At 39.1% G+C, this 72,089-nt stretch overlaps 1 protein-coding gene across 2 annotated transcripts; it reads left to right on the top strand.

Annotated features, from left to right (window-relative positions):
• Nucleotides 1–12,076: 12,076 nt before the first annotated feature.
• Nucleotides 12,077–52,791, top strand: ZNF107 (zinc finger protein 107). Of its 2 annotated transcripts, XM_015133402.3 has the most exons (4): nt 12,077–12,258; nt 36,315–36,441; nt 36,924–37,019; nt 50,424–52,791. In XM_015133402.3, exons 1-4 carry the CDS (start codon nt 12,256–12,258, stop codon nt 52,757–52,759), a joined length of 2,562 nt encoding a protein of 853 aa, XP_014988888.2. In that variant the 5' UTR covers nt 12,077–12,255; the 3' UTR covers nt 52,760–52,791. The 2 variants fall into 2 exon arrangements, with proteins under 2 accessions (XP_014988888.2, XP_077852788.1); XM_077996662.1 differs by lacking the exon at nt 36,924–37,019.
• The last annotated feature ends 19,298 nt before the right edge of the window (nt 52,792–72,089 follow it).

Here is a 72,089-nt window from a genome sequence, read left to right as displayed (position 1 = left end):
TCATACCTGGGCTTAGGACCACAGGTACAATCATTGATCTGTACCAGCATGAATGTTTCAGAGCATATTGTTATTGTGACTCTCACGTATATTATATAAAGCCCTCGAGTGGAACAGAGAGTGTCCTAACAAGGCCCAGCACACAGGTGAGATTGTGATACTGGTATGCAAACTAAGTTGACAGTAAAACTTGTCATCCTTCACATGAACACAGCCCACTATTGAGGTTCTAAATTTCAGACACTTAAGCAGTTAAAAGTTTTAAAATTGCCTCTTATACCTGGATCTGATCTCCAGGTTAGTTGGTACTCTCAGAAACAAATTCAGCACACCTGTGAGGCTGTGACTCCACTAAAGCAACACAATCTGCAGAAAGGATTGAGGCTCTCATGCACAGATACAGTTTACCAATGAGACTGTATCTCATATAGTTAGACAAAAAGCACAGAAGGTGCTAATACTCACACCTACAACCAGGACATGTGCAGAATTGTTAGTCTCATCCCTGGACTTTCCTGCAGATGTGATTGTGAAATATACCTCTGCTCAGCACCTGAGTGATTGAATCTTTTGCCTAGGCCCAGCCTGGAGATGGAATAGTGACATATGGCTGGACCCGCCATCTACTTAATGTGACACTATTCTCCTGCATTGATGCTGCTCACAGGAGGCATTTTGAAACATTGCTGGGCTTTGCACACAGGGGATTTGAGTCTCCTCTCCTGCCTTGGTGCTGGTCACAGAAGAATGTTGTGACATATACTTGGCCCTTTACCCAAGTTATGTGACTTTTCTGCCATGCCCTGCCCACTGTGGCCATTGTAACATACTGCTTGGTCCATAACTAGTGTTATGTTGCTGCTGGCCTCTTCCTACAGAGGGCATTGTGATGTATCTCTGTACCCATTACCCAGGTGTTGTGTCTCTGTGCCTTCTTCCTGATAGCAGAGGGGATTGTGATCTTTCACTGGTCCCAGTGCTTAGTTGATGAGACTCTTTTTGTCTTCCTAGGTCCTGCCAATAGAGGAGATTGTGTCATATTGCTAGGCCCAACAAAAAGCTGACATTACTGGCTGGGCATGGTGACCCATGCCTGTAATCCCAGCATTTTGGGAGTCCAAGGGGGGGGGCGTGGATCATGAGGTCAGGAGTTCGAGACCAGCCTGGCCAAGGTGGTGAAAACCTGTCTCTACTAAAAATACAAAATTACAAATTACAAAAATACAAAAATTAGCCAGGCATGGTGGCAGGTGCCTGCAATCTCAGCTACTTGGGAGGCTGAGGCAGGAGAATTGCTTGAACCTGGGAGGTGGAGCTTGCATGAGCCGAGATCACGCCACTGCACTTTAGCCTGGGCAACAGAGCAAGACTCTATCTCAAAAAAAAAAAAAAGAGCTGAATTTTGCTCAGCCCTGCCCTCAAAAGGTATTGTGACATATTGCTGAACCTAGCACCAAGGTGATGTGAGTCTCCATGTAAACCTTGCCCACAGGTGGCATTGTGGCATGTCCACAACTATTTGATGTCATTCTCCTCTCTTACCTTGAGTTTGCTCATAAAAGAGATTGTGACATATTTTTGGGCTGAGAACCTAGGTGATGTGACTCTCTTCTCTTACCTGGGCCATGCCTACAAAATAAGGTGACTTATCACCAGTATGCAGGTGATGTGATTCTTCTGCTTGGTCCCTGCCCACAGAGGTAATTTTGACTTACCTTGGGCCCATCTTATGGATGATTTGACTCTCTTCTTACTGGGATCTATCTATGGTTAGAACTGTGACATATCATTTGGCCCAGCACCTATGTTATATAACTTTTTTTTTCCTGAGTCCTACTAACAAAAGTCATTGTGATATATCTCTGGGCCCCTCACCTAGGTGATGTGAATCTCCTGCCTCACTGTTTCCCTCAGAAAGTACCGTGACATATTTCTTGACCCAGTATCTAGGTGATGTAATTCTCTTCTACTGCTTGGGCTCTGCCTGGGCACAGAACCTAGGTGACATGACTCTCTTCTCCTACCTGGGTCCAGCATACTTTGTGTATTTTGACATATGGCTGGGACCAACACCTAAGTGATGTGACTCCTGCCTTGGCCCTGTCCACAGGTGTATTATGACATATCTCTTTATTCATTACATAGGTGATGTCACTTTCTTCTGCTGCCTGGGCCATGCCAAAAGGGAGGATGGGACATATTACTTGACCCAGCAGCTAAGTGATACGACTCTCCTATTTGCCTAGGCTTTGCATGTGTTTAGTATTGTGACAAATCACTGGGCTCTACATTTATAGAATTGGAGGTTTCTACCTTGGCCCTGCCCACAGAGGGACTGTTTACATCTCCCTGCATCCATCACCTAGAAGGTGTGACTTTTGTTCTTCCTGCATCCTGCCCACAAAGAAGATTGTGACATATCGCTTGGTCCACCATTAACGTAATCTGCCTCTCCTGAGAGGTCATCGCTCATACTGAGCATCGTAAGATATTACTGGGCCCAGAACCCATGTGATGTGACTATGCATTCTGTGCCTTGTTTTCAGGAGTGGATTGTCAAATAAGATCCCTCCCTGAGCACCCAGGTAATGTGACTCTCCTGCCTGGTTCCTGTCCTCAGGGAAGATTTTAACATATCCCTTGCCCAGCACCCAGGTGATGTGACTCTCCTGCTTGCTCTCTACCCATAGGCGGGATTATGATATATATCTTGGTCCAGCTCACAGGAGAGATGATGACCCTCTTCCTAGAAACCAGCCAATGTAAGAGATACTGTCATAGCTAGGCTTCGTGAGTTAGGTAAGAGCCGGGGTCTCCTCTTTGTATGACAGTTATGGAGAAAGCATTGTGACATATTGTGGAGCCCAGAACAAAGGTGATTTGAGTCTCTTACCTGGACCCGGATTACAGGGGCATTGTGACATATCTCTGGGTCCATCAACTATTTGATGTGACTCTCCTCTGTTACCTGTGCCTATAGAAGATATTGTGACATATCTCTGGGCCCTGCACCAGGTGATTTGGCTTGCTTTTTCTACTTGGGCCATACCCACAGATAAAGAGGGACTTATCACAGAGACCAGCACACAGGTGATGTGTTTCTGCCAACAAGGGTTATTGATACATATCAATACATATACATATCTGTGGCCTCAACATGTAGATGATGTGACTATTTTCTTTTTTTTTTTTTCCTTTTTTTTTTTTTTGAGATGGAATTTCACTCTTGTTGCCCAGGCTGGAATGCAACGGTGTGTTACAGTGAATCTTGGCTCACTGTAACATCCACCTCCCGGGTTCAAGCGATTCTTCTGCCTCAGCCTCCCGAATAACTGGGATTACAGGCATGTGCCACTACACCTGGCTAATTTTGTATTTTTAGTAGAGATGGGGTTTCACCATGTTGGCCGGGCTGGTCTCGGACTCCCGACCTCAAGTGATCCACCTGCCTCAGCCTCCCAAAGTACTGGGAATACAGGCGGGAGTCACTGCACCTGGCCTAATTTTTATTTTATGCAGATTATTTTATCTCTTCCATAGTGATAATGGAATGCACAGCTTTTTAATAATGGAAGCTTTAGGAACTCAGGAATGAACAAGTGGCTATTGGCTGTCTAGGTTCTTCATGGGTCCACACTTAACATTAAATTTATGTCCTCTTAAGTACCAAGTTTGTGTCTCCAAATTAGGAGCATAGCACAGATAAATGAGGGGTTCTTATAGGTAATTTGACTTGGACTACAGAGTTTATTCAAATGGCATATCTAAAAAATTTTAGTGCAGCTTCAGCGGACTTAAACGTTCCTGCCTGATGGCTTTGAAGAGTGCAGCAGACCTCCCAGCTCAGCGTTTCAGCTCCGCTAAGGGTCAGACTGCCTCTTCAAGTGGGTCCCTGACCACCATGTATCCTGACTGGGAGACACCTCCCAGTGAGGGCCGACAGACACCTCAAACAGGAGAGCTCTGGCTGGCATCTGGCAGGTGCCCCTCTGGCGCTTCCAGAGGAAAAAACAAGCAGTAATCTTTGCTGTTCTGTAGCCTCCTCTGGTGAAACCCAGGCAAACAGGGTCTGGAGTGGACCTCCAGCAAACTCCAGCAGACTTGCAGCAGAGGGCCCTGACTGTTAGAAGGAAAACTATCAAACAGAAAGGATTAGCACGCCCACTCAGAGACCCCATCCGAAGGTCACTAACATCAAAGACCAAAGGTAGATAAATCCACAAAGATGGGGAGAAACCAGCGCAATAAGACTGAAAATTCCAAAAACCACAATGCCTCTTCTCCTCCAAAGGATCACAACTGCTTGCCAGCAAGGGAACAAAACTGGACAGAGAATGAGTTTGATGAATTGACAGAAGCAGGCTTCAGAAGGTGGGTAATAACAAATTCCTTTGAGCTAAAGGAGCATGTTCTAACCCAATTCAAGGAAGTTAAGAACCTTGAAAAAAGGTTAGACAATTTGCTAACTAGAATAACCAGTTTAGAGAAGAACATAAATGACCTGATGGAGCTGAAAAACACAGCACAAGAACTTCATGAAGCATACACAAGTATCAATCGCTGAATCAATAAGTCAGAAGAGAGGGTACCAGAGATTGAAGATCAACTTACTGAAATAAAACAAGCAGACAAGATTAGAGAAAAAAGAATAAAAAGGAGTGAACAATGCCTCCAACAAATATGGGACCATGTGAAAACACCAAATCTACATTTGATTGGTGTACCTGAAAGCAACGGGGAGAATGGAACCAAGTTGGAAAACACTTTTCAGGAGATTATCCAGAACTTCCTCAACCTAGCAAGACAGGCGAACATTTAAATTCAGGAAATATGGAAAACACCACAAAGACACTCTTCGAGAAGAGCAACCTGAAGACACATAATTGTCAGATACACCAATGTTGAAATGAAGGAAAAAATGTTAAGGGCAGCCAGAGAGAGATGTCGGGTTACCCACAAAGGGAAGCCCATCAGACTAACAGCAGATCTCTTGGCAGAAACCCTATAAGCCAAAAGAGAAAGGGGGTCAATATTCAACATTCTTAAAGAAAAGAAATTTCAACCCAGAATTTCATATCCAGCCAAACTAAGCTTCATAAGTGAAGGAGAAATACAGACAAGCAAATGCTGAGAGATTTTGTCACCACCAGGCCTCCCTTATGAGAGCTCCTGAAGGAAGCACTAAACATGGAAAGAAACAACTGGCACCAGCCTCTGCAAAAACATACCAAATTGTAAAGACCATCAACACTATGAAGAAATTGCACCTACTAATGGGCAAAATAATCAGCTAGCATCATGATGACAGGATCAAATTCACATATAACAATATTAACCTTAAATGTAAATGGGCTAAATGCCCCAATTAAAAGACACAGACTGGCAAATTGGATAAAGAGTCAAGACCCATCAGTGTGCTGTATTTAGGAGACCTATCTCACATGCAAAGACACACATAGACTCAAAATAAAGAGATGGAGGAATATTTACCTAGCAAATGGAAAGCAAAGAAAAGCAGGAGTTGCAATCCTAATCTCTGATAAAACAGACTGGAAACCAACAAAGATCAAAAGAGACAAAGAAGGGCATTACATAATGGTAAGGGATCGATGCATCAAGAAGAGCTAACTATCCTAAATATATATGCACCCAATAGAGGAGCACCTAGATTCACAAAGCAAGTTCTTAGAGACCTACAAAAAGATTTAGACTCCCACACAATAATAGTAGGAGACTTTAACACTCCGCTGTCAATATTAGACAGATCAATGAGACAGAAAATTAACAAGGATATTCAGGCCTTGAACTCAGTTCTGGACCAAGTGGACCTAAAAGACATCTACAGAACTCTCCACCCTAAATCAACAGAATATATATTCTTCTCAGCACCTCATCACACTTATTCTAAAATCAACCACATTATTGGAAGTAAAACACTCCTCAGCAAATACAAAAGAATGGAAATCATAACAGTCTCTCAGACCACAGTGCAATCAAATTAGAACTCAAGATTAAGAAACTGACTCAAAACCGCACAACTACATGGAAACTGAACAACCTGCTCCTGAATGACTACTGGGTAAATAACAAAATAAAGGCAGAAATAAAGATGTTCTTTGAAACCAATGAGAATAAAGACACAATGTACCAGAATCTCTGGGACACATTTATAGCAGTGTGTAGGGGGAAATTTATAGCACCAAATGCCCACAAAAGAAAGCAGGAAAGATCTAAAATTGACACCCTAATATCACAATTAAAAGAACTAGAGAAGCAAGGGCAAACAAATTCTAAAGCTAGCAGAAGACAAGAAATAACTAAGATCAGAGCAGAACTGAAGGAGATAGAGACACAAAAAACCCTTCAAAAAATCAATGAATCCAGGAGCTGGTTTTTTGGAAAGATCAACAAAATAGACAGACTGCTAGCTAGACTAATAAAAAAGAAAAGAGAGAAGAATCAAATAGATGAAATAAAAAATGATAAAGGGGATATCACAACTGATCCCACAGAAATGCAAACTACCATCAGAGAATACTAGAAACACCTTTACACAAATAAACTAGAAAATCTAGAAGAAATAGATAAATTACTGGACACATACACTCTCCCAAGTTTAAACCAGGAAGAGGTTGAATCCCTGAGTAGACCAATAACAAGATCTGAAATTGAGGCAATAATTCAATAATAGCCTGGTAGAGACACAACCATATAAGAAAATTTCAGGCCAATATCCCTGATGAACATTGATGCAAAAATCCTCAATAAAATACTTGCAAACCGAATCCAGCAGTATATCAAAAAGCTTATTGACCATGATCAAGTCAGCTTCATCCCTGGGATGCAAGGCTGGTTCAACATATGCAAATCAATACATGTAATCCATCACGTGAACAGAACCAATGACAAAAACCACATGATTATCTCAATAGATGCAGAAAAGGCCTTCGACAAAATTCAACACCCCTTCGTGCTAAAAACTCTCAATAAACTAGGTATTGATGAAACGTATCTTAAAATAATAAGAGCTATTTATGATAAATCCATAGCCAATCTCATACTGAATGGGCAAAAACTGGAAGCATTCCCTTTGAAAACTGGCACAAGACAAAGATGCCCTCTCTCACCACTCCTATTCAACATAGGATTGGAAGTTCTGGCCAGGGCAATCAGGCAAAAGAAAGAAATAAAGGGTACTCAATTAGGAAAAGAGGAAGTCAAATTGTCTCTGTTTGCAGATGACATGATTGTATATTTAGAAAACCCCATTGTCTCAGCCCCAAATCTCCTTAAGCTGATAAGCAACTTCAGCAAAGTCTCAGGATACAAAATCAATGTGCAAAAATCACAAGCATTCCTATACAACAATAACAGACAGAGAGCCAAATCATGAGTGAACTCCCATTCACAATTGCTACTAAGAGAATAAAATACCTGGGAATACAACTTACAAAAGATGTGAAGGCCCTTTCAAGAAGAACAACAAACCACTGCTCAAGGAAGTAAGAGAGGACACAAAGAAATGGAAAAACATTCCATGCTCATGGATAGGAAGAAGCAATATCGTGAAGAAGTAATTTATTGATTCAATGCCATCCTCATCAAGCTATCATTGAATTTCTTCACAGAATTGGAAAAAACTACTTTAAACTTCATATGGAACCAGAAAAGAGCCTGCATAGCCAAGACAATCCTAAGCAAAAAGAGCAAAGCTGGAGGCATCACATTACCTGATTTCAAACTATGCTATAAGGCTACAGTAACCAAAACAGCATGGTACTGGTACCAAAACAGATATATAGACCAATGTAACAGAACAGAAGCCTCACAAAGAACACCACACATCTACAACCATCTGATCTTTGACAAACCTGACAAAAACAAGCAATGGGGAAAGGATTCCCTATTTAATAAATGGTGCTGGGAAAACTGACTAGCCATATGCAGAAAACTGAAACTGGACTCCCTCCTTATACATTATAGAAAAATTAACTCAAGATGGATTAAAGACTTAAATGTAAGACCTAAAACCATAAAAATCCTGGAAGAAAACCTATGCAATACCATTCAGGACATAGGCACAGGCAAGGACTTCATGTCTAAAACACCAAAAGCAATGATAACAAAAGTCAAAATAGACTAATGGGATCTAATTAAACTAAAGAGCTTCTAAACAGCAAAATAAACTATCATCAGAGTGAACAGGCAACCTACAGAATGGGACAAAATTTTTGCAATCTATCCATCTGACAAAGGGCAAATATCCAGAATCTACAAAGAACTGAAACAAATTTACAAGAAGAAAACAACCCCATCAAAAAGTGGGTGAAGGATATAAACAGACAATCCTCAAAAGAAGACATTTATGTGGCCAATAAACATATAAAAAATGCTTATCATCACTGGTCATTAGAGAAATGCAAATCAAAACCACAATGAGATACCATCTCATGCCAGTTAGAATGGTGACCATTGAAAAGTCGGAAACAACAGATGCTGAAGAGGATGTGGAGAAATAGGAACACTTTTATACTGCTGGTGGGAGTGTAAATTAGTTCAACCATTGTGGAAGACAGTGTGGCGATTCCTCAAGGATCTAGAACTAGAAATAACATTTGACCCAGCAATCCCATTACTGGGTATATACACAAAGGATTATAAATCATGCTACTATAAAGACACATGCACATGTATGTTTATTGCGGCGCTATTCACAATAGCAAAGACTTGGAACCAACCCAAATGTCCGCCAATGATAGACTGGATAAAGAAAATGTGGCACTTACACACCATGCGATACTATGCAGCCATAAAAAAGGATGAGTTCATGTCCTTTGCAGGGACATGGATGAAGCTGGAAACCATCATTCTCAGCAAACAACAAAATAACAGAAAACCAAACATCGCATGTTCTCACTCATAAGTGGGAGCTGAACAATGAGAACATATGGACGCAAGGAGGGGAAAATCACACACTGGGGCCTGTTTTGGGGTGGATGGCTGGGGATGGATAGTAGGTGATGTGCTGATGGGTGCAGCAAACCACTATAGCATGTGCATAACTATGTAACAAAGCTGCACATTCTGCACATGTACCCCAGAACTTAAAGTACAATTTAAAAAAAACTAATGTAAAAACAAAAATTTTAGTGCTAGCTGATTTAGCATAAAAATGTGGCAGAGTATTTACCTGATGTTCAATTAATTTATGTTTTCCCTAAATTAGCAGTTTTGTGTGTTAGTCTCTTCATTAGAATTCTCACAGGTTTTTTTTTTTTTGAGATGGAGTCTCACTCTGTCGCCTGGGCTGGAGTGCAGAGGCGCCATCTCGGCTCACTGCAACCTCCGCCTCCTGGGTTCAAGCAATTCTCCTGCCTCAGCCATCTGAGTAGCTGGGATTACAGGAGCCCACCACTAGGCCCAGCTAATTTTTTGTATTTTCAGTAGAGACGGGGTTTCACCATGTTGACCAGGCTGGTTTAGAACTCCTGGCCTCGTGATTTGCCTGCCTCGGCCTCCCAAGGTGCTGGGACTACAGGTGTGAGCCACCATGCCCGGCCGAATTCTCACAATCTTTACCTAATTCAAACAATATAATTCTAACGTTATCAGAAATCTGTACTCAACTCATCTGGGCCTTTTCCATCTTTTCATGAACCTCCTTGAAGACACAGTATTCTAGGATTTTTCATGCTTTTAAAGTTTTTAGAAACTACATCAGAATTAAGCCATTAGCTGTGGAAATGACTTTACATGTTTGCAAAGAAACAAATTAAAAGAAATTAATTATATCTGTTGCCTACAATAATTTATCATAATAACCATAATTATGAATGAGTATATACTCAGATATATTTGATTTTTAGAAATTTCATACAATTTTGACATAAATATTAATAACATATTTATTAAAATATAAGTTAAGGAGGTCAAATATATATATACACACACATATATATACACACACACACACACATATATATATATATATACACACACTTTTTTTTTTTTAAAAGACGGAATCTCCCTCTGTTACCCAGACTGGAGAGTAATGTCACAATCTCGGCTCACTGGAACGTCTGCCTCCTGGGATCAAGAGATTCTTCTGCCTCAGCCTCCTGAGTTGCTGGGATTACAGGCACCAACCACCACGTCTGGCTTAATTTTTGTATTTTTAGTAGAGACAGCGTTTTGCCCTGTCAGCAAGGCTGGTCTTGAATTCCTGACCTCAGGTGATTCATCCGCCTCTGCCTCCCAAAATGCTGGAATTGCAGGCATAAGCTACCAAGCCTGGCAAACATTATTTTTATTTTGATAATGCTTCCAGGTAAGTTAACTTTTTTTTTTTTTCAGTCGAAGTTTTGCTCCTGAGTAGCTCAGATTACAGGCACTCACCACCATGCCCAGCTAATTTTTGTATTTTTAGTAGAGACAGGGTTTCATCATGTTGTCCAGGATGGTCTCCATCTCTTGACCTTGTGATCTGCCCACCTCGGCCTCCCAAAGTGCTGGGATTACAGGCATGAGCCACCTCACCCTGCCTGTTTATCACTCTTTTGCATGCTGCATTGACACTCTATAGCATCCAAAAGTTCGGGGTCTAAAAGAAAGACACTTTTTAAGCAAAATTTCATGTTGGGAAGCCTGTCAAATATGTTATAGGGTTAAAACACTTCACTAAAATATAGGATCACAGATCACTATAAAATAATAGCCATTTATTTATCCAAAGTGATAATTAAAAGATTTAAAAAAGAAAATCATTTACTGTTTGATACAGGAAATTCAGTTTTCCAGTCAAAAAATCTGAGAACGATAGCATGAGAAAAATTCTATCTCTTTTCTACTTTCTTTATTTTAAACTTTATTCAAAAGGTGAACAAAAATATTTTACTATGTCATATTGATATGTAAAATTTTTGTTCGAAAGAAAATCAACTTTTACTTTTGTGTTAGTGTATTATTAATACTAAAGCTAATTTTAATAAAACCTTATAAATAAATCCATCAAATGTGTCATTTTTGGCTACTGTAGATTTTCATAAATGTTTTATAGTCTGTTATAATAAATTTTTCAACTTTTTATATTATATTTTTGGTTTTTTCTTTTAATTTGAAACAATCATTAAGTAATTTCAAACTAGATAAAATGTTTCTAACTTTCTTCATTAAAAGCATATTTTGCCTTTGTTTATATATTATGCAGAATTGTTTTTCATACATCTAGTAGTTTTAATTATATCCATATTAATTACGTTAACTCTTAACAGCCTTGGGTTATTTTATACCTGCTGTCCTCTGCTCCTTTTATGGCCACGGTCTGTTCCACCTCAGAACTAAAGAGAGATATTGGTCGGGAGAGGCCAATATCTTCCCTCACCTCTGGCAGAAAAGGAATGTTCAGGCCCTTCAACCCCCTGTTGTCGAAGCTGCACTTCAATGTGACAGCTATTGGCCATGTATGGCTACTGGGCGTCCAGAATGTGGCTGGTCTGAACTGCGATGTGCTAGAAAGGTAAAATACAGAGTTAAAGATTTAGTTCCAAAAATATATACACTTCATTAATAATTACATATTGCTCAGATATTAATATAATATTTTTGATATAGTGGGTTAATTAAATGGTTAGAATGAATTCCACCTGTTTCTTCTTCCTTCTTAAAGTTTGCTAGGAAATTCAGAATACACATGTGGCTCACGTTTTATTTCAGAGGATTGCCTCCTTTTTAAACTCTCAATTGGCCTGCTCAAAGGACCAGAATTCAGAAAGGACATAAAATCTGGAATTTTAAAATAATTGTTACATTATTTTCATGTGTGAATAGCCACATAATACATTATTCATAAATGCATATGACTTTATACGCAGATTAAATGCAAATGCCTTCTGGTGGACCTGGCTCAACTCAGGGAGGAAGCCCTGCCTGAAAAGGCTGCAGCTTAGGTTTCACTTTATCTTCTTCCAGCCCAGCATCTGAGCATATCTTCTGTCACTACTGAGGGAGCGGAGCAGCAAACGTTATCCAATCAGCATCGCTGGGCTGGGAACCGTCCAATCAGGCACGCAACTGGAGTGGACAGGACGGCTTCCGGGATTTGGCGGGGCCTTTGTCTCTGGCTGCAGCCGGAGCCCCTGGTTTTCTCTTCACTGCTCAGTGTCCTCTGCTCCTAGAGGCCCAGCCTCAGTGTCCCTGTGACCTGCAGATATTGGGAGATCCACAGCTAAGACGCCGGGACCCCCTGGAAACCCAGAGATGGTGAGAGTGCTGGATCCGACATCCCGAGAGAGGGGGAGGGGCTGGTTGGAACCGGTCGGAAGTGGCTGTGGCTGGACTCGGGCCTCCAAAATCCGCGGCCCCGAGTTCTTGGCGCAGCTTGGCCCTCAGTCTCCCGCGGCCCGGAGTTCTCTTTGGCGCAGCTCGGTCCTTAGTCCCCTTCAGCCGTAAGATGGCGGCTGGGCTGACAGCCGGGGCCTTGGGCGTTCTGTTTTCTCCCTGCGCAGTGACTGTGCCCTGGCCTGGAGCCCTCTCTGGGCAGCTCAGCACCCGCAGCGCCGCATCTCTACCCGATTGTGCAGGGATGCCGGGGGGGTCATCAGGAGAGAATCCTGAGTCGGGATGCGGGGTTCATGAATGTTTAAAAGCTTTAGTCTGTGGAGTTCCTAGTCCATCTTTTTTCTCTTAAAAATCTGTGGAAGTCACCGCAAAAATATTGAAGAATTTAATCAAAGAGTAATTCAAGAATTGTAGAACACCCAGCTGTGGTTTGTAATTTGTTTTCCATGGGAGGGACTTAAGAAAATACTACTATAAGGTGCATGATAAAGGAAAGCAAATTCAATAATTGGTTAGGGAGAGTTATGTAGTTTCTTAGTTTTAGATCAAGGTGGAAATTTTCTGGTCACGTAATCAGAGCTTAATTGGCAGTTTATGGTTGATTAAGCCTAAATTTTGTTTTCCCCAATGTAGTAATTTACAAAAAAATGCATCTGAGTTAGACTTTTTTAAAAGTAAAAACCCTGGGACTAGAGCCACCTCAGTCTAATTGTCTGCCATTTAATTATTTTCACACTCCACAGGGGACAGATTTTCCCCTGCAACTTTCACATGTGTCTCAAGCGGGGTCTCAAGACTACTCCTTATTCCCCATTCTTTTAGTCTAACTGACTTGCAGTGAAATGCTAAATTTCCAGTTTCTTCTGACATTCCCAAATGCCAACTTCCACTCCCTAATTCACATTATCAACTATTTGTCCTTTAGTGTACATTTTAGATACTGTATTTTAATTAATCATTGTTGACAAATTATTGGGTGACACTTTAAAAAAATTATTTGCTGTTTGAAAATATTTCCAATGAGAAGAAAACAAAAAATAATCCCCTGACACTGTATTGTTAAAAAAAAGTCTGTGCCTATTTTCCTTTTGTCGTCCCTAGGCACAGAGATCTTATCAGAATGTTTTTGGGTCAGGGGTTCCCTTTGGAAACTTTATGGGGTGATGTGTCCTCAGCCACCTTTCAGTTTTCTCCTGGCCCTGGATTTCAGTACTGTGGATAAATCAAGATATCTACTGTGGCTGTGTATGCTAGAATCTCTGGTAAATTTCAGCTCCTGGCCTGGAATGGTACTCTGGGTATCTGGGAATGGGAGACATAGGACAATCTGAGGTTGGAGTGTAGCCTCTCAAGGGAGCAGGTGGATGCCCCGGGGCTGAGAGGAATCTCCTTCCTTTGGAAAGCCAACTCTTTGAGGCATTAAGATTGTGTTGGCTCAACCCAGCTTCCATTTCTGAGGCATATTGCTGGTCAGCCAATCAGATGCTGGTATTGAGAGGAAAACACAGAAATAATTTCTGCCCCCTGGATTCTCTTAAGATTTGTGAAACAAAAAATGGTATCCCAGAAGACAAAAAAAAAAAAAAAATTCAAACTTGACTCCAGTGAGATGGTACAAGAACTTGCAAAGTGAAATGCATGGTGGTCACTGAGCACTTAAGTGAGCAGGATGGGGTGGGAGAATCTCTCTAGTGATTGGGTGGCCTGACTTGACACATGAGTCAGACACATCTGTTTTTTAATCAGCACCGCCACTCCCTGGGTTTGTCACCTTGAAAAGATTTGTTCACTTATTTTGATTTCAGTTTATAACTGTAACTTGCATTTTATTAGTAGGATTTAAAAGGTAAGAAAATATTTACAAAGAGCATAAAAGAGGTGAGTTTCAGAAAAAAATAATATCTAATCATATATTCCATTTATTAAGAATTCTAATTTACCTTTTTCTTTCCCAGACTTAGTTTAGGAATTTTCTCAGGTGTGTTTTTTATGCCTGTGTGATGTCCAACAGTATTCCAAGGCTTAGTTTTTAGAGTGCTACCAGGGAAACAAAAAGGAAAAAAACCTCTCTTCCATTTTGGCTGTAGAAAATGAATACATTTTTACAAGAAAATGTGGTAGATAATTGATGAATTACATAGATTTATGAAAACAGCCGTTCCTCTTTTTGCAGGGTATGTTTGTTACAGTGAATACCTCTGTGCTATATCCTGTCATCTTGGTTTGTAAGGATAATGCTACATTTTTATTTTATTTTATTTTTGAGACAGAGTCTTGCTCTGTCGCCCAGGCTGAAGGGCAGTGGTGCGATCTCGGCTCACTGCAACTTCTGCCTTCCCGGCTCAAGCAATTCTCCTACCTCAGCCTCCCAAGTAGCTGGGATTACCGGCATGTGCCACCATGCCCGGGTAATTTTTGTAGTTTTATTAGACACAGGGTTTCACCATATTGGGCAGGCTGGCCTTGAACTCCTGACGTCAAGTGATCTGCCCGTGTTGGTCTCCCAAAGTGTTGGGATTACAGGCATGAGCCACTGCACCCAGCCGGTTAATGCTAAATTTTATAAGATGAAAGTTGGTACCTCCTAGAAGTGTTCCCATATGACCAATTGATTACTACATAATTTTTAATGAAAATCATAAAATAATACATTTATCATCTGAAAGGAATAAATACTTTTGCATTTCTTATTGAGGTATGAAATGTAAGCACCTTAAAATTTCCTTCCCTTGGCCGGGCGCAGTGGCTCATGCCTGTAATACCAGCACTTTGGGAGGCCGAGACGGGTGGATCACGAGGTCAGGAGATCGAGACCATCCTGGCTAACATGGCGAAACCCCATCTCTACTAAAAATACAAAAAAAAATTAGCCAGGCGTGGTGGCGGGCGCCTATGGTCCCAGCTACACGGGAGGCTGAGGCAGGAGAATGGCCTGAACCCGGGAGGCAGAGCTTGCAGTGAGCTGAGATCCGGCCACTGCACTCCAGCCTGGGCGACACAGTGAGACTCCGTCTCAAAAAAAAAAAAAAAAAAAATTTCCTTCCCTTGGCTGGGTGCAGTGGCTCATGCCTGTAATCCCAGCACTTTGAGAAACTGAGGTGGGCAGATCACCTGAGGTCAGGAGTTCAAGACCAGACTGGCCAACATGGTGAAGCCCCGTCTCTACTGAAAAGTTAGTCAGTCATGGGTGAAGGGCACCTGTAGTCTTAGCTACTCGTTAGCCTGAGGCAGGAGAATCGTTTGAACCTGGGAGGCAGAGGTTGCAGTGAGCCAAGAGTGTACCACTGCACTCCAGGCTGGGCAACAGAGCAAGATTCTGTCTCAAAATAATAATAATAATAAATTCCTTCCCATATATAAATACTGTGCATAATTTTGCTGAATTTTTAAAGCTGTTTCAAAACCCAAGTGAATAACCTTGACATGGAAATTAAAGCTTGTGCCCAGTGATTCCAAGCTAAGGCTAATATTGAGCCTGCAAAGGGAAGGGAGGTTATTAAAAGCCCAGTTAGTTCTTTCTTGGAAGCCTCCCCTGCTCACCCCAGCCATGAAAGAAGCCTTTATTCTGAGAGAAGCTACAGAGCCCTGGACATCGGGGGACCCACAGGCAGATGCAGTTAACATTAAGATGGAAGAGGAATGGGAGAGTCTTACTAAAGATGAAGTTGTTATCGTTTTGAGGCAGTATTTTACTTTTTTTTTTTACTTTGTAAAAACAGAATGAGGTTTCTCTAAAAAAAATTTGAATTTTAAAGGAGTATTGCAACAGAAGGAAGTACCAACTATAAGATCTTTAAGAATTGCAAAGTTTATGCAGACGAAGACTTTTTTTCTTAGGGAGGAGCAAAGAAGTTTAGAAAGAAGATCACAGGGGAATGGCAAATGAAAGGTGAAAAAATCATATACTAGATTAGAAAATGTTTTATCCTGAAGTCATCAAGTTTTTAGGAGGGACAAAAAATGGGGTTGTATGTTGGCTCAGACTGAGGGTAGCTCAAAGTTCAGGAGCCTGTGGAAAGGAGATAAACTTAAGTGAAGTTTGATTAAGAAGAATTTTATTTTGACCACTGAAGAAAAATTCAGCTAATTTTTAATATGAAAAAGAACAAAATACGCAGAGTGAGTGTTTGGTTATTAAATAGTTAAGAAAAAGAGCACCATCGAAGTCATAATGGGAAGGGTGTTTCTTTTCATAAACTGTTCCTGGAGAACACAAAGGATGGGGAATTTTATTAATCACAGCTATTTACCAGGATTATCTATGTGCTTCATCTTTCTCTACCTCTTTTCTTTGTCCTGTACATTTTTTCCATTTAAATTTTCCTGGGTTGTATCTTGTATAATAAACTGGTCAACATAACTACAGTGTTTGCTGAGTTCTTTGAGTAGCTCTATCAAATTATTGAACTGGAGGGAGTTTATGGGTGTTCTAAATTTTCAAACAGTAGTTTTAGAAGCACAGATTGGCCCATATGGTGTTTGGCATCTGCAGTGAGGACAGTGTTGTGGGACTGAGCCCTGAATCAGGGTCTGCTGACTCTGGGGTCGGAATTCAAATGTTAAACAATGTGTTAGTTTTGGAGAATTGCTTGATATTAAGCAAACTTTACAGATTTGGTGCCAGAAGAAAGATATCAAACAGGCCTGGCCTGGAGTGGAACTCTGGGTGTCTGGGAATGGGATGCTCTACTTTCCTGCACACAGACTGTCACACTGCCCATTGTCCTGTGATTCCAGGTCTCCTGCCATGGTGAGAGAGGACTGAAAACTTAGAGGAAAGGTGCTCTGATTATAGACCCACTTTTCTTGCAGCTGCCATCCCAGAATTTCCACCCACTCACAAACATACCCACTAGACATTGATGTGTCCACCCCCCTCTCAGGACTAGGCACCACCCTCAGGTATTTCACTACAGCATTTTTTTATTCTAGTGTTTTTTGCCAAAAACCCACAAAAGTGTCTACAAGTCTGGCATATTGCTATTCCCAGACACTGAATCTGCAGAGCAAACTGCTCTCTCTACCAACCAAGGGTTCTGGACCACCTGTTCATAATCTCATCTGCTTGCATGGACACAGATAAATCAGAAGACAGCTCCATCTGGGCCACTGTCTGTAGCACAAACCAGTCCTCCCACCTACATTGCATTCTCTCACACCAATGGATTTTTTTCCTTTTAACTTTTATTTCTGTTTTGGGGTACACATGCAGGTTTGTTATATAGCTAAAATTGTGTCGTGGGGGTTTGGTATGCAGATTGTTTTATCGCTGAAATACTAAGCATAGCACCAAACAAGTATTTTTTTGACCCTTTTTGTTCTTTCACCTTCCACCCTCAACTAGGCCTCTGTTGTGCCCCTCTTTGTGTCCGTATGTTCTTATTATTTAGCTCTTATACATGAGAAAATATATTTGGGTTTCTGTTTCTGCATTAGTTTTCTAAGGCTAATGGTCTCCAGCTCTATCCATGTTGCTGCGAAGGACATGCTCTTGTTCTTTTTTATCACCACATGGTATTCCATGATGTTGATGTATCATATTTTGTTTGTATTAAATATTTTGTTGTATTTTATTTTTATTATAATTATTTTTGGAGACAGGGTCTCATCCTGTCGCACAGGCTGAAGTGCAGTGGTGTGATCTTGGTTCTCTGCAGCCTCAGCCTCCCTGGCTCAAGCAGTCCTACCTCAGCCCCCAAGTGTGTACCGACAGGTGTGTACCGTTATGCCCGGCTAATTTTTCTTTTTGTGTTTTTTGTAAAGACGTGGTTCTTTCACATTGCTCAGTCTGGTTTTGAACTTTTGAGTTCCGGAAATCCACATGCCTCAGCTTATGAAAGTGCTGTGGTTACATGTGTGAGTCACCATGTCCTACCATACCATATTTTCTTTATCCAGTCTACCATTAATAGGTATTTAGGTTGATTCCATGTCTTTGCTGTGTGAATAGTGCTGCAGTGAACATGCATGTGCACGTGTCTCTATGACAGAATAATTTATATTTCTTTGGGTATAAACCCAATTATGAGGTATCTGGGTCAAATGATAATTCTGTTTCTAGTTCTGTGAGGAATCACCACACTGCTTTTCACAATGGTTGAACTAATTTACGCTCCCACAGGCAGTGTATAAGCATTCCCTTTTCTCTTCAACCTTGCCAGCATCTCTTATTAACAATAGCCATTCTGACTGGTGTGAGATGGTATCTCATTGCAGTTTTTCTCTGCATTTCTCTAATGATTAGTGATGAGTATTTATTTATTTATTTATTTATTTATTTATTTATTTATTTTTTGAGACGGAGTCTCGCTCTGTCGCCCAGGCTGGAGTGCAGTGGCCGGATCTCAGCTCACTGCAAGCTCCGCCTCCCGGGTTCACGCCATTCTCCTGCCTCAGCCTCCCAAGTAGCTGGGACTACAGGCGCCTGCCACCTCGCCCGGCTAGTTTTTTGTATTTTTTAGTAGAGACGGGGTTTCACCGGGTTAGCCAGGATGGTCTCGATCTCCTGACCTCGTGATCCACCCGTCTCGGCCTCCCAAAGTGCTGGGATTACAGGCTTGAGCCACCGCGCCCGGCCCAGTGATGAGTATTTATTTATTTATTTGAGATGGAGTCTCACTTTGTCACCCAGGCTGGAGTGCAGTGGCATGATCTCGGCTCACTGCAACCTCTCCTGCCTGAGTTCAAGTGATTCTCCTGCCTCAGCCTCCCGAGTAGCTGGGATTACAGGTGCCTGCCACCGTGCCTGGCTAATTTTTGTATTTTTAGGAGAGACAGGGTTTCACCATCTTAGTCAGGCTGGTCTCGAACTCCTGACCTCGTGATCTGCCCGCCTTGGCCTCCCAAAGTGCTGGGATTACAGGCATGAGCCACCACGCCTGACCGAGCATTTTTTAAATTTGCTTTTTAGCCACATGTATGTCTTCTTTTGAAAAGTGTCTGTTCATATTTTTTTGCCTACTTTTTAATAAGGTTGTGTTTTTCTTATAAATTTATTTAAATTTCTTATAGATACTGGATATTAGACCTTTGTCAGAAGCATAGTTTGCAAATATTTTATTTTATTCTGTAGGTTGTCTGTTGATAGTTTCCACTGCTGTGAAATAGCTAGTTTAATTAGGTCCTATTTGTCAATTTTAGCTTTTGTTGCAATTGCTTTTGACATCTTCATCATGAAATCTCTGTCAGTTTGTATGTTAGAATGGTATTTCCTAGGTTATCTTTCAGGGTATTTTATAATTTTAAGTTTTACATTTAAATCTGTAACTCATCTTGAGTTGATTTTTATATATGGTGTAGGAAGGGTATCCACTTTCAATGTTCTATATAGTGTTAGCTAGTTATTCTAGCATCATTTATTAAATACGGAATTCTTCCTGCATTCCTCTTGTCAGCTTTGTCAAAAGACCAAATGGCTGTAGGTGTGTGGCATTATTTCTGGGCTCTATTCTGTTGCCCTGGTCTATTGGTCTGGTTTTTGTTGTTGTTGTTGTTGTTTGTCTTTTTTTTTTTTTTTTTTTTTAACCAGTACCATGCTTCTTTGGTTACTGTAGCCCTGAAGTATAGTTTGAATTCAGGTAATGCAATGCCTCCAGCTTTGTTCTTTTTGCTTAGAATTGCCTTGGCTATTCGAGCTCTTTGTTGTTCCATATAAATTTTAAAATCTTTTTTTTTTTTTTTTTTAAAGTTCTGCTAAGAATGTTTTTGGTAGTTTGATGGGAGTAATATTAGATCTGTACATTTCTTTGGGCAGTATGGCCATTTTAATAATTTTGATCTTTTCTATCCATGAGCATAAAATGACTTTCCATTTATTTGTGTCATATCTAACTTCTTTAAGCAGTGTTTTTGATTGTTATTGTAGAGATCTTTCACCTCCCTGGTTAGCTGTATTCCTAAATATTTTATTCTTTTGTAGCAATTGTGAATGAGATTGTGTTTTTGATTTGGTTTTCGGCTTGGATGTTGTTGATGTAGAGGGATGCTACTTATTTTTGTGCATTTATTTTGTATTCTGAAATTTTGCTTCAGTTACTTTTCAGTTTATGGAGCTTTTCTGTGGGGACTATAGGCTTTTCTTGATGTGTTGTCTGCAAACAGGGATAGTTTGACTTGTTTAGTTCCTATTTGGATGCCTTTTATTTTTGTCTTTTGCCTCATTGCTCTAGTGAGGACTACCAGTTCTATGTTGAACAGGAGTGGTGAGAGAAAGCATCCTTGTCTTGTGCCAGTTTTCATGGAGAAATGCTTCCAGCTTTGTCCATCCCGTATGTTGGTTGTGGGTTCCTCACAGATAACTCATTATTTTGAAGTATGTACCTTCAATGCCTACTTTGTTGAGGGCCTTTAATTATTTTAATGCGAAGGATGTTAAATTTTATTGAAAGCTTCTTCTGCATCTATTGAGATAATCTTGTGGTTTTTGTCTGTATTTCTGTTTATGTGATGAATCACATTTATTGATTTGTGTATGTTGAACTAACCTCATATGCCAGGGATAAAGTCTACTTGATCATAGTGGATTAGCTTTTATGATTAGCTGGATTCAATTTCCCGGTATTTTGCTGATGATTTTTGCATAAATGGTCATCAAGGATATTGACCTGAAATTTTCTTTTTTGGTTATGTCTCTGTCAGGTTTTGGTATCATATGATACTATTCTTATATAGTGGGATGGGAAGAGTGCCTTCTCAATTTTTTGGAATAGTTTTAGGAGAAATGGTACCAGCTCTTCTTTGTACATCTGGTAAAATTCAGCTGTAAATCTCTCTGGTCCCGGTCTTTTTTCGGTTGCTTGGCTATTTATTAGTAATTCAGTTTTGGAGCTTGTTATTGGTCTATTCAGGGATTCAATTTCTATGTTTGCTCAGTCTTGGGAGGATGTATTTGTTCAGGAATTGATCCATTTCTTTTAGATTTTCTAGTTTGTGTGCATAGAGGTGTTCATAGCAGACTTCAACAGTTATTTGTATTTTTGTGGGGTCAGTGGTAATGCCTCTTTTGTCATTTCTAATTGTGTTTATTTAGATCTTGTCTTCATGAATCTAACTAGTGGTTTATTTAACTCATTAATTTTTTCAAAGATTTAACTCCTAGGTTTCTTGATCTTTTGTATAGTTTTTCATGTCTAAATTTCCTTTGGTACAGATGTGATTTTGGTTATTTCTTGCCCTCTGCTAGTTTAGAAGTTGGTTTCCTCTTGCTGCTCTCATTCTTTTATTTATAATGTCAGTTTGTTAAATTGAGATCTTTTTAACTTTTTAATGTGAACATTTGGTGCTGTAAATTTCCCTCTTAACACTAGGTCAGCTGTGTTGCAGTACTTTGTTCTCATTTGTTCCTAAGAACTTCTTGATTTCTCCCTTAATTTTATTATTTACCCAAAAGTCATTCAGGTGCAGGTGTTTGTTTGTTCTTTGAGACAGAGTCTCACTCTGTCACCCAGGCTGGAGTGCAGTGGCATGATCTCGACTCACTGCAACCTCTGCCTCCCAGGCTCAAATGATTCTCTGCCTCAGCCTCCCACCACCATGCCTGGCTAATTTTTTTGTTTTTAATAGAGGTGGGGTTTCACCATGTTGGTCAGGCTGGTCTCAAACTCCTGACCTCAAGTGATCTGCCTGCCTCTGCCTCCCAAAGTGCTGGATTACAGGCGTGAGCCACCATGCCCAGCCCAGGTTTTTTAATTTGTATGTAATTGTATGGTTTCAAGTGGTTTTCTTTGTATTCCATTGTATTTTCATCAGGCTGTGATCTGAGTGTGTGGTTGGTATAATTATGGGATGTTTGGATTTGCTGAGAATTGTTTTATTCTGATTAAAAATCGGTCAGTTTTAGAGTATGTGCCATGTGGTGATGAGAAAAATGCATATTATGTTATTTGTAGATGAAGAATTCTGTAGCTGCCTATTAGGACTATTTGGTCAAGTGTTGCATTTAGGTCCTGATATCTTTGTTAATTTTCTGCCTCAATGATTTATTAGTGTCTGTGGGGTGTTGCAGTCTCCCACTATTATTGTGTCAGAATCTAAGTCTCTCTATACATCTTTAAGAAATTGCTTTATTCATGTGCACATGTGAAAGCAAATTAAATCTTGGGACTCCAAACTCAGTAAGCCAAACAGAAAAGTTAATCTGAGAACTGGGTCACACAAACCTGCCTTTCCCTTTTGGTTCCTAAATAAGATGGCTACAAGATGAAAAGCTGCACACCTCCCCCGATATGCGTCCACAATAAAATTCCTAGTGAGCTGCAGATCTTTACCCCAAAGTGTTTCTGTTAAAATTTTATCATAGAAATGTAAATTGATAGTTTATAGGTTCAGTCACTTCCCTTTCCATCAGACTCAAATGCCTATCTGTTCCTCTGCCCCATTTTGTCTGTGTTATCTTATGTAAAAATTCAGGTTCCCTGCATTTTTCTTCTGCCCTATTTGTCTATGTCATCTGATGTTTAAAAAAAAAAATGCAGATTCACTGAGCCAGACAAAGGCATGAATGACTGTATTTTTCTATCCTCTTCTTACATGAAAATTGTGTACTTACCAGTATCCCACCCTTTTCCCTTTAAACTTGAAGCCCTCAAAATCATCTTGGAAGAAAGACATAGACTTGTCTCCAGGGCACATATCCTTAACTTTGGCAAAAAAACCTCCTAAAATGATTGAGATTTCTCTTGTCATTTTTCTTGATTAACAAACCCATAGATTTTTTTTTTTTTTTTTTTTTTTTGAGGTGGAGTTTCACTTTTGTTGCCCAGGCTGGAGTGCCGTGGCATGATTTTGGCTCACTGCAACCTCTGCCTCCCAGGTTCAAGCCATTCGCCTGCCTCAGCCTCCCAAGTAGCTGGGATTACAGGCATGCATCACCATGCCTGGCAAAGTTTTGTATTTTTAGTAGAGACGGGGTTTTGCCATATTGGTCAGTCTGGTCTCGAACTTGTGACCTTAGGTGATCCACCCACGTTGGCCTCCCAAAGTGCTGGTTTTACAGGCATGAGCAACCGCACCTCGCTGGATTTTTTATAACACCTTTCTCTCTCCGGTTTTTTTTTTTTTTTTTTTCTGTTAACATTCTTTCAGTTGCACACAGTGTGCAAAATTAAGATGTCCAAGAGTTTAGCTGGGCATGGTGGCTCATGCCTGTAATCCCAAGCACTTTGGGAGGCTGAGGCAGGTGGATCATGAGGTCAGGAGATCAAGACCGTCCTGGCTAACACAGTGAAACCCCATCTCTACTAAAAATACAAAAAATTAGCCGGGTGTGGTGGCGGGCACCTGTAGTCCCAGCTGCTTGGGAGGCTGAGGCAGGAGAATGGTGTGAACCCGGGAGGAGGAGCTTGCAGTGAGCCGAGATCGCACCACTGCACTCCAGCCTGGGCGACAGAGCGAGACTCCGTCTCCAAAAAAACAAAAAAAATTGTCCAAGAATTCAAAAACATGTCCAGAGACCTGTCTGTTGTAGGAGAAAATTAAAAATAAGAGGCTTTATTCTCCCATGTGAAAATAACGGAGAATATTTTGCTAATCTCTTTTTTCTTAAAGGATTTAAATTTTATGTAGATTTTTGTCTTTGTTGTTTTGAAAGATACGTAAATTATGTTAATAGCTAAATAAATTTTTGGTCATTGTTCTTGATTTGGGATTGTCTCTAAGACCTCAGATTTATTGCTTTGTTTTTGCTTTGGCCAATTTTTTGTAAAATTTTTAATCTTTTAAAGTAGACACAGATTTGTTTAAATCAAAGCTCATTTTAAGAGCACACAAAAGTTGAGCACAAAGATAGTATTAAATTTAGCAATACAGAATGATGAAGACTAAAAAATGCTGAGTAAATTCCTTTGACAGAAAACAGATTATCCAAGGTAATTATCTATTATTTGCAGACTGAAATACTTCCATTGCAAAAGCGAGGTTCAGTGTATGAACTGAACAGTGGAGTATGTAGTTGTTGTTTGGTTTCTATTTATTACTTTAGAACAATTAGCCTAGTTAGGTGTAGCATTTGTAGACAAACTGCATTCATATCAATTAAACAGTATTTTCTACACTAGTATTTATTTTGAATGAATCCCTTAGTCATTTTAATATTGAATATTTATTTTGAATGAATATTTCAAAATAAATATTCAATATTTATTTATTTTGAATGAATTTATTTATTTTGAGTGAATCCCTTAGTCATTTTAATATTGTTATTCATACTTTTGAAATATAAAGTGTTTTAATTATGGTTACATACAATATTTTAAAATCCTATGTATAGTATGACTAGTACATTAAAATTATTTATGCTTAGATATTTTATCCAATATGAAAGAAAATTTACTACCAAATTATTACAGTGGATATGATATGCTTACTGATTTATTCAGTAGAGATAATATTAGGGAAGCATGATTTTAGTATCTTTTGTTTCACTAAATTGGAATGCTGCTATTACAAGACAAATAAACAAGGGTGATGTGGCCACTCAAAAACCGTAATAGCTCTTCAGTTAGCCATGATGCAAGCTCAAATATATTCCACTATATTAACAAAGTCCTATTCCAATTGTTCATCAAAATGTTTTGGTGGAAATTGTCAGGCATATTCCAGTATAGATCTCCCATTCAATGGCTAGAAGATAAGAGAGCAGCAGAAATGAAAGAGGAACCTCACTTTGTGTTAAGTTGTAGTCTGGATTGAAGAGATGACCCAGGCAGGCTTTGTGTGAGCAGTGAGGCTGTTTATTCACTTGGGCGCGAGCTCACATAAAGCCTGCTTGGGTCGTCTCTTCAATCCAGACTGCGCTGTAACACACATTTGATGCCGAAACCTGGGATGGGGAACTCCTTTGGGAGTCGTGTCCCCTAACCCCATCCCCTGACTTCTTGAAGAGACCCAGTCGTGACCTCGGTACCTTGGACTGGCTCTGTAAAAGCCCCGCCTCTGCCTTCGAATCGGTAAGAGACCTCCGTCCTTTCTCAAACTTTCCTTTTCTTAAAGAGAGAGCAGAGGACACTCGCTGTCTGTGTTTCCTAAATCTAACATTGGTCATGGATTATCTCCGGGAAGATAGTCTTCCCTAGGTGAGTGGTCAACCACAGGGACGTGCGTCTTGGTCACTCATCCACTGCACAATTCAGGACTCCAGTTGGGGACACCTGCTGAAGGTCCTTGTGGTTGCTCTCCTCCTAATTTCTCTCTCTCTGTCTCTCTGTTTCTTTAGTCCTCCACTGTCCATCATGGGCAACCTTCTGCCCTCCATTCCTCCTCCTCCTCCCTTGGCCTGTGTCCTTAAGAATCTAAAACCCCTGTGTCTTTCACCTGATCTGGAACCTAAACATCTCATTTTCTTCTGTAATATGACGTGGCCCCAATATAAATTAGACAGTGGCTCTCAGTGGCTGGAAAACGGCACTTTCAATTTCTCTATTTTGCAGGACTTAGACAACTTTTGTCACAAAATGGGCAAATGGTTTGAGGTTCCATACATCCAGGCATGTTTTATACTTCTGTCCCTCCCCAGCTCTTGTTCCCAATGGGATTCATCTCAAATTCTCCTTCTGTCCTTCCTGTCTGCTCCCCTACCACCCTCTGGCGACAGCGAGTCCTCCCTGTCCACAAACCCTTCCGATATTTCTCCTTCCTGCCCGTCCAACTCCGGTCCCAACCCTTCTCCAGACCCCAGTCCCCCTTCTACCCATACTGCGCCTCCCTATATCCCTTCTGTCCCCACTCTGCCCCATACCCGATCTGGCTTACAATTTGGTCCCACTTCTAATCCCCCTCCTCCCACCCCTCTCTTTCCCTTTTGAGAGGTGGCTGGAGCTGAAGGAATAGTCTGAGTTCATGTTTCTTTCTCCCTGTCTGACCTGTCTCAGGTCAGCCAGTGTTTAGGTTCTTTTCCATCAGACTCCACTAAATATATCTAGGAATTTCAATATTTAACTCAGTCTTGTAACCTCACCTGGAGTGACTTAAATGTCATCCTCACTTCTACACTCACTCCCGAAGGGAGCGAGTTTGGGCCCTAGTTCAGTCCTATGCAGATGACCACTGGCGCCTTGAACTAGGTCTCCAGGAAGATGCCAGGGAGGTCCCCCGTGAAGAGCCCCAGTGGAACTATCAAACAGGATCTCCTGGTATGGCCAGGTGAGATTATATGATCACTTGCTTAGTAGAGGGACTCCAAAAAGCTGCATATAAGGCAGTCATTATGATAAGTTAAACCACTCATGGCAAGGACGAAAATCCAGCCCAGTTTATGGCCTGTCTGACTGCCACTCTCAGACGGTATACAGCTTTAGACCCTGAAGGGCCAGAAGGCCAACTTATTCTTAATGTGCATTTTATTACCCAGTCAGCTCCCGATGTTAAAAAAAAACTTCAAAAATTAGAATCTGGCCCTCAAATCCCACAACAGGATTTAATTAACCTTGCCTTTAAGGTGTTCAGTAACAGGGAAGAGGCTATCCGGTGGCAGCGTATTTCTGAATTACAGATGCTTGCCTCCGCTGTTAGATGAACCCCAACCACGCCAATGGCCCGTAGGGATTTCAAGGCGTCCAGATCGCAGCGCCCAGCAGCCCCTCCAGGGCCATGCTTCAAGTGCCATAAAAATGGCCACTGGGACAAGGAATGCCTGCAGCCTGGGATACCTCCTAAGTCATGCCCTGTTTGTGCTGGCCCTCACTGGAAGTCAGACTGTCCAACTCAAGCTGCCATCCCTAGAGCTCCTGGAGCTCAACCCCACAGCCCCCTGGCTGACTCCTTCCCTGATGTCATCGGCTTGGTGGCTGAGGAATGACACTGTCCGAACACCTCAAAGGCCCCCGGACCATCATGGACCTCAGGTAACTCTTAAGGTGGAGAGTAAGTCCATCCCCTTTTTGATTGATATGGGGGCCACCCACTCCACCCTTCCCTCCTTTCAAGGACCTGTCTCCTTAGCCTCCATGACTGCTGTTGTGGGAATTGACGGCAAAGCCTCCAGACCTCTCCAGATTCCAATGGTGTGGTGTCAACTAGGTCAGCACTCCTTTTTGCACTCCTTCCTAGTCATCCCCACTTGTCCATTCCCTCTGCTCAGCCGAGATATCCTAACAAAACTGTCTGCCTCCCTCACTATTCCTGGGCTACAGCCACATCTCCTTGCCAGCCTTCTCCCCAACCCCTCACCAACCCCACAAGCTCCTCTAATGTCTCCCTTCCTTAGCCCCAAGGTCTGGGATATCACCTCTCCCTCCTTTGCTACAGATCACTCCCACCTCATCATCCCTTTGAAGCCAAACCATTCTCACCCTGCCCAATGCCAGTACCCTATCCCTATGCCACCCCTAAAAGGCCTAAAGCCTTTTTACCTGGTTTTTACAACGTGGCATCTTAGTACCTGTTAACTCTGCCATCCTTCCCTTTCAAAAACCAGACAAGTCCTACAGATTAGTTCGAGACCTTTGTCTCATCAGTCAGATTGTACTTTCCATCCATCCTATAGTGTCAAACTCATATGCTCTCTTGTCCAAAGTACCTCCCTCCACTACCTATTATTCCGTTCTCAACCTAAAAGATGCCTTCTACACCATTCCCCTACACCCCTCCTCTCAACCTCTTTTTGCCTTCACCTGGACTGACCCTGACACCCATCAGTCCCAACAACTAAGCTGGACCATTCTTCCCAGGGCTTCCGGGATAACCCTCATTATTTTAGCCAAGCCCTTGCCTGCAACCTACTCTCTTTTCAGCCTTCCTTTTCCTACCTCATCTGATATGTTGATGATCTTCTCTGCAGTCCCTCCTAGGAATCCTCCCAACAGAATATCCTCCTGCTCCTTCAGCATTTAGACTCTAAAGGGTACCGAATGTCCCCTCATCAATATTTATACTGATTCCAAGTATGCTTTCCACATCCTTCATCACAATGCTGCCATCTGGGCGGAAAGAGGTTTTCTAACCACACAAGGGTCTTCCATTATCAATGCCTTTATCATAAAGTTCCTCCTTAAGGCTACTCTCCTGCCTGCCAAGGCTGGAGTTGTGTCCACTGCAGAGGACACCAAAAACCGACAGACCCTGTCGCTAAAGCAAATGCCCACGCCAATAAAACAGCAAAAGAGGTGGCAAACGCCTCAGTGTCTGCAGACGTTCCAGTCTGTGCTCCAAAAGGCCAGTACGTTTCTTTCTCATCTATCATCCCTACCTACTCTTGTTCTGAAAGCCTGCTCTACTTGTCCTTTCCAACTCACAAGGCAAGTGGTTCTTAGATCACAGAAAGTTCCTTCTTCCTGCCTCAGAAGCGCAATCTATTCTCTCATCCCTCCATGACTGCTTGCGTGTAGGGTACAAGCCTTTGGCTCACCTCCTAGAGCCCCTTATTTATTTCTCATCGTGGAAGTCCATCCTTAAAGCAATCACCTCTCAATGTTCCATCTGCCACTCCACCAATCCCCAAGGTTTTCTTAGGCCCCCTCCTTTCACAACACATCGGGCCCGAGGGTTTACTACTACACAAGATTGGCAAATTGACTTCACTCATATGCCTCATGTCAAAAAATATAAGTACCTCCTAGTTTGGGTTGATACCTTCGCCAGATGGGTCATGGCTTTCCCTACTGGATCTGAAAAGGCTGCAGCAGTTATTACTTCTCTTCTAACAGATATTATTCTCTGTTTCGGCCTCCCTACTTCCATCCAGTCTGACAATGGTCCAGCTTTCATTAGCCAAATCACCCAGGCAGTTTCCCAGGCCCTTGGCATCCAGTGGAATCTCCACACCCCATACCATCCTCATTCCTTAGGAAAGATTGAAAGAGCCAGCAGCCTCTTAAAAACTCACCCTCCAGCTCCGAAAGGACTGGACTGTTCTCCTACCACTTGTGCTCCTCCGGATCTGAGCCACTGCCCATGAACCTACCGGGCATAGCCCATTCGAACTCTTATATGGTAGTACTTTTCTACTCGGGCCCAACCTCATCCCAGACACCAGTCCTCTTGGGGACTATTTACCCAGTCCTCCAACAGGCTAGGAATGAAATCCGTCAAGCTGCTAACTATCAGGTGCTAACCCACCCCAGATACCCAGCCATATGAGGACACTCTGGCTGGACAGCCCATCCTGATAAAGAGCTGAACCCCCCGATCTCTACAACCTCGGTGGACAGGACCCTTCCTGGTCATTTATAGCACCCCAACAGCTGTCCGCTTACAAAGATCCTCCTCAGTGGATTCATCCTTCCAGAGTAAAGCTGTGTCCATCTGACACTCAGCCTGACCCTTCTTCCTCCTCTTGGAAGTTACAAGTACTCTCCTCGACCTCGTTAAAACTCACCCGAATCCCTGAAGAAACTTAAATGTCCTGCTCCTGTCCACCCTGCTGCTTCACCCTCTTCCTCCACTCTATTTGCTAAGACATGTCCTGGTTTCATCCCCAAACTCCCACCTTAGATTCTCTCTTTAACCGGATAGATGGTCTCATCTTTTAGGGCACCCTGTATGACTTCTCCCCAGATGAAACGCCTCTATTTACCTTCCTACTCACTTTATCTATCCCTCCTGCTCCTTTGGCTGCCCCGCATGGCCGCACGCCCACTTCCAGTAATGCCTAATTACCTCTAGAAAACTCTCAGCCCACTTTCTGTTAAACCAGTCCAAGCCTTCTTTGGCAAAGGACTGCTGGCTTTGCATTTCTCTATCAGCTACCACTTATGTTGCCACTCCCATTCCCACAAAAAACTGGGTAGTTACTAACTTAACTTACCACCCTCGTTATGAAGGAAAAAGCCCTTTCCAACTCCTAAATATGCAGTCATTGGCCGACTTCTCCATCAATGAAATGACCGAAAATACCCCAACAGGACATGCAGTTCAACTTTTAGGCTCCTACATGTCCAGCCTCACCCATTACACAAGAAATGAAAAACCCATACACGGCCCTGTGACTACAAACACTGTCTTAACTTTCCAAGCCCCTTTATGCATCCAACACAACCTGTCATCAGGCCTACCCCTAGGTCACCTCCTGTTCCATCAGTGCAACTACACCTCGCAGCTTCAAGCCCCATCTGACTACATTAACTTCCAGGTCTCCCAAACGGCTACATTCAAACAGCCTGTCCACTTCTCAAAGCCCCCAGAAGTCATCAGCACCTCCCTGCTTAACAAACAATCCGGGTTTTATAATGGCAGGCATACACACTGCATGACCGACCATTCACCCCTGGACCCCCTGCAGCAGCACTCCCACCACTGACAAATGCCTCCTTTCCCCGCTTTCAGCTACCCTTCTGAGTGGCTTCTAGTAGATACAAAATGATTTTTCCTCCAATGGGAAAATAAAACTGGGAGCCACTCAGCTTATCCCAAACATCCCTTTTCAGCCACTCACGGGGGCCACCTTGGCAAGTACCCTAGGGGTGTTAGAAAATGAAAACAACAAATTCACACACCTTTTTAACATACACAGCCAGTTCTGCCTACCCAGCCAAGGCATATTCTTCTTGTGTGGAACTTCAACCTATGTCTGCCTCCCCACTAACTGGACAGGCACCTGTACCCTAGTCTTCCTAAGCCCCAAAATTGACATTGCCCTTGGAAACCAAACCTTACCAGACCCTGTCAGAGCCCATGTCCATCAGTGTAGGGCCGTGCAGATAATACCCTTGCTTATAGGACTAGGAATTACCAATGCCACAGGAACAGGAATAGCAGGTTTGTCCCCTTCCCTGTCCTACTATTGTACACTCTCAAAGGATCTCTCAGCCTCCGAGACATAGTAAAATCCACCCTTACTCTCCAATCCCCAATAGACTCCTTAGCAGCAGTAACTTTCCAGAACCACTGTGGCTTAGACCTCCTAACCGCCGAAAAAGGTGGTCTGTGCACCTTTTTAGGGGAAGATTGTTGTTTTTACACCAACCAGTCTGGACTAGTACAAGATGCTGCCCAGCGGTTAAATGAAAAGTCTTCTAAAATCAGGCAACGTCTTTCAGACTCTTAACACCAATCTTTGGAGCTGGGCATTGTGGCTTCTCCCTAAAGCTTGGCCCCTCATTTCCATCATTCTCCTTCTCCTGTTCAGACCCTGTCTCTTCTGACTAGCCTCTCAGTTCCTACAAAATCTCATTCAAGCTGTTACCAGTCAATCTATGCGGCAAATGCTACTCCTAACTGCCCCTGAATGTCACCTCAACCCCAAGATCTCTCTCCCGATTAGGAGTCCATGCCACCCCAAGTCCCGCTTGAAGAATCCCTGAGAAACATCTCTGCGTCCACTTCTTTTCTTATTAAAACAAAAAGACAGGAATGTCATATCCCAAAAATATGGCTGCACTATTGCCAGCAGGCCATTATTACAGTGGGCCATTAAGAACTCTGTGAACGGCACATATGCCTCCAGACTTCCTGGAACCAGAAAACCTGCAACAACCAAAAACCACAAAAGAAGAACAGCGGGTTCCTGTCCCAACTGGTTGATCAACTTCTTGAGTCAACAAGTCCCAAAACTGTGTTGTAATTTTCCATCCGCCACTTTGCCCTATAAAGACTGCTCTCCCTCACGCCTCCGGGCTGACTCCCTTTTCAGACTCAGCCCACTAGCACCCAAGTGAATAAACAGCCTTGTTGCTCACACAAAATCTGCTTGGGTCTTCAATCCAGACCATGCTGTAACACACACTTACAAAATTCTGCTGAGAATATGCCCGCCTTTATTCTTTATGCTCATGTTTCTCACACTGAGGGTAGCTGTACACTTTGGGTTTTTACAGAGAAATGTGTTTTAGGGGAATATTTTCTGACTGACTTGTTCAATCATCTAATCTGAGTTTTTTTCTAAAGATGCTTTTATCTTTTTTTTTCTCTCAATATAATCATTTTCAGCTGTTTTTCTCTTGAATGCATTGGGTGTCTGTTTTGGAAGCCCTATTACTATCCCATGGTGTCTGTGAATGAGGTGGGCTGTCACAGTGAGAACTCTTGGAGCTATCTCTATATGGACTCTTGCTGGAAATCTAGCAGAGTGATTTCCATGTCACCATTATAAATAAAAAACTGAGGTTTAAACACTGCACCTATTCCCATTATTGTGAAGGTGCAGTTCTACCCAGGAGTCCTGCAGGCTTTCCTCCTGCAGCTCAGGCTTCACTCTCTGATGTGGCATAGAAGTGCTGCTGTGGCAGTTGGGGTTATATATAGGGTGCCAGGTGTGAGCTCTGTGCTATGGACTCTGCCTCAGTGGCAGATGGTAGGAGTCAAGAGAGGACACAAGCCACCAGGAGATGGCAGGCAGGAGGCACCTGGCTTTAAGTTGCAGAATTACCTCTTGTCATGAAGATGTGAAAAGTTTATTTTGTCATTGATTATAACCAATTAGCATATATGGATGGCCTTCCCAATTACCAGGTGAATTTAGGGTGAACTATGTATGACATGTGCTGTAAATTTTTCTACTTGTGGACTAATTATTGTGACTGTCTTTCTGTCTTTGCAATCTCTTAAGCAGATTGACTGTGATACATGTCACATTCTGGTTTAATTGTGTAATAAAATGGTTTTCTTTCTGTTCTGTCATTGTGGAGTTACTCTGGAGCTGGACAAAATTTTTCTTTTAGTTATATTTTCCAAACACTGTCTAGAATTGCCACACATCATATAAACATATAAGGTGCCAACCAAGCTTTAACCTAGAGGAGGCTTTTCCTTTCAGGCTTTCAGTCAACTCACGATTGTGCTGCAAAATGCATGCTGTCCCCTAAATACGCAGGCAGAATTGTGTCTCTGCCTATTTGGTGTTATAGTCCTCTACAGTCACCTCTAGAGAGGCTAGGCCAGATTTCTACATACTTCACAGGGCAGCGATTAACCATTTTACCTCTTTAAATGACTCTTGTATCTTTAGACCAGAAGCTGATTTCAGAGACCATGGGGCCCAGAAACCCAGAGTAACGTGTGTGCATTAAGTAGACATGATAATCTCCATTTTTTTCCCTTCCTCCTGTTCTTTTTTTTCTTTTTTTTTTTTTTTTTGAGATGGAGTCTCACTCTGTTGCCCAGGCTGGAGTGCAATGGCATGATCTTGGCTCACTGCAACCTCCACTTTCTGGGTTCAAATGATTCTCCTGCCTCAGCCTCCTGAGTAGCTGGGATTACAAGTGTGCACCAAGACGTCCAGCTAATTTTTGTATGTTTAGTGGAAGGGGGGGGTTTCACCATGTTGGCCAGGCTGGTCTCAAACTCGTGACCTCAGGTGATCGGCCTGCCTCGGCCTCCCAAAGTGCTGGGGTTATAGGTATGAGCCACCACACCCAACCCCTTCTTCCTCTTCTTAAAATACCCACAAATGTGTGGATGACACCTACTGCTACTGCACCCACCTAGGAACTAAATTTGCAGCTCCAAATTCTGAATCAGGGACTTAAGATTTGGGAAAAAAGAAAACCTTTTATTTGAGAAATGCAAATTCTTTTAGTTACAAGGTTCAGATACATTAAAATAATACCACAATTATGTATTTCTCTGTTCTTTGAGCTATGAATTTATCTCTTGAAACTGCTTGCTATTGCCACAAGTAGCTATAAATTTAAATTAATAATGACACACTGGATCCTGTAACCCACACCCTATAGCTTAACAATGTATATCCAATCGATAATCAATGTTCTTTTTTTGTAAACAAATGAGAGTTTCTGACAGGCAACTTTGTATCAGCCCACTCTCTGTCCCTCTCTTTTTGCCTTTACAAATCCACTTGTAACTGCGCTAATCAAAGTGTAGATTCCTGGCAACTTGAATCTTTGATCCCTGGTTACAATTCCCAGTCTTGGCCCAAATAAATTCTCTACTTATATTCATGTAGCTTCAGCTTTTTCCTTTCAAGTAGACGTATTATTTAGAATGTGCTAGAGCAGCCCCTATGAGGCAATCTCTCCTTTGGTTGTACTCTACTTGCTGTAACACCCAAGAATGCAGAAGCAGGCTGATCCCACCTAGAATCTGTAAGGTCTGGCCTCTACCTGGAATTTACAAGACAGGGCCAGACTCTGGATTGAGAATGTATAGGAAACCAACAGGAGGCATTTTCTGCATTGTGAGATGTCAACATAGACGTCTTAAAGCTTCCCTTTGAGAGTGTTGCTCTTAAAACTTTTCAGATCGTGTTCAGTGACTTGCTACAGTTATGTGAGAGGGTCCAGGTGTAAATAGAATCTGATGACAGATTCTGTAAGAGTAAACAAGCATCTTAGGGGTGAGAGATGAAGGCCACAAAGTATTGAGAGTCATTATATCACAATTATACCTACCCATAAAATGTAATACTGGAGTAGAGTATTTTTGTCTTTCCTTTTGCCCAAGAGCTAGCTAATCAGGACCCGTAATCTGGAGCTCCACTGCGGCAGTTCGATTTTCTATTTAGAATCAGCCTGAGTCTCTCCTGCCTGCCTTATCCTTGGGCCGTCAGCCCAGGGTCACTGGGAACTCTCTTACAATCACCTAGGCATCTTTGAGATATTTGAGGATGTCCAGAGCAGAATTGTGTCAGGTTGACAAGAGTGGTTAATTGTGCCTCTGTCTCAGTGTAAGAGAAATTAGTCATCCTGTGTTTGCTCCTCCCCTCATACAAGAGATGTCTTTGGTTGGTATCTAGTTGAGAGTTTTCCAGTTTCCTGGTAGTTGGGTAAAAAACAAGGAGGAGGTCTGGAGACTCAAGCAGATAAACTAATTGCTACCATTTCATATGGCCATTAGAAAAATAGATAAAGCAGTCATGGTCCCTACCATCTAGGAACAGTTAGTCTAGACTAGCAAGTGAATACATGGTTGAATTAAGCATCATATGGTTGGCAAAGTGAATAGATGTGTGGGAAAACGTGTGGGCTTTATTTGGGCCACTTTCTTTATATTGTTGTGACTTCCGAGGTCATCATTTGAATGAATGTTTATGGACCCAAGAGTTTTAAATATTTTTATTTCTTTTACTTTGCTAAGAATGCGTACTTATCTTAAAATTACCCTAGAAAACCCTAGGAGATTTGTTTAAATGGCTAATTAGTATATTTATACAGTTGATGGGGTGAGCAGAGTAATATATAGGGTTTACTCCCAGCTCCAGTTCTGTTCAGATTCACCCTTTTTGGAGGCCTTATTTAGGTCTGGCCCCACCCTGGAGTCTTGCCTCACAGAACTGATAAGAAGAGAACAGAGTTTTGGCTGGTGCCTTTCTAGAGTGGGTGCTAACAATTTCCGAATTCCACAAGGAGATAAATGGGAAAAAAAAAGTATGCATTTTAGAGTCCTAATTTTTAAAATTTTTTATTAAAACCAGTGCTTGCAGAGACATTCCATTTAACAACATGTTTTCTATTCCTGCGGATCCAGTAGTTTCCCACAAGTCACAAAACAGTAAATATAAACACAATGAAAATTTCTCTAAACCATGTTCAACTGTTCTTATCTGTAGCCCTCTCATCTGTCTGTATTTAGCATACTTTTTTAATTCTATACATTTTTTTATTTTTTGAGACAGAGTCTCACTCTGTTGCCAGACTGGAGTGCAGTGGAGTGATCTCAGCTCACTGCAACCTCTGCCTCCCGGGTTCAAGCAATTCTCCTGCCTCAGCCTCCCGAGTAGCTGGGATTACAGGCATGTGCCACCGCACCCTGCTAATTTTGTATTTTTAGTAGAGACGGGGTTTCTCCATGTTGATCAGGCTGGTCTTGAACTCCCAATTTCTGGTGATCTGCCTCTGCCTCCTAAAGTGCTGGGATTACAGGCGTGAGCCACCATGCTCGGTCTAATTTTTATATTTTCAGTAGAGACGGAGTTTCACCATGTTGGCCAGGATGGTCTCGATTTCTTGACCTCGTGATTTGCCCACCTTTCCCTCCCAAAGTGCTGGGATTACAGGCATGAACCACCATACCCGGCTATCCTATACATTTAAAAAACATTCAGTGACAGCTCATGGCCACTTGGTAAGTGTGTGTGTGTTTGTGTTTTTCAGGAACCATTGACATTTAAAGATGTGGCCATAGAATTCTCTCTGGAGGAGTGGCAATGCCTGGATACTGCACAGCGGGATTTATATAGGAATGTGTTGTTAGAGAACTACAGAAACCTGGTCTTTTTGGGTGAGGATAACTTCAATACACAATTCCTAAAATACCCTTAAAGTTTTATTTCTCTATTTTTGTAGACTGTTTTCTGGTAATTTATGCTTTGCATAAATGAGTTTCAGATCTCTGTTTTCAAGAAAATCTTTGAGATTTGTGTAGAAAATAATTCCTTCAAGATGTTTCATTTTGACCTGAGCTTTTCACATTAGTGAGCTAATCTGTATTTTTCACTCTAGATTAGTGATAATTCCAGAAATTTAGTGGCATGCAATATTGTTGTCCATGCCTTTAAATCTAATTTCCGACACCAATTTTTGATTCAATAGTACCAGATAGTAAAATTTAAAACCTACACATTTAAAATATTTTCTAAATATTTAGAAATTTATGTTATAAATTAGTATTTATTCTATTACATCCTCTTTACTGAGCACCTTACTGGATTGGTAATTGGAGAATATGATTAAGATTCATGTTATTTATTTTTAATAAAACAGGTATTGCTGTCTCTAAGCCATATCTGATCACCTGTCTGGAGCAAAAAAAAGAGCCCTGGAATATAAAAAGACATGAGATGGTAGCCAGGCCCCCAGGTAGGTGAGAGTGAAAGTGAATACAACAGATGACAAAGATTAAAGGTCAAAGGTCAAAGAAAAAGCCAGTCCTTAACATGTGATTTGGGTAGCTGTATTCCAAAGGAAATACTTTCTGGAAACCCTGAGTGTTTTTTTTTTTTCTTTTGCTCTTACATAGGGGCGTCTTCTGTCTTATGCTTTTAAATTCTCTAAGGATTCTGCTTTCCCTTCAGTGATCTTCCTTCAAGTTCACAGTGAGAGCCAAAGTTCTTTTCATGGCATATAAGAGACTGCACAATCTGACTTTTTTGTTTTGGGGGACACATATATCTGCATAATTTTGAAAACCTCTATGTTAAACTGTTTTTTAAGTTATTTTTTGCATCATATCTGAAATGTGTGAGTAGTGGTTTCTGTTCCATTGGGTTTTTAAAAATTTATTTGTTCATTTTTCTGCACATTCCATTCTGTTTTTATTACTATAGTCTTGAAATATAGTTTGAAATTGTAAACTATGATGTTCTTCTGCTTTTTTCTTTTTTTCACAAAATTGCTTTGGCTCTTCAAAGCTTATTGTAGTTTCATGTAAATTTTAGAATTATATTTTTCATTACTGTAAAAATAATGCCACTGGACTTTCAATAGGGAGTTTATTGAATCTATAGATCACTTTGGAAAACATGGTACTTTACCAATATTTACTGCTTCAATCCATATTCATAAAATATTTTAAAATTTATTTGTGTCTTTAATTTCTTTCATTGTAAATTTTATTTACCTCCTTGGTTTAATTTGTTCTCAAGAATATATTATTTTAATGCTATTATAAATAGCATTGTTTTCTTCCTCTGTTTTATCAGATAGTTTGTTTTGAGTGGATGGAACCATAATTTATACTTGTATGTTAATTTTATATTTTGGTAATTTACTAAGTATATTTATCAGTTTTGACGGGTTTTAATGTATACTGTTTATGGTTTTGTATATGTAAGATTATATGATCTGCAAACAGCAACTTTTTACTTGTCTTCAATTTCAATGTTGTTTTATTTTATTTTATTTTAATTTATTTATTTTTGAGACAGAGTCTTGCTCTGTCACCCAGGCTGGAGTGCAGTGGCACTATCTTGGCTCACTGCAAACTCCGCCTCCTGGATTCACACCATTCTCCTGCCTCAGCCTCCTGAGTAGCTGGGACTACAGGTGCCCACTACCATGCCCAGCTAATTTTTTTTTTTTTTGTATTTTTAGTAGAGATGGGGTTTCACCATGTTGGCCAGGATGGTCTCGATCTCCTGACCTCATGATCCCCCCGTCTTGGCCTCCCAAAGTGCTGGGATTACAGGCGTGAGCCACCGTGTGTGGCTGCTTTTTTTTTTTTTTTAAACTAATTCTTTTGCCACATACTTTCAGTGCTATGATAAAAGCATTGACAATAGGTACAATATAGTTTTGCACTGGTGTCTGTGAATTTGAAAGAGCAAAAACCTCTTTAAGTTTTTATAAACTAATTTTAGGAGGTAAAGATCTTCTTTTGTTGAGCCCCCAGGTGACGGGATGCCCTCTGGGTTTGTTGTGGAGAGGGGTTGTAGCTTAGTCACAAGGATGCTGGGTCTGCACTAGGGTCCACCGTTATTAGCTTGTTACTAGAAGCTTGGGTAGTTTTAATTCCCATTTTAGTTTTGGATAGGCTGAATGTCCTTCAGGACGTTGCTCTGTAGGGCAGATATTAGGGCATGTTTTTGCAGTTGGGTCTGCATATGTTGGGCCTCATATCAGGATGTGGATGAGTATGGCTTTCACTGAATACCAGCGAGGATTTTTCCAGGTCACTGTGTGGGTTTTTTGTTTGTTTTTTTGAGATGGAGTTTCGCTTTTGTTGCCTAGGCTGCAGTGGCGTGATCTCGGCTTACTGCAACCTCTGCCTCCCAGGTTCAAGCGATTCTTGTGCTTCAGTCTCCCAAGTAGCTGGGATTACAGGCCCCTGCCACCATGCCTGGCTAATTTTGTATTTTTAGTAGAGACAGAGTTTTACCATGTTGGTCTGGCTGGTCTCGAACTCCTGACCTTAGGTGATCCACCTGTCTCTGCCTCCCAAAGTGCTGGGATTATAGGCGTGAGCCACCACGCCCAGCCACTGTGTGGGTTTCTTTTTTTTTTTTTTTTTTTTTTTTTTTTTTTTTGAGACGGAGTCTCGCTCTGTCGCCCAGGCTGGAGTGCAGTGGCGCGATCTCGGCTCACTGCAAGCTCCGCCTCCTGGGTTTACGCCATTCTCCTGCCTCAGCCTCCTGAGTAGCTGGGACTACAGGCGCCCGCCACCGCGCCCGGCTAATTTTTTGTATTTTTAGTAGAGACGGGGTTTCACCGTGGTCTCGATCTCCTGACCTTGTGATCCGCCCGCCTCGGCCTCCCAAAGTGCTGGGATTACAGGCGTGAGCCACCGCGCCCGGCCTACACTGTGTGGGTTTCTATGTCTACAGGCAGAACTGACCATGAACTGTGGATCAGGGAGCTGGAACTGAGTCATTGAACTGTTTCAGGGACCACAGTAAAGGCCAAGGTCTGCAGGCCTGCCTGCATGGCTACAAAGGGGTGTTCTCCTCCAGGCCTCTGGAAAGACAAGACCTCTCGCAGAATGTGACTAGGAGAAATTTGAGGTGATGACTGAGTAAGTTCAGAATTCTTAGTCGGATTAAGTTGGGAGGGCCATTTCCTGGTCTGTAGCCAAGTACAGGGGTCTTGTAGTTTGCCTCCTGAATGAGGGCCCACCTTCTGAAAAGGAACACTTCTCAATCTTTGGCTCTAGCAGTTTCATAAGTCCCTCCCTGCATCTCGGAGCTCTCTTAAAGGCACTTATTTTTTATGTATTTATTTATTTTCTATTTTTTTGGTTTTTTTTGTTTGTTTGTTTATTTTTAAAGGCACTTATTTTTTAGATGGGTTCTTGCTTTATAACTGAGGCTGGTCTTTAAATTCTGGTCTGAAGCAATTCTTCAACCTGAATATACCATGTAGCTGTCATCACAGGTGTGATACATGATGCCTGGCTCTCTCAGAAACACATTTTGTTTTTGGTCAGAGATAGCTGATAAATGTTTTTGCTGTTGGGGTATAAGAAAATAGGGCACCTTTTATTTTTCCATCTTACTGATGTTACTCTCTGTATACATTTTTGTTTTTTATTTCCTACTTTAAATTTGTCTGTAACTTTAGATTCAGACATTTAGGGCAATATACTAGAATTTACAAGTTATGCCTAAAGTAAATTAGATAATTAGTAGGCATTCCATATTTACTAAAATAGTTACTTACAAATTTGAGCTGTTGGTATAAACAAATCATAGGATTTTCACCCACTTTCTTCAGCCTATATCTAAGTAATAGCATAATTTATTCTCAAATACTTCTTTTATATATTAGAGACTCTAACCATATTCTGTGCGCGCACACACACACACACTTACACATATAAATATATATTACATACACAAATATATACATACACATTCTTATTTTCTCTTTATTTAGCAGTGTAAGGGTATTCTTTGCTTCTAAAATCAGATTACAGAAGTTTTATTTTGTGTAAGAATAGCATATATTTTAAATATCAGAATTATCTCCACTTCCTTTTAAATGCTCATTTATTAAAATTTTCTCATTAGCATTTTCTATTTATGATTATACTGCATTTTCTCTGAACTTTTACTGCCACACGACACATGCCATTGATTCAAAATACCTGTCTTCCATGAGTACACAGTTAAATATTGCAGTTATCTAGACAAATTCTTTCTTAATGGTACATCAATGTTGCAAAAAAGATTTCATGAATAAACATTTCTCTTATTGTTTTGTAGTTCCATATTAGTGTGGTTTTTCAGTGTAGGTTTCTTAACATCAGATTATTGGTGTTTTGTTTTACTTACATAATTTTAGACAATTTGCAATTCTGTTTGTACACTTTTAAGTCAATATGGGGTTTAAAAAATAAATTAGCCATATGTCTATTACAATCAGATTATATATGTGTGTTTTATATATAAATATGACCCAAATTTTGGTTATGGCTTATCTTGTTTATATTCTTTCTTAGCTGATTTTAAATGGTTGTTTTGTCTAAGTAGTCATGGAAATCATCTTTTTTCACTGTGTGTTTAATGATGAATTTATATTTCCTTTGTGTGAGAGAAACACTTTTGTGATTTGAGGCAATTTTTGAAAAGATTTATAATTCTATATTTTTTTCAGTTTTTCTTTAAAATATTGTTGTAAAAACCCATTATATAAAATATACAGTTTTAAATCTATTGAAGTGTCATTGTTTTGAGACAGGATCTTACTCTGTCACCCATGCTAGAGTGCAGTGGCATGGCTGGCTTACTGCAGCCTCAGCTTCCTGGGCTCAAGTGATTCTTCCACCTCAGTTTCCTGAGTAGCTGGGACTACAGACATACTATGGGACCACCATGTCTGGATAATATTTTGATTATTTGTTGGAACAGGGCCTCATTAAGTTGTCCATGCTGGTCTCAAACTTCTGGCCCAGTAATCCTCCCACCTTGGTCTCATGAGCCCCTGCAGTTCACTGGTATTTTTAAATTTCATAAGACTTGGTATGATTCCTAACAGAATACACCAGATGCAAATAAGAATATTGTACATTTTGGGCCAGGTGTGGTGGCTCACGCCTGTAATCCCAGCACTTTGGGAGACCGAGGCAGGCGGATCATGAGGTCAGGAGATCGAGACCATCCTGGCTAACATGGTGAAACCCCGTCTCTACTAAAAATACCAAAATTAGCCGGGCATCGTGGTGGGCGCCTGTAGTCCCAGCTACTTGGGAGGCTGAGGCAGGAGAATGGAGTGAACCCAGGAGGCGGAGCTTGCAGTGAGCCAAGATCGCGCCACCGCACTCCAGCTTGGGCGACAGAGTGAGACTCTGTCTCAAAAAAAAAAAGGTGTACATTCTCTTGCTTTTGACTGAAAAGTTTCGTACATGTCTGTTAAGCTTAGTTAGTCTGTAATATGGTTTGCATGTCCATGTTCTGCAAACCTCATGCTGCAATGTACTCTTCAATGTTGGGTGTAAAACCTAGTGGTAAGTGTTTTGGCTATGGGGCCAAATTCCTCATGAATGGCTTAGCATCATCCTCTTGGTAATCAAAAAGTTTATACTCTGTTAATTCAAATGAGAGCTGGTTCATTAAAAGAAACTGGCCCCTTCACCTCATACTTCCTCTGTCTATGACCATGTGATATGTTCAGTATGTTCAGTTACTTTTTGCCTTCCACCATGATCGTAAGCTTCCTGAGACCCTCACTGGAAGCAGATGCTGTCATGCATTTCTTGTACAGGTGCAGTCTGTCAAACTAAGCCAAGTAAACCTTTTTTTTTTTTTTTTTTTTTGGAGACTGAGTCTTCCTCTGTTGCCTAGGCTGGAGTGAAATGGTGTGATCCCAGCTCACTGCAACCTCCACCTCCTGGGTTCAAGTGATTCTCCTGCCTTAGCCTCTGGAGTAGCTGGGATTATAGGTGCCTGCTACCACGCCTGGCTAATTTTTGTATTTTTATTAGAGACAGGGTTTTGTCATCTTGGCCAGGCTGGTCTCGAACTCCTGACCTCAGGTGATCCACCTGCCTTTGCCTCCCAAAGTGTTGGGATTACAGGTGTGAGCCACCACGCCTGGCCATTTTTTTCTTTATAAATTATCCGCTCTCAGGTATTCTTCTATATGTAAAAAAATTAATACAGTCTATAATGTTTTCTAAGTTTGCTGTTTTCTTATTGATCTTTTATCTGAACTATTTATTATTGAAAATGGGGTCTTGATGTCTACAATTATTATGTGGCTTTGTATTTCTTGCTTCACTTTTGTAAATATTTTCTTTTTTTTTTTTTTTTTTTTTTTTTTGAGACGGAGTCTCGCTCTGTCACCCAGGCTGGAGTGCAGTGGCCGGATCTCAGCTCACTGCAAGCTCCGCCTCCCGGGTTCACGCCATTCTCCTGCCTCAGCCTCCCAAGTAGCTGGGACTACAGGCGCCCGCCACCTCGCCCGGCTAGTTTTTTTGTATTTAATAGAGACGGGGTTTCACCGTGTTTGCCAGGATGGTCTCGATCTCCTGACCTCGTGATCCGCCCGTCTTGGCCTCCCAAAGTGCTGGGATTACAGGCTTGAGCCACCGCGCCCGGCCCGTAAATATTTTCTTTATATATTTTGAAGCCTTACTGTTATATATACGTATACATATAGATAAATATAATAGTTACATGTTCCTGGTGGATTAACTCATTATACTATTATATATCAATCTTTGTCTCATGCTAGTCTTCACTTAAAGCATATTATGTCTAATATAATTATGACTACCTTACCCAGTTGTGGTTACTATTTGTATAGAATAAAGATATTTTCCCCATTCTGATATTTTCAACCTGTTTGACTCAATGCTAATATGAGTTTCATTTTTATTTCTTTTTGAGATGCAGTCTTGCCCTGTCACCCAGGCTGGCTCACTGCAACCTCTGCCTCCCAGGTTCGGGGGATCTCCTGCCTCAGTCTCCTGAGTAGCTGGGATTACAGGAGTGTGTCACCATGCTTGGCTAATTTTTGTATTTTTTTTTTTTTCTAGTAGAGACAGGGTTTTACCATGTTAGCCAGGCTGGTCTTTGCCTCCCAAAGTGCTGGGATTACAAGTGTTAGCCACTGTGCCAGGCCTAAAATTAGTCTCGTATAGGCAGCATATTGTATGCTTTTTTCTTAAGTCATTCAGGCTTTTTCTTTTTTTCTTTTTTTAAATGTATTTACTTATTCACTTATATTTAAGATGGGGTTTCACTCTGTCAATCACACTGGCTCATAATGTTGTAATCACAACTCACTGCAGCCTCAACCTCCCAAACTCAGATAATCCTCTTATTTCAGCCTCTCAAGTAGCTCCACTACAAGTGACTACCATCACACTCAGCTAGAGTTTTGTATTTTTTGTAGAGACAGGGTTTTGTTATGTTGCCTACGCTGGTCTTGCAATCGTAGAATCAAGTGTTCAGCCCACCTTGGACTCCTAAAATACTGGGATTACATTTCTTTTTATTAAGTTGTTTAGTTAATTTATATTTAAAATGATTGTTTAAATAAATGAAGTTACTGTTATCAGTTTTATTGTTATTGTTTTATGTGTTTCCTTTAGATATGTTTTTTCTTCTGTTTTCTTCAATTTAAATTTTAATTGTGTAGTGACATGCTTTATTTTAAAAATTTTTTTCATACATTCTATATATATTATTTTCATAATGGTCATGAAAAATGGAGATTACATAAAACATCTTAAAGTTAAAACAATTTTTTTTGTTTTTTTGAGACGGAGTCTCGCTCTGTCACACAGGCTGGAGTGCAGTGGCGTGATCTTGGCTCACTGCAACCTCTGCTTCCCAGGTTCAAGTGATTCTCCTGCCTCAGCCTCCCAAGTAGCTGGGATTACAGGCTCGCTGTAATTTTTGTAGTTTTAGTAGAGACAGGGTTTCACCATCTTGGCCAAGTTAGTCTTAACTCCTGACCTCATGATCCACCTACCTCAGCCTCCCGAAGTGCTGGGATTACAAGCATGAGCCACTGTACCTGGCCAATGTTTTTAATCTCATAACAACTTCAATTAAATACAAAAACTATACCTCTGTATTTTTCAGTTGTTGATATTACAAATTATTTTATATTGTATATTTATTAACAGATTAATATTTCATTTTTCATGTGCTTTTTTTGTTGTTGTTGAGACAAAGTTTCACTCTTGTTCAGGCTGAAGTGCAATGGCGCGATCTCGGCTCACCACAAACTCCACCTCCCGGGTTCAAGTGATTCTCCTGCCTCAGCCTCCTGAGTAGCTGGGATTACAGGCATGTGCCACCACATCCAGCTAATTTTATATTTTTAGTAGAGATGGAGTTTCTCCATGTTGGTCAGGCTGGTCTCGAACTCTCCTGACCTCAGGTTATTCGCCTGCCTCAGCCTCCCAAACTGCTAGGATTATAGGTGTGAGCCACCGCACCCAGCTGACCTCTTATTTTGGAAAGTCTTTATTTATTTTTTTTTCTTTGAAGTAAAATAATTTTGAATCAAGTCTTACTGGTTAAAATTTTTTATTACATCAAAATTTGGGAAGTTCTCTGCCTTTTATGTCTTCAGGTAACCTTTTTATTACTTTTTTCCTATATTCTTCTTCCAATATTTCTTTCTTGAATATATTGACATACTTGATGGCGTTTGATAAGTTTTACATTCCGTGTAATTTTGTTTTGCAATTTAATATTTTTGTGTTATATATTTTAGGATGTGCCATCTCACACCAGTTAATTGTATTTTGATGTTTTAGTTTATATTTTAATTGTATATGACAATATTTAACTCTGCAGTTTAAGACAGTGTGGAGCAAAATCAACTATAAATTAGCCATATTCATTGTCTACTGCCAATATAATTATCTGTCTTTATAAATATTATCCCTGTTTTTTTAATGACTTGTATTTTTCTGGTACAGGTTTGTTGTGAATGGTTGTTTAATTTTGTCTAGGTGAGCAGTCATAAAAATTCTCCTAATTTCAACATTTAGTTATATTTGAATCCATATTTTTGTGTGGGAGGAAACGTTTAGATTGAAAGATAATTTGAAAACTGTCATAACTCTATCTTTTTTAGGTATGATTGTTTATTTTTACTTGTCAAAAACACATAACAAAATTTATAATCAAGTATTTTTAAATATTCAATTTAGTCATCTTAATTATATTGACAGTGTTATGCAACATATCCCTAGAATGTTTTTATCTGGCACAACTAAAGCTCAATACATATTAAACAACTACCAGTTTTTCCCATTTTTGTCACACTTCACAAACACCACTCTGTTTTCTGATTCTAAGAGTGTAACTGCTTTATATATATCATACAATCTCCATCTTTTTGTGGCTGGCCCATTTCATTTTACATAATGTCTTCTAGCTTTGTCTTTATAGTTGTTAAAATATTTCCTGCTTTTTCAATCCTGGGTGATATTCCAATATTTCTGTATTTCAAATTATATCTACTGAGTGGTTTGGTGACAGAAATTTGCATTGTTTTTACTTATGTGCTTTCAGTGACAATGCTACAATAATTATTGGTATGCAAATGATCATATATGTGTAAGTTTATATATGTACTGCATTCTACTTTATTAGTCAACCTTTTTTTACCTTTATGCTCCTACCAAATTGTTTTAATTCTGTAGCTTTGTAATGTGTTTTGAATTCAAGAACTGTAATGCCTTTAACATTGCTTTTTTTTTTCTTTTTTTTTGGGGGGGAATATTCTTGGGTACTTTATTGTCTCTTGAGATTTTATATACTTTTGTGGTTCCTGTTTCTATTTCTTCAAAAATGTGATGAGAAATTTTAAAAAACATTGCATTAAATTAGTAGATTACTTTGAGCAGTATGGATATCTTCACAATATTAATTATTTCAACCCTTGAACAAGAGCATACTCAAGAGTGTGTTGTTTAATGTCTATGTATTTGTAAAAGTTTTCAGTTTCTTTTTTTTAGACACAGTCTCACTCTGTCACCCAGGCTGGAGTGCAGTGGTGTGATCTTGGCTCACTGCATCCTCCACCTCCCAGGTTCAAGTGATTCTCCTGCCTCAGCCTCCCGAGCAGCTGGGACTACAGGCGCCCACCACCATGCCCAGCTTTTTTTTTTTTTTTTTTTTTGTATTTTTAGTAGAGACGGGGTTTCACCGTGTTAGCCAGGATGGTCTCAATCTTCTGACCTCGTGATCCTCCCGCCTTGGCCTCCCTTATAGTCGTGAGCTACTGCGCCCAGCCAGTTTTTCAGTTTTTTTCTATTATTGTTTTATATTCTCATTTCATTTTTGTCATAGAAAGTAATCCATAAAAATTCAGTTTTATAAAATTTGTTAAGACTTCTTATTTGGCCTACCAGGTGGTCTGTCAAGGAGAATGTTCTATAAGCTATTGAAAAGTGTGACATCCTAATGCTCTTGAGAAGTGTTCTCTATGTTTCTGTTAAATATATCTGTTTTTTACTACCTTTGAGTCCCCTTTTCCCTTATATTCTGTCTTTATTTTTATTACAGAAAGTGGGGTATTGAAATATCCTACTATAATTATGTTGCTCTCTATGTGTTTCTTTTATTCTGTTAATATTTGCTTTATGTGTTTGAAACCATAATGTGAGATACACACACACACAACATACATTGTATATACAAATTTGTCATAGGTTCCTGGTAAATGAATCTATTATTGTTTAATGTTTCTCTTTGGAGTTTTGACTTAAAGTACATTTTATAAAATATGACAGTTTTTGACTTAAGATGTAGCTTGTGTAATTTTTTGGACATCTTTTCTCATTTTGTTAATATTTGTGTAGAATATATACATCCATCATGCCACTTTCAGTCTTGTTTTATAATTAGGTCTCAGCTGACTCTTGTAGAAAATCAAGTTGGATCTTGGTTTTCAAAAATTTTTAATCCCATTATTGAATGTATGTCTTTATTTATTTATTTATTTATTTGGGAAATGGAGTTTTGCTCTTGTTGCCCAGGCTAAAGTGCTGTGGTGTGATCTTGGCTCACTGCAACCTCTGCCTCTGAGGTTCAAGCAATTCTCCTGTCTTAGCTTTCTGAGTAGCTGGGATTACAGGCACCCGCCACTACGCCCAGCTAATTTTTGTATTTTCAGTTGAATCGGGTTTTACCATGTTGGCCAGGCTGGTCTTGAACTCCTGACTTCAGTTGATCCACCTGCCTCAGCTCCCAAAGTGCTGGGATTAAAGGTGTGAGCCACCATGCCTGGCCAAATGTTTGTCTCTTGATTTAATATGTAGATATTTAAATAAGGTTAATTATGTGTATATTTAAATAATCTTCTGAAACAGAAAGACTTGGTAACCTTATTGTTTAATTTGATTCTTGTATCCTTGTCCCTTGTTTTCTCTCTTTCCTTCTTCCTTTGTGTCTTTTGATTTTTGTATTTATATGCTTTTATTTCTTTCTTACTTGGTTTTGTGTATCTACACAGATATATTCTTTGTGGTTCCTTGGGGATTACATAAAACCTCTACAAGATAAAACAGTATATTATAATCTAGTAAAAAATCAACTTTATTTGCATATGAAAATTCTTATTCATTACATCTGCCCTCAACTTTGTCATTGATGTTGTTAATTATATCTTTATATGTTGTATATTCATTAGCAGGTGTTTATAATAATTTCTGTGCTTTTTTATCTTTCACATTTTAGAGAATAATTAAAAATGCTTTATGCACCATTATGATAATGCTGTGAAATTCTGTTTTCGTGTATGTGCATATCTTTCCCAGAAAGTTATTTATTTATTTTTTTTAGATGGAGTCTTACTCTGTCGCCAGGCTAGAGTGCAGTGGTGTGATCTTGGCCCACTGCAACCTCTGTTCCCGGGTTCAAGTGATTCTCCAGCTTCAGCCTCCTGAGTAGCTGGGATTACAGGAATGCACCATCACACCCAGCTAATTTTTGTATTTTTAGTAGAGACAGTGTTTCACCATGTTTGCCAGGATGGTCTCAATCTCTTGGCCTTGTGATCTGCTCTCCTCAGCCTCCCAAAGTGCTGGGATTACAGGCATGAGCCACCGTACCTGGCCAAAAGTCATGTATTTTCATGATTATGTGCCGTTTTCTTGTATCATGTTATTTTCAGTGGAAGGAACTCCTTTCAGCATCTTCGATATGTAGGGCATAGGCAGCACCAAAATACATTTTCAGAATTTTGTTATTTATTTATTTATTTTGAGATGGAGTTTCACTCTTGTTGCCCAGGCTAGAGTGTAGTGGTGTGACCTCGGCTCACTGCAACCTCCACCTCCTGGGTTCAAGCGATTCTTCTGTCTCTTCCCAAGTAACTGGGATTACAGGAGTTTACCACCATGCCTCACTAATTATTTTTTATATTTTTAATACAGATGAGGTTTTACCATGTTGATCAGGCTGATCTCGAACTCCTGACCGCAAGTGATCCACTCACCTTGGTCTCCCAATGTGCTGGGATTACAGACATGAGTCATCACACCTAGCCGAATTTTGTTATTTTGGAAGGCGTTTTTCTTTTATTTGGCAGGACAGTTGTTGGTATTCTCACTTGACAGCTATTGTTTTCAGCACTTTGACTGTATCACACTTCCCTTCTGGCCTGATTCACTGGCTATCTTATAAGACTATTATTATAAATGACATATCACTTTCATCTTGCAGTTCCCAAGATTCTCTTGTCTGTTACTTTTGAAATTTTGCTTATATATGTTTATATACGTCTTTGTGTGTATTCTAGTTTGTTTGTTGTCTTTATTTTTACATTAATTTTTCTTTGATATTTTTGGTTTTTTTGTATTTTTACCTCCACAATTTGTTTTTTGCTATTTTTAATAGTTTTGTTGGTGTTCTCATTTTTCTAATTTTCCATAGTTTGTATTCCTATTCACTCACAGAGTATTATTCAATTTATTTTAAATTTTAAAAATTAATTTGTATATTTTTAGTTTTTAATGGTTGCTTTCTGAAAATTGCATAATTTTTGCGGGGCTGTATTGCCCTAATATTTTTTGTACATTGTAATCTTTAATTGAAATTTGTAAATTAAAAACAAGTTGTTTGTCACAATCTTTATAATGTAGCTTTGTCCTGGCATAGTTAGAAACCATTTGTCTCGAATAGTGATTCTGAGAGTCTTTCAGACATGTTCTTAGGATGTGTCTTGTCTGAAATTTTCTAGCTTTTTTTTTTTTCAGTTAAAAGAGTTTGTTCGTGTTTCTTCTTGATAGTCAGTAATCACTTGCTACAACTGTTACCTGTCTGTAGTACTGCAGTCTCTTCACTGCTGTAACATTTACCTTTGATCTCAGCAGACTCAAAATGTCATTCCAAAGTATACCACCATTTCTTTCAGCCTTCTATGTCATGGGAGACAGAAACCAATGTCTGCGAAGGCATGTAGAAGCCAGAAATGAAGATGTATATGTTTGTTATTATTTTTCTTTTCTTTAAAAAAGAAAAACTAGGAGTAGGCAATTTACTTCTAAAGGCACTGTGTTATATTGGGGAACAGAAAGAACTTTGTTGGTAAATAAAACAGACTTGTGTCTTCTCTGTGGCTCTTTGCATTGTGCTCACCTGGGGCACTGCACACCGAACTCATGTATACATTTTCCACAAATGTATTTTGGTCATTATGTTTTTGTTACATTTATGTGTCTATGAAGAAATTAGAGCCTGTGGTATTTTACTATGCAATCTTGCTTATGTAGCTTGTACAATTTTATAGATTAGATTTGTAAAGTATATTTATCTGAGTCTAGCAAGTGCAGTAATTTCTTATTTTGATTTCTTTCAGTAATGTCTTTTCATTTTGCCCAAGACCTTTGGCCAGAGCAGAACATAAAAGATTCTTTCCAAAAAGTGACACTGAGAAGATATGGAAGATGTGAATATGAGAATTTACAGTTAAGAAAAGGCTATAAACATGTGGATGAGTGTATGGGGCACAAAGGAGGTCATAATACAGTTAAACAATGTTTGACAGCTACCCCAAGCAAAATATTCCAATGTAATAAATATATGAAAGTCTTTGATAAATTTTCAAATTCAAATAGATATAAGAGAAGACATACAGGAAACAAGCACTTCAAATGTAAAGAATGTGGCAAATTATTTTGCATTCTTTCACAACTAACTCAGCATAGAAGAATTCATACTAGAGTGAATTCCTACAAATGTGAAGAATGTGGAAAAGCCTTTAACTGGTTCTCAACTCTTACTAAACATAAGAGAATTCATACTGGAGAAAAACCCTACATATATGAAGAATGTGGCAAAGCCTTTAACCAGTCCTCACAACTTACTAGGCATAAGATAATTCATACTGAAGAGAAACCCAGCAAATATGAAGAATGTGGCAAGGCCTTTAAACAGGCCTCACACCTTACTATACATAAAATAATTAATACTGGAGAAAAACCTTACAAATGTGAAGAATGTGACAAAGTCTTTAGCCAGTCCTCACACCTTACCACACAAAAGATACTTCACACTGGCGAGAACCTCTATAAATGTGAAGAATGTGGAAAAGCTTTTAACCTATTCTCAAATCTTACTAACCATAAGAGAATTCATGCTGGGGAGAAACCCTTCAAATGTAAAGAATGTGGCAGAGGGTTTAACATATCCTCAAACCTTAATAAACAGGAGAAAATTCATACTGGAGAGAAACCCGACAAATGTGAAGAATGTGACAAAGCTTTTAACCAGTCCTTAAAACTTACTGCACATAAGAAAATTCTAATGGAAGGGAAACCCTACAAATGTGAAGAATGTGGGAAAGTCTTTAACCAGTTCTCAACTCTTACTAGACATAAGATAATTCATACTGGAGAGAAACCCTACAAATGTAAAGAATGTGGCAAAGCTTTTAACCAATCTTCAAACCTTACTGAACATAAGAAAATTCATACTGCAGAGAAATCCTATAAATGTGAAGAATGTGGCAAAGCTTTTAACCAACACTCAAACCTAATTAACCATAGGAAAATTTATACTGGAGAGAAACCATACAAATGTGAAGAATGTGGAAAAGCTTTTAATCGATCCTCAACCCTTACTAGACATAAGAAAATTCATACTGGAGAGAAACCCTACAAATGTGAAGAATGTGGCAGAGCTTTTAGCCAGTCTTCAAACCTTACTGAACATAAGAAAATTCATACAGGAGAGAAACCCTACAAATGTGAAGAATGTGGCAAAGCTTTTAACCGATTCTCAACCCTTACTAAACATAAGAGAATTCATACTGGAGAAAAACCCTATAAATGTGAAGAATGTGGAAAAGCCTTTAATCAGTCCTATCAACTTACTAGACATAAGGTAATTCATACTAAAGAGAAACTCAACAAATGTGAAGAATTTGGCAAGCCCTTTAAACAGTCCTCACACCTTACTATCCATAAAATTATTCATACTGGAGAGAAACCCTACAGATGTGAAGAACATGGCAAAGTTTTTAACCAGTCCTCACACCTTACTACACAAAAGATAATTCATACTGGAGAGAACCTCTACAAATTTGAAGAACATGGAAAAGCTTTTAACCTATTCTCAAACATTACTAACCATAAGATAATTTATACTGGAGAGAAACCCCACAAATGTGAAGAATGTGGAAAAGCTTATAACCGATACTCAAACCTAACTATACATAAGAGAATTCATACGGGAGAGAAACCTTACCAATGTGCAGAATGTGGCAAAGCCTTTAACTGCTCCTCAACCCTTAATAGACATAAGATAATTCATACTGGAGAGAAACCGTACAAATGTAAAGAATGTGGCAAAGCTTTTAACCTATCCTCAACCCTTACTGCACATAAGAAAATTCATACTGGAGAGAAACCCTATAAATGTGAAGAATGTGGCAAAGCTTTTAACCAATCCTCAAACCTTACTACACATAAGAAAATTCATACTTCAGAGAAACCCTACAAATGTGAAGAATGTGGCAAATCCTTTAACCAGTTCTCATCTCTTAATATACATAAGATAATTCATACTGGAGAGAAACCCTACAAATGTGGAGATTATGGCAAAGCTTTCAATCTATCCTCAAATCTTACTACACATAAGAAAATTCATACTGGAGAGAAGCCCTACAAATGTGAAGAATGTGGCAAAACTTAATTGATCCTAAAAACTTACTACACATAAGAAAATTCATACTGGAGAGAATCTCCACAAATGTGAAGAATGTGTTAAAGCCTTTAACAAGTCTTCAACCTTTTCTACACACAGAAGATATTTTATACTGGTGAGAAATCCTACAAATGTAAAGAATGTGGAAAAGCTTTTATTTTTATTTTTATTTTTTTTTATTTTTTTTTTTTTTGAGACGGAGTCTCTCTCTGTAGCCCAGGCTGGAGTGCAGTGGCCGGACCTCAGCTCACTGCAAGCTCCGCCTCCCGGGTTCACGCCATTCTCCGGCCTCAGCCTCCCGAGTAGCTGGGACTACAGGCGCTGCCACCTCGCCCGGCTATTTTTTTTTTTGTATTTCTTAGTAGAGACGGGGTTTCACCGTGTTAGCCAGGATGGTCTCGATCTCCTGACCTCGTGATCCGCCCATCTCGGCCTCCCAAAGTGCTGGGATTACAGGCTTGAGCCACCGCGCCCGGCCTGAAAAGCTTTTAACTAATCTTCAAACCTTACTGAACGTGAGAAAATTCGTACTAGAGAGAATCCTGCAAATGTGTAAAATGTGGCAAAGCCTTTAACTGGTCCTCACTTTTACTAAACATAAGGTAATTCATACTGGAGAGAAGCCATACAAATGAGAAGAATGTGACAATGCCTTTAATCAGTCCTCACACCTTTCTACACTTAAGAAAATTTATACTGGAGAGGCACTCTATAATTGGGAAGAATGTGGCAAAGCTTTTAACCAATCCTCATACCTTACCGTACAGAAATTCATACTGGAGAGAAAGTCTACAATTGTGAAGAATGTTGCAAAGCTTTTAACCTTCCTTAACCCTTACTGCAGATAAGAAAATTCATACTAGAAAGAAACCCTACAAATGTGAAGTCTGTGGCAAAGCTTTTAACTGATTCTCAACTCTTAACTACATGTAAGAGTATTTATACTGGAGAGAAATCCTACAAATGTAAAAAATGTGGCAATGCCTTAACTGGTCCTCACACCTTGCTACACATAAGACAATTTATACTTTGAGAGAAACCCTGCAAATGTGAATAATGTGGCAACACTTTAAACCAATCCTCAAACCTCACTAAACATAATACTGAAAACTTTACAAACCTGAATGATGTGACAATAATTTTGACAACACCTCAAACTTCCTAACATAAATCATACTGGTGAAAAATCCTAGAAATGTGAAAAATGTCACAAAGCCTTTAAATGGTTGTCACACTTGATTGTAGGTAAGATAATCCATACTGAAGAAAACTCCCAGAAGTGTGAAGAATGTGGTGACACTTTTAATAAATGCTCACCCCTTATTGCACAGGAAATCATTTATGCTTCTGAAAGATTGTACAAATACAAGGAATGTGGAAAAGCCATTATTATCTGCTCACATTTTACTCAACATTAGAGAGTACTTAATAAAAACATTACAAATGCAATTTTTGTCAAGAGATCTTTCAGAAAATATAAGCCTTTAAAGTGAAGAAGAGGAGCCAGGTATGCTGGCTCACATCTGTAATGCCAGCACTTTGGGAGGCCGAGGTGGGTGGATCACGAGGGCAGGAGTTTGAGACCAGCCTGGCCAACATAGCAAAACCCCATCTCCATTAAAAATTTTACAAAAATTAGCTGCATATGGTGGCACGCCCCTGTAATCCCAGCTACTTGGGAGGCTGAAGCAGAATTGCTCAAACCTGGGAGGCAAAGGTTGCAGTGAGCTGAAGTCACACCACTACACTCCAGCCAAGGCAACAAGAGCAAAAACTTCATCTCAAAAACAAAACAAAAGTATTCATTAGTATTCATTTTGAAGACAAGCGTTACAAATACGAGAGGGTTTTAGTACCTTTACTTGTATCACAGATATTGTTGTACCCATTTTGTACTAGAGGAAAACCCTGAAGCAGTTGCTCAAACTTTGTTCACCAGAAAATTTATGTTGGAGAAAAACACTGTAAATGTAATGCATTTGGAAAAACGTTTTTAAAAAACTGCAGCTTAGAAAATACCAGAGGCCTCATACTAAAATACATTTTTGCAAGTGCAGTAAATATAAAAATAATTTAATCCAAAATTAAGTCTATGTAAATATCAGAGAATTCACAGTAGAAATATCTAAGGTATTGACACTTCAGACATTGCACTAAATCAGAATGCTGAGTATAGAAAATAATTTAAAGCTAAAGTTGGTAAATAATTTGTATATAACTTTAAAAGTAGAATTTTTTTGTAGATTTATTATTACATTCAAATTATATTTTTTCTTGAAAAATTAGTTTTTGAAAAGCAAATGATGTAATTCAACTCTCAAATTACTTCATGCTCTTCATTCCTATTCACACATGAAAGCATGTGATTAATTTTTCATGCATCAAAGATATGAGAAATCATTTCTGTTAGGTGGGTATTATTTACGACACTTTCTATGAAAGAATAAGGACATTAAAATGTAAGATGCGTGATGAAAACCTGAGTGAAGAAGCTTTTTGTGTTTAACTTATAATACTGAGTGATCCATGAAGTAGGTGTTCAGAGCAATATTCTTCTGCATTATGGTAAAAAAATTTTAATGTTAAAGTTAATTAGTAGTACATCATTTTACTAACCACTTTTATGTGATAAAATTGTGTGTGAAAAATTTTTTGATTATGCATGAACTTAGTTTTTTTATTAAACTTTTTTTTTTTAACATGTTAAAACTATTGTGCATTCAATGAAGTGTTTTCATGCCACTGACTTTACCTGTCCTGCATTACTCAAGGGTTTAGGTAAAAGAGGGTAACAATATACTACTTGATAACATAATGGGCTAACATCTCTAGTAATTATTTTTGCTAATGGCTTTAAATTACTAATAAAGAATATTGTTCCCATAGTTTATATTTTTATTGTTTTTAAAATTTAAACTTATTTCTCTTAATTTTTGTGGATACATAGTGTATGTATATCTTTATGCCATGTATGGCATATTTTGATACAGGCATATAATTTTATGTATTAATCACTTCAGGGCAAAAGACGATCAACTCCAGTATTTCTCCTTTGTATTACAAACCAATTCTACACTTTCAGATACTTTAGAATGTACAGTTGTTACTGACTACAGAGTCATTTTATGGTTGTAATAAAATTACATACAAGTATAAATAAATCATGAGGAAATTCTGAGTTCTGAATAAACATTTAAAAATGTTATATATTTTTCTTTGAACATGTGACCTCTCTGCCTGCAAACATACAGGATTTTAGTTTTGATTTACATACACTTAACTATACACATATATTACTCTAAAACCTTAGGTATAAGAAAATTATGGAGCAAATGAGTGTGTTTGTGTATTAGCTTGTACCTATTTTCAGAAGAAAAGAGCAATATTGGAACAAAACTAATAATTTTTTTTTTTTTTTTGAGCTGGAGTCTTGCTCTGTTGCCCAGGCTGGAGTGTAGTGGCGTGATCTCGGCTCACTGCAAGCTCCGCTTCCCAGGTTCAGGCCATTCTCCTGCCTCAGCCTCCCTAGTAGCTGGGACTACAGGCGCCTGGCACCACGCCCAGCTAATTTTTTTGTATTTTTAGTAGAGACGGGGTTTCACTGCGTTAGCCAGGATGGTCTCAATCTCCTGGTCTCGTGATCCGCATGCCTCGGCCACCCAAAGTGCTGGGATTACAGGCCAAAACTAATAATTTTTAAAAGATGACTAATTTACTAGACAACTGAAAACCTCAAAAATGCTGGAAGCAAATCTGTATCCTCTGCTTTGCATTGAATTCATTTCTGTAAAATCTGGCTTATGATTTAGAATCTCCCCATGCAAAGTTTTTGTTTATACTTGCCTGATACTCATGCTACACCTATAATTTTCTTGTTACTTATGCTTTTCTCTTTTATAATTTATCAGATATTCATCATATGAGCTGGTCTTGGATTATAAGAATGATTTTTTATAGTTTAGCAGTGTACACAAAATAACTTCTAGATGTGTTTCCAAAATTTGTGTATTACATTTTATTTAGTTAGAACATTCTATTCTTTCCACTGGAGAATCCTATATAAGCCTACTTTAGTTAGTGTTCTTTTGTCTTATTATAATTGACATAAGTAAATTTATTTATTGAGCCAGTTCAGGTAAGAACTTGAAAGACTTCATAAGTCATGAAAGTGCTTTTACATATAAATGCAGCAAACAAACATGACATTGCTTATTGTGTAACAGGTGCTCCATAATGAGCCATATGTATTTCTACTGGTGTTAGTTTGTAACTACAAGTCAGAGATGGAAAATATTAATAGTGAAGAAATAACATTGATTTTTCATGTGGAGAGAACTTTTTTTTTCAGGCTGCAAAGCTGAATCTTGCTGAATTTAAAGAGAAATTCTGTTTTTTTTTTTTTTTTTAAATTTCCTAATTATCTTCAGTTTTGTTTATCTTATTATGTGTCTTCCATGTATTCAACACAATCCTTCTTTTTCTGTGTTACTGCCACAGTTTTCTCACTGTTGTCTTCATGCCATGCCAATTCACATGGTACTTTGTAGGTTTTGATGAGAAAATTGGTATTTTTTAATGCACTGAAAAATTGGTTATAACTAGAGAGTTTGCTTATCAATATAATTTTCAGATTAGTTAAAATAAAAGGCATACCCTGTCCACAGGTGAGAGGATTAAATCAGCGTTGTTTTTCTCTGTTTTTAAAAGGAAAATCTTATTAAATTCTTACATAAAGTGTGGCACATATTGTTTGCTAGAAAATATATCTTAGAAATTAAATTTTTGAGAGAGCTAATGGTAAGTGAAGAATTTTAAATTTAATTTTCTATGATACAGCACAGCATACTTTTTTTTTTTTTTTTGCAGAATCTTATGTTTTAAAGTGTGAATATTCAAGGTTGCAAAATAACGACCTTTGTTGATTCAATATTTGGAATACTACGTCTTTTCTATATTGATAGTACAATTCAGAAAAATTTCTCTTATTTTATATAATTATTTTAATGAGTGAAGTTTAGTCTGCAGTTTTTATTGTTAGTCACCTAACTAGCCAACTTCTTTCTCTTTTCTACTTTCCACTTTCTATTGGAAAACTTTTGGAGATCATGGCAGCTTTTGGATTAAAACGTTTTCTGTTATTTTGCATGCAAGCTTGTTTACTGTGTTAACATAGTAGTTAATCATGAGACCTATAAGAAACACTCTCAGTGTCTTTCATGCCATTACCGTCTGCAATAAATACATGTGTATTTGTTCTGTAAAACATTATGTTTGGAAGTATATATACATTGTCAAATGCCTAATTTTAGGTTATTAAAGCTTTACCTCACAGAGTTAACATTTTTGTGGTGAGAGCACATGACATTGCCAGCATTTTCCAAAAATACTAATATATTATTATAATCTATAGTCACCATGCTGTAAAAAAAACCTCCTGAACTTCTTTCTATCCAACTATAGTTACGTATTCTTTGACATCTTTACACCCCCCCCGCCCCTTTTTTCTAAATACCTTGGCCTCTGGTGGTCACCATTTTACTCTCTACTTCAATGAGATTACATTTTGTTTATGTATTTATGAGACAGAGTCTCACTCTGTCACCCAGGCTAGAGTGCAGTGGTGCGATCTCGGGTCACTGCAACCTCTGCCTCCCAGGTTCAAGTGATTCTCCTGCCTCAGCCTCCTGAGTAGTTGAGATTACAGGTGTTCACGACCACCCCTGGCTAATTTTTTGTATTCTTAGTAGAGACAGGTGTTTGCCACGTTGCCCAGACTGGTCTCGGACTCCTGAGCTTAGGCAATCCAACCCCTTGGCTTCCCAAAGTGCTACGATTACAGGCATGAGCCACCGCACTCGGCCGAGATTACGTTTTTTAGAATCCATGTCTAAGTGAAATCATGAAATGATAATCTTTCTGTACTTGGCTCATTTCAACAAATATTATGTCCTCCAGTTTAATTTATGTGATTGAAAAAATAGAATTTTCTTTTTTAAAGATGAATAGGATTTATTCCATAGTATGTACCACATTGTCTTTACTCGTTAAATGTTGAACTGTTGATTCCATATTTTGGAAATTGTGAAGAGTGTTGCAAGCCGTATAGAAGTGCAATTATTTCTTCATTCTGATTTCATTTGTTTTGGATATATAAACAATAGTGAAATTGGTGTTTTTTTTGTTTTGTTTTTTTAAAAGAGTCCAGGTCTGTTGCCAGGCTGGAGTGCAGTGGCGCGATCTTGGCTCATTGCAACCTCCACCTCCTGGGTTCAAGTGATTCTCCTGCCTCAGCCTCCCGAGTAGCTGGGATTGCAGGCATGCACCACCGTGCCCAACTAATTTTTGTATTTTTAGTAGAGACAGGGTTTCACCATGATGACCAGGATGGTCTCGATCTCCTGACCTCGTGATCCACCCCCCCTTGGTCTCCCAAAGTACTAGGATTACAGGCATGAGCCACTGTGCCTGACTGAAATTGCTGTATTATATGGTAGTTTAATTTTAAATTTTTTGAGAAATCTTATTTAGTTTTTTATAATGACTGTCCTCATTCACATTCAAACCAGTGTGCAAGCGTATTCCGTTTTCTTCACAACCTATTATCTTTGTAATAAAGTAATTCTCACAGGACTGACTTGATATCTCATAGGGTTTTGGTTTCTTTTCTCTGATAATTGATACTTAGCATTTTTTATATGTCTCTTGGCCATATGTCTGTCTTTTCTTGAACAATATTTAAGCCTTTTGCTCATTTTTAATGGTTATTTGTCTTTTATTGTATAGTCATTTGAGCTTTTTATTTTTTTTTATATTAACCCCTTGTCACATGTGACTTGCAAGCATTTTCTCCTGTTTTTTAGTTGTCTTATCCTGTTGGTCATATCAGATTCTGTGCAGCAGCTTTTTAATTTGAAGTGGTCCGACTCATCTATTTTTTCTTTGATTCCCTGAGATTTTGAGGTTAAGCTAAAGTCACTGCCTAGACCAATGTTATAGGGATTCACTCTATATTTCTCGTAGTAGTTTCAGAGTTTCAAGCCTTATGTTTAAGTATCTAATTTATTTTGAGTTGATTTTTATATATGGTGTAATATGGTATCATTTCTCTACATGTGGATGTAAAGTTTTCTTGACACCATTTGTTGAAGATACTATTTTTTCCCTACGAAATGTTCACCTACATCTATAATTAGTTATCTCTAAATACATGAATATACTTCTGGTCTCACTTTTCTGCTCCATTGGCGTATGTGTCAATACACACAACTACCCATGATTGGATCAGGAAAAAAGAGAAGTCTTGAACAAAGCAAAAATGTATTAAATGTATAATAAAATTGAATTTGTAATAAAAAACCTAAAAATATAACAAGCCCTGGATCAGATGAATTTGCAGCCTAATTTTACCACAAATACAAATATTATCTGGTACTAGTTCTACTGAATGTATTCCAAAAATGAAAATGGGTTTCCTTCCTAACTTGTTATATGAAATCAGTATCATCTTGATACGAAAGTCTAAGACACAACAAAAAAATCTACAGTCCAATATTCCTGGTGAACATTGAAACAAAAATCCTTCCTGAAATATTAGCAAGCTGAGTTCATAAGCAAATCAAAAAGTTATTTTTCCACAATCATGTGAGTATTATTTTATGACTGCAAAGATGTTTCATCATATGCAAGTCAATAAGTGTGATTCACCATGTAAAGATAATTAAACTCATAAGATCAGATCATTATAACAATAGATGCAGAAAAAGCACTCAAGAAAATCCAATATTTGTTAAAAAAAATCCTCAGCAAATTAGGCATTGAAGAAACATATCTCACAATAATAAGAGCCATCTATGACAAATTCTCAGCCAACATCATACTGAAGAGGTGAAAGCTGTATACATTCTTCATAAGAATAAAAATGAGAATATCCACTCTAAACACTCCTATTCAACATAGTTTTGGAAGTCCTAGCCAGAGCTATTCAACAAGATAAAGAGATAAAAGTTCAACATACCAGAATCTCTGGGACACATTTAAAGCAGTGTGTAGAGGGAAATTTATAGCACTAAATGCCCACAAGAGAAAGCAGGAAAGATCTAAAATTGACACCCTAACATCACAATTAAAAACTAGAGAAGCAAGAGCAAACACATTCAAAAGCTAGCAGAAGGCAATAAATAACTAAGATCAGAGCAGAACTGAAGGAGATAGAGACACAAAAAACCCTTCAAAAAATTCAATGAAACCAGAAGCTGGTTTTTTGAAAAGATCAACAAAATTGATAGACCGCTAACAAGACTAATGCAGAAGAAAAGAGAGAAGAATCAAATAGATGCCATAAAAAAAGATAATGGGGATATCACCACCAACCCCATGGAAATACAAATTACCATCAGAGAATACTATAAACACATCTACACAAATAAACTAGAAAACCTAGAAGAAATGGATAAATTCCTGAACACTTACACTCTCCCAAGACTAAACAAGGAAGAAGTTGAGTCCCTGAATAGACCATTAACAGGCTCTGAAATTGAGGCAATAATTAATAGCCTACCAACCAAAAAAGTCCAGGACCAGACGGATTCATAGCCAAATTCTACCGGAGGTACAAGGAGGTGTTGCTACCACTCCTGAAACTATTCCAATCAATAGAAAAAGAGGGAATCCTCTCTAACTCATTTTATGAGGCCAGAATCATCCTGATACCAAAGCCTGGCAGAGACACAACAAAAAAAGAGAAGTTTAGAACAATATCCCTGATGAACATCAATGCAAAAATCCTCAATAAAATACTGGCAAACCGAATACAGCAGCACATCACAAACCTTATCCACCATGATCAAGTGGGCTTCATCTCTGGGATGCAAGGCTGGTTCAATATATGCCAATCAATAAACGTAATCCAACACATAAACAGAACCAAAGACAAAACCACATGATTATCTCAATAGATGCAGAAAAGGCCTTTGACAAAATTCAACAGCCCTTCATGCTAAAAACTCTCAATAAATTCGGTACTGATGGAACATATCTCAAAATAATAAGAGCTATTTATGACAAACCCACAGCCAATACACTGAATGGGCAAAAACTGGAAGCATTCCCCATGAAAACTGGCATAAGAGAGGGAGACCCTCTCTCACCACTCCTATTCAACATATTGTTGGAAGTTCTGGCCAGGGCAATCAGGCAGAAGAAAGAAATAAAGGGTATTCAATTGGGAAAAGAGGAAGTCAAATTGTCCCTGTCTGCAGATGACAAGATTGTATATTTAGAAAATCCCATCATCTCAGCCAAAAATCTTAAGTTGATAAGCAACTTCAGCAAAGTCTCAGGATACAAAATTAATGTGCAAAAATCACAAGCATTCTTATACACCAGTAACAGACAAACAGAGAGCCAAATCATGAATGAACTCCCATTCACAATAGCTTCAAAGAGAATAAAATACCTAGGAATCCAACTTACAAGGGATGTGAAGGACCTCTTCAAGGAGAACTACAAACCACTGCTCAGCAAAATAAAAGAGGACACAAACAAATGGAAGAACATACCATGTTCATGGATAGGAAGACTCAATATTGTGAAAATGGGCATACTGCCCAAGGTAAGTTATAGATTCAATGCCATCCCCATTAAGCTACCAATGACTTTCTTCACAGAATTGGAAAAAACTGCTTTAAAGTTCATATGGAACCAAAAAAGAACCTGCATTGCCAAGACAATCCTAAGCCAAAAGAACAAAGCTGGAGGCATCACGCTACCTGACTTCAAACTATACTACAAGGCTACAGTAACCAAAACAGCATGGTACTGGTACCAAAACAGAGATATAGACCAATGGAACAGAACAGAGCCCTCAGAAATAATACCACACATCTACAACCATCTGATCTTTGACAAATCTGACAAAAACAAGAAATGGGGAAAGGGTTCCCTATTTAATCAATGGTGCTGGGAAAACTGGTTAGTCATAACTGGAAAGCTGAAACTGGATCCTTACTCCTTATATGAAAATTAATTCAAGATGGATTAGAGACTTAAATGTTAGACCTAAAACCATAAAAACCCTAGAAGAAAACCTAGGGAATACCATTCAGGACATAGACATGGGCAAGGACTTCATGTCTAAAACACCAAAAGCAATGGCAACAGAAGCCAAAATTGACAAATGGGATCTCATTAAACTAAAGAGCTTCTGCACAGCAAAAGAAACTACCATCAGAGTGAACAGGCAACCTACAGAATGGGAGAAAATTTTTGCAATCTACTCATCTGACAAAGGGCTAATATCCAGAACCTATAAAGAACTCAATCAAATTTACAAGAAAAAAACAAACAACCCCATCAAAAAGTGGGCAAAGGATATGAACAGACACTTCTCAAAAGAAGACATTCATACAGCTGACAGACACTTGAAAAAATGCTCATCATCACTCACCATCAGAGAAATGCAAATCAAAACCACAATGAGATACCATCTCACACCAGTTAGAATGGCAATCATTAAAAAATCAGGAAACAACAGGTGCTGGAGAGGATGTGGAGAAATAGGAACACTTTTACACTGTTGATGGGACTGTAAACTAGTTCAACCATTGTGGAAAACAGTGTGGCGATTCCTCAAGGATCTAGAACTAGAAATACCAGTTGGCCCAGCCATCCCATTACTGGGGATATACCCAAAGGATTATAAGTCATGCTGCTATAAAGACACATGCACACGTATGTTTATTGCAGCACTATTCACAATAGCAAAGACTTGGAATCAACCCAAATGTCCATCACTGACAGACTGGATTAAGAAAATGTGGCACATATACACTATGGAATACTATGCAACCATAAAAAAGATGAGTTCGTGTCCTTTGTAGGGACATGGATGCAGCTGGAAACCATCATTCTCAGCAAACTATCGCAAGAACAGAAAAACAAATACCTTATGTTCTCACTCATAGGTGGTTATTGAACAATGAGATCACTTGGACACAGGAAGGGGAGCATCACACACAGGGTCCTATTGTGGGAGGGGGCAGGGGGAAGGGATAGCATTAGGAGATATACCTAATGTAAATGATGAGTTAATGGGTGCAGCACACCAACATGGCACATGTATATATATATAACCAACCTGCATGTTGTGCACATGTACCCTAGAACTTAAAGTACAGTAATAATAATAAAAAAGAAATAAAAGTCATCCAATAGGAAAAAAGAAAGTCAATTTAATTCTCTACCAGGGAAATGGTAGAGATTTCACCAAAAGACTCCTAAGCCTAAAAAATGATTTCAGCAAAGTGTCAGGATACAAAATTAACATACACAAATGAAGTAGCATTTCTGTACACCAATAATATTCAAGCTGAGAAAGAAATCAAGAACACAGCTTTATTTAAAATAGCCACAAACAAAAAAATAACATACCTAGGAATGCATTAAGTCATGGAGGTAAAATATCTCTACAAGGAGAACTACAGAACACTGCTGAAACAAATCAGAGACAACACATAGAAATGGAAAACATTCCATCCTCATGAATTTGAAGAATCAATATAATTAAAGTGTCCATGCTCCCTAAAGCAACCCACAGATTAAGTGTTATTTCTATCAAACTATCAATGCCATTTTTGTTGGAACTAGAAAAAAAAACTTCGAAATTCATATTAAAGAATAAAAGAGCCCATATAGCCTAGGTATTCTTAAACAAAAAGAATAAACCTGGAGGGCTAACATTACCTGACTTCAAACTGTACTACAAGCTACAGTAACTGATATAACATGGTTCTGGTACAAAAAATATACATATATACCGATGGAACAGAAGAGAGAGCCCTGAAATAAAGCTACACTCCTACAAACAACTTATTTTTGGCAAAGACAATAGAAATAAACAAAGGGAAAATAACTCCCTATCTAATAAGTGGTACTGGGAAACCTGGTTAGTCATATGTAGAAGAAAAAAACTGTACCCCTACCTCTCACCATATAAAAAACATAACTCAAGATAGTTTAAAGACTTAGCTGTGAAGCTTCAAGCTATAAAAATCCTAGTTGAACACCTAGAAAGTACTCTTCTAGATACTGGCCTCTGTAAGGAATTTAACACCTTAAAAATAAATGCAATAGGCCAGACGCAGTGGCTCATGCCTGTAATCCCAGCACTTTCGGAGGCCTAGGTGGGCAGATCATGAGGTCAGGAGTTTGAGACCAGCCTGGCCAACACGGTTAAACCCTGTCTCTACTACAGATACAAAAAAATCAGCCAGGCATGGTGGTGCATGCCTGTAATCCCAGCTACTTGGGAGGCTGAGACAGGAGAATTGCTTGAATCCAGGAGATGGAGGTTGCAGTGAGCTGAGATCACGCCATTGCCCTCCTTCCTGGGTGACAGGGTGAGAGTGTGTCTCAATAAATAAATAAATAAAAATAAATAAAAATTGAAAATTGACATCTAATCTAGAGCTTCTGCACAGCAAAATAAACTATTGACAAAGTAAATGGACAACCTACAGTATGGAATAAAGTAATTGCAAACTGTGTACAACAAAATAATATATAGAATCTAAAGGAAATTTAATAGGAAGAAAGCAGACAAATAATATGAATAGATACTTCTCAAAGGAAGACATGAAAACTGGCAATAAACATGCAAGAAAATTGCTCAACATCCCAAATTATCAGAGAGATGTAAATCAAAATGATAATATGATACCATCTCACACCAGTTAAAGTGGCTGTTACTAAAAAGTCAAAAAATAACAGATGTTGTAGTTGTGGAGCAAAGGGAATCTACACACTGTTAGTGGCAATGCAAATTAATTCAGCCCCTGTGGAACACAGTTTGGAGATTTCTCAAAGAACTAAAGATAGAATTGCCATTTGACCCATCAACCTTGTTACTGAGTATGTGCTTAAAGAAAAATAAATTATTTTACCAAAAAGACACCTGCACTCAGATGTTTACTGCAGCACTATTCGCAATAGCAAAGGCATGGAATTAAACTAGGTACATATGAATCTTACATTGATGTTTCATGTTAATTTGCTTAAAATAAAGGCCTGCTGTAGCCATGTTGCTGCAAAGAACATTCTTTTTCTTTTCTATGGCTCCATAGTATTGCATGTTGTATAAGTATCTCAAATACTACATGTTCTTATTTATAAGTGGGTGCTAACCCTTGGGTGAACACGGAAACAAAAATAAAAACAATAAACACTGGGAATTCTAAAAAAGAAAAAAAAAGGAGATAAGCTTTGAAAAACTACTTACCAGGTATGATGTACCCTACTTGGGCAATGGGATTATTAAATGCCCAAATCAATATCGTGCATTATACCTATGTTACAAATATGTACGTGTAACCCCTGAATCTAAAATAAAAATAATAAAACACTTTGTGGAATAATGACATGTTACATTTCTCCAGTTCTAAGTTAATAGTTGGAATTAGGAGTGAAAGACAGATAATTATGTTTGCTTTGGGCATAGGGCAAATGTTTATGGTTGTTTTTTTTTTTTTTTTTTTTGGAGACAGAGTCTTACTCTGTCGCCCAGACTGGAGTGCAGTGGCACAATCCTGGCTCACAGCAACCTCCGCCTCGCGGGTTCAAGTGATTCTTCTGCCTCAGTCTCTTGAGTAGCTGGGATTACAGGCACCTGGCACCACACCCAGCTAATTTTTGTATTTTTAGTAGAGACGGGGTTTCACTGTTAGCCAGGCTGGTCTCAAACTCCTGACCTCAAATGATACGTCCATCTCGGCTTCTGAAAGTGCTGGGATTATAGGCATGAGCCACCACGCCCGGCACGAGGGGTGAATGTTTCTATACCAGGTCTCCCCACATTCTATAAACTAACATATTTGAAAGCTCTTGGCCTGTAGCCCAAGAAGTGTTATTTTCCCAGTTGTGCAGTTAAAATAAATGACTCAACATCTTTGTTTTTCATTTATTTACTGTACACTAGACTATAGAGTTAATTTGTTACTCTACTCTTTGGGAGAAAAATGTTAAGCTGTTCAATTATGTTTGCGTTGGGCATAGGGCAAATGTTTATGTTTTTTTTTGGTTTTTTTGTTTTGTTTTGTTTTGTTTTGTTTTGTTTTTGTTTTTGGAGACAGAGTCTTACTCTGTCGCCCAGACTGGAGTGCAATGGTGCAATTTCGGCTCACTGCAAACTCCCCCTCCCGAGTTCAAGTGATTCTCCTTCCTCAACCTCCCCAGTAGCTGGGATTACAGGCCTGCGCCACCACGCCTAGCTAATTTTGTACTTTTAGTAGAGACGGGGTTTCTTTATGTTGGTCAGGCTGGTCTTGAACAGGCTGGTGACCGAGTGACACTCTGTCTCAAAAACAACAACAACAACAACAATAAAAAGCTGTACTTAACAAAAGTTGCCATAAATTTCAAGCTAATATGCTCACACATATATTCTCCCTAGACGAGCCTTGGTGTGTTTGGAATCAAGGTATATAGCATTTCTGGCTTTTCTTGGGCTTCTTTACTTAAAATAGGAAGACAAGAAGTAAAACAGTCAACCATGACATACCTAGTTTTTACAACCACAGCATCTGAATTCTCCTGTTATGTCAACTAGAAATATTGATAGCATTTCATAACTGAAAAAAATTGATACTTTATATTTTTAATTTTTTTAATTTATAAAAATTTTTAGTTTCTGAACTGTATAAGTTAAACAACTTGAACATGCAGATACCTAAAAGTTTTACCTAGATAATAGTAATAATATTTTGGCTGAGCACGGTGGTTTGCGCCTGTAATCCCGGCACTTTGGGAGGCAGAGGCGGGCGGATCACCTGAGGTCGGGACTTCAAGACCAATCTGACCAACATGAAGAAACCCCGTCTCTATCAAAAATACAAAATTAGCCCGGCATGGTGGTGCATGCCTGTAATTCCAGCTACTCGAGAGGCAGAGGCAGGAGAATCCGCTTGAACCCGGGAGGCAGAGGTTGCGGTGAGCCAAGATGGCACCATGGCACTCCAGCCGGGGCAACAACAGCGAAACTACATCTAAAAAAAATAGTATTAATATTTTAATATCTTATGATTGTGAGTCACAATTGCTCCATTGGGTTTAATGGAAAGCAGTTATTTATCTTCTAAATATAAATAGAGAATAGACTTTCTATAATTCTTAGCATACAGATCTTTTAAGATTAGCACTGTGTTTAGATAACATTCATAGGTTTGTAGTAACAGAAATGTTAATTTTTTTCTAATGAAAGTGAAAAATCAATAGAAATAACTTGTTAAAATGAGTTTAAAAGAAACCTCACATGTGTACATTAAATAGCATTTAAAACCACACTGATTATTCCAGTATATTTCATTTTAATCACTGAGAAAAGTTAGTATTTTTAAATTCTTCAGTTGGAAAAAGTATTCTTATATTAGTGTTTCTGAAAGTTTCAGAAACTGTAGACCACTCAGTAATGAGGAGGCACATACAGATCACAAATTTTCTATATAATAGGCTTATCCTAACTTCTTCTTTTTTTTTTTTTTTTTTTTTTTTTTTTTGAGACAAAGTCTCCCTGTGATGCCCAGGCTAGAGGGTAATGGCACGGTCTTAGCTCATGGCAACCTCCACTTCCCAGGTTCAAGTGAGTCTCCTGCCTCAGCCACCTGAGTAGCTGGGATTACAGGCAAGTGCCATCATGCCCAGCTAATTTTAGTATTTTTAGTAGACACAGGGCTTCACCATGTTGGCCAGGTTGGTCTCTAACTCCTGACCTCGGGTGATCCACCCACCTCGGCCTCCCAAAGTGTTGGGATTACTGGTGTGAGCCACTGCACTCAGCCATCCTAGCTTTTAATATAAAAATTAAACATATTTCAAAAGTAAAATTAGTGGCCCTTTTAAGTCATGAGAAGGATATCATTGTTAGAATCGATTTGCCAAAGTATTTATGTTAGGCTTAGTAATAAGTGCTTTAAACCGAAATTCAAGTTCTACATACTATCTCAGGATAAAAAGTGGCTTTTATTTTATTTTTTTACCAATAAAGTATTTTTAAATGTTATTTCCAATTTAGAGGGGGAACACTTAACCTTTCTAGACTCCCTCAGTAATTTGTAAATTACTTTTTATTTTGTTATTATTACTTTTTTCTTTTTCCTTTTTTTTGAGAGAAAGGGTCTCAGCTTGTCACTCAGGCTAGAGTGCAGTGGTGCAATTATAGCTCACTGCAGCTTCAAACTCGTGGCCTCAAAAAATCCTCCCTCCTCAGCCTCCCGAGTAGCTGGGACCACAGGCACAAGCCAGTGTTCCCAGCCCATTATTATCACTTTTAATGTCTGCTAGTTCTAGGTGTGCACAAAGATTTAAAGGGCACATTTTTTCCACGGTTTGGCCATAACATGAGCACTGGAAATCAAAGAAATAGGTCCTGTGGGTGTGACCACTTCACATCCCAACTTGGCTCTTGTCCTTTGAAGAGTCAGAGTAATAGCAAAAGGCAAGAAGGGGACTTGGGTTTGGGGTCAGAAGGTCTGATTTTATGTCTGGAGTTGACCTCTTGAAGGCTATGTGAGGTTGGCACTGTCTTCAGTCCCTCTCTTGCATCTGTAAAATGAGGAAGGTGAGGCTTGATGAGTTCTGAGTTTCCTTGCAGTCTCTTTTTTGTTAAATTTTTTATTTCCATAGTTTTTGTGGGGGGGAGCAGGTGGTATTTGGTTACCCGAGTCAGTTCTTCAGTGGTGATTTATGAGATTTTTGTGCACCCATCACCCAAGCAGTATACACTGAACCCAATTTGTAGTATTTTATCTCTCACCTTCTTCCCAGCCTTTCCCCCTGAGTCTCTAAAGTCTGTTGTGTCATTCTTATGCCTTTTCATCCTCATAGTTTAGCTCCCACTTATGAGTAAAACATAGGACGTTTCATTTTCCATTCCTGAGTTATTTCACTTAGAATAATAGTCTCCAGTCTCATCCAGGTTTCTGTGAATGCCATTAATTCATTCCTTTTTATGGCTGAGTAGTATTCCATTATATATATATATCTCCACTTGTTTATACGTAGTTTTTATCCACTTATTGATTGATGGGCATTTGGGTTGGTTCCACATTTTTGCAGTTGCAAATTGTGCTGCTATAAACATGCCTGTGCAAGTATTTTTTTTGTATAATGACTTCTTTTCCTCTGGATAGATACTCAGTAGTGGGACTGCTGGATCAAATGGTAGTTTTATTTTTAGTTCTTTAAGGAATCTCCACACTGTTTTCCATAGTGGTTATACTAGTTTACATTCCCATCAGCAGTGTAGAAGTGTTCCCTTTTCACCATATCCATGCCGTCTATTTTTTTCAATCTTTTGATTATGGCCATTCCTATGAAAGTAAGGTGGTATTGCATTTTGGTTTTGATTTGTATTTCCTTGATCATCAGTGATGTTGTGCACTTTTTCATATGTTTGTTGGCCATTTGTATATCTTCTTTTGAGAATTGTTTATTCATTTTCTTAGCCCACTTTTTGACGGGATTGCTTGTTCTTTCTTGTTAATTTGTTTGAATTCATTGCAAATTCTGGATATTAGTCCTTTGTCAGATGTATAAATTGTGAGAAATTTCCCCCATTCTGTGTCTTGTTGTTTACTAACTGTTTCTTTTGCTGTGCTAACGTCCTTTAGTTTAATTAAGTTCTACCTATTTATCTTTGTTTTTATTGCATTTGCTTTTGGGTTCTTGGTCATGAAGTTTTTGCCAAAGCCAATGTCTAGAATGGTTTTTCTAATATTATCATCTAGAATTTTAAGTTTAAGGTCTTAGATTTAAGTCCTTTATCTATCTTGAGTTGATTTTTGTATAAGGTGAGAGCTGAGGGTCCAGTTTCATTTTTCTATATGTGGTTTGCAAATGATCCCAGCACCATTTGTTGAATAGGGTGTCCTTGCACTTTTTTTGTTGTTGTTACTGCTTTGTCTAAGATCAGTTGGCTATAAGTATTTGGGTTTATTTCTGTTTCATTGGTCTATGTGCCTATTTTTATATCAGTACCATGCAGTTTTGGTGACTCTGGCCTTATAGTTTGAAATCAGGTAATGTGATGTCTCCAGAAATGTTCTTTTTGCTCAGTCTTGCTTTGGTTTGTGGACTCCTTTTTGGTTCTCTATGAATTTTCGGATTGCATTTTCTTTTTTTTTTTTTTTTTTGAGACGGAGTCTCACTCCGTCGCCCAGGATGGAGTGCAGTGGCGCAATCTCGGCTCACTGCAAACTCTGCTTCCCGGGTTCTCCTGCCTCAGTCTCCTGAGTAGCTGGGACTACAGGCACCTGCCACCACGCCCGGCTAAGGTTTTGTATTTTTAGTAGAGACAGGGTTTCACTGTGTTAGCCAGGATGGTCTCGATCTCCTGACCTTGTGATATGCCCGCCTCGGCCTCCCAAAGTGCTGGGATTACAGGCGTGAGCCACCGCGTCCAGCCCGGATTGCATTTTCTAGTTCTGTGAATAATGATGGTGGTATTTTGATGGGAATTGCATGGGATTTGTATATTGCTTTTGGCAGTATAGTCATGTTTACAATGTTGATTCTACCCATTCATGAGCATAGGATGTGTTTTTATTTGTTTGTGTCATCTATATTTCTTTCAACAGTGTTTTGTAGTTTTCCTTGTAGAAGTCTTTGACCTTCTTGGTTAGGTGTATTGCTAAGTGTTTTATTTCTTTTCAGCTATTATAAAAGGGATTGAGTTGTTTATTTGATTTTCAGCTTGGTTGCTCTTTGTGTATAGCAGAGCTATGGATTTGTGTATGTTAATTTTGTATCCTGAAATTTGCTGAATTCATTTATCAGTTCTAGAAGCTTTATGGAAGAGTCTTTAGGGTTTTCTAAGTCTACAATTATATCAGCAGCAAACAGCAACAACAACAACAAAAAACAGGTGTTTTTTTTTTTTAGACGGAGTGTTGCTCTGTCACCAAGGCTGGAGTGTGATGGCACGATCTTGACTCCCTGCAACCTCTACCTCCTGGGTTTAAGCAATTCTCCTGCCTCAGCCTCCCAAGTAGCTGGGACTATAGGCACCCACCACCACGCATGGCTAATTTTTTGTACTTTTAGTAGAGACCGGGTTTGACCATGTTAGCCAGGATGGTCTTGATCTACTGACCTCATGATCCGCCTGCATTGGCCTCCCAAAGTGCTGGGATTACAGGTGTGAGCCACCACGCCTGGCTGACTTTCTCTTTACCAATTTGGATGTGCTTTATTTTTTTTCTCTTGTCTGATTGCTCTGGCTAGGACTTCCAGTACTATGTTGAACTGAAGTGGTGAAAGGGGGAAATTCTTG

Source organism: Macaca mulatta, chromosome 3 (genome assembly GCF_049350105.2).
Source record: "Macaca mulatta isolate MMU2019108-1 chromosome 3, T2T-MMU8v2.0, whole genome shotgun sequence".
NCBI classification, from domain to species: domain Eukaryota; kingdom Metazoa; phylum Chordata; class Mammalia; order Primates; family Cercopithecidae; genus Macaca; species Macaca mulatta.
This window is presented reverse-complemented; position numbering and strand designations above follow the sequence as displayed.

Bases quoted from the DNA above. Each gene is read 5' to 3' on its own strand.
- ZNF107 (XM_015133402.3), top strand. The intron at 36,442-36,923 runs GTGAGGATAACT...TTAATAAAACAG, and splicing joins CAGAAACCTGGTCTTTTTGG to GTATTGCTGTCTCTAAGCCA. The intron at 37,020-50,423 runs GTAGGTGAGAGT...GATTTCTTTCAG, and splicing joins GATGGTAGCCAGGCCCCCAG to TAATGTCTTTTCATTTTGCC.